Source organism: Heptranchias perlo, chromosome 8 (assembly GCF_035084215.1).
Source record: "Heptranchias perlo isolate sHepPer1 chromosome 8, sHepPer1.hap1, whole genome shotgun sequence".
Classification (NCBI taxonomy): domain Eukaryota; kingdom Metazoa; phylum Chordata; class Chondrichthyes; order Hexanchiformes; family Hexanchidae; genus Heptranchias; species Heptranchias perlo.
Window position 1 is genome coordinate 3,276,219 of NC_090332.1, and position 72,089 is coordinate 3,348,307.

Sequence of the window (72,089 nt, forward strand, 5' to 3'; positions counted from 1 at the left end):
CCATTAAACCGAGGCCTCGTCTGCCCTCTCAGGTGGATGTAAAAGATCCCACAGCCACTATTTCAAAGAAGAGCAGGGGAATTCTCCCTGGTGTCCTGACCAATATTTATCCCTCAAACACAACCTAAAACAGATTATCTGGTCATTTATCTCATTGTTATTTTTTGGGATCTTGCTGTGCACAAATTGGCTGCCGCGTTTCCTACATTACAACAGTGATTACACTTCAAAAATACTTCATTGGCTCTAAAGCGATTTGGGACGTCCTGTGGTTGTGAAAGGCGCTATATAAATGCTGGCTCTTTCTTTCTTTCTTTCTTGCTAGAGCACTTGCTAGTAACTAGTTGACAGCCGTGTTGGCAAACAAAGGCCTAAGAGAAGGCTGTTTGCCCGCCCTCTGTTGCAGTTGATGAGTGGGACGGGCACAAAGCGGAATAACAACGTACCTAAAAGAATGGCTGAGCACTGAAAGAAAAACAAGATGGATATGAGACGGCATTCAGCTGACCCCTTCTGTCCTGCTTGTAAGGTCCACGCACAAAGCCTGTTGAGACCATTTTCATTCACCGCCTGTGTCATGCCAAGATTGCGGCCCTTTAGTCTTTTACCAATTAAACAATCTGTCCAAATCTGAAAGTAAGTGCCCTCTGAGTTTATACGTTCCACATTGGTCCATTAGTTTATAACCGAAAGAATGTCTTGTTTGAATGCAGCCCTTTGTGGCAGCTGTCAGAAACATCTCGACGAACTTTACCTGCGGTGAGCTACTTTGAAGTATACTGGTTGCTATCGTGAATGCAAATGCAGCAGCAGCCATTTTGTACACAGCAAGATCCCACAAACAGCATCAATTTGCTCTTGGTGGTGTTGGTTGAGGGAACAGTGTTGGTCAGGACACTGGGAAAATTAAATGTCCTGCCCCAGTGAAGACCATCTTGTTGGTTTTGTGAGGTGATTTTTTTTTGTTGGGTAAGGGTATCAGGGGATATGGAGCAAAGACGAGTAAATAGAGTTGAGGTAGAGACCAGCCATGATCTAACTGAGTGGCAGAACAGGCTCGAGGGGTTGAATGGCCTATTCCTGTTCCCAATGTTCCTATGGTTCTTGCTCCCTCTAGACCCATCCTGGTCACATCACTGACTGGGAGGGGATATCTATGCCTGGCAGCAATCCCATTCATTGTTAATGGGGTTTGGGAGCAGATCCTGAACCTGCCAAACTCGGAAAGACATGCTGGCAGCCGAGCATGCAGCCAACCCAGACTGCAATGTGCTCTTCCTGGAGACAGCTAACAGGAAGCCCATCTACCCTGTTATACTGTAAACATACGATGAATTACATCGTGCAGTTCCTCTTACTTTGTGCGTTAGATGCTTGTCCTGTTTATTAATTTTTATTTTCTGGGTGAATAGAATTGTGCTATGGCACACCTTTAAAAACAGAGCATTAATAATTTTAATTAACAAAATAAAGTTGCACACTGACAGAAACAATTAATAGTTGTGACACACATCAACAGGGAAAGCCTGGCTGTGTTGAGTTTTTATGTCTCCATGTCCTTTTGAGCCCAGCAGGGGAATGTTTCAGGCTTCAGTCATGCCTTGTAGTCGCACCGGGTGTCACGGCAAATGATCTTGTTAAGGAAACAGGTCATGAATAACTGGACGGCCTGGCAGCGATGGCAAGTTCAACACAATTTTGTTTTCAAACTCCATTTCCCCAAATCAGTAGTCTTCAAATGTTTTTTCTTGTTTGTTGAGGTGGGAGGTGGGCGACCCCAGGCAGCTCGACAGAGAAGAGGCCTCAAAGATTGGGCCGCTGCGTCAGGGAAGTCCTTAAAGGGAACTGGGAGAGGGGAACGATCGGAAAGGGGGCAACTAGGAGAGGGTGCGATCAGAAGAGGGGTGATCATGGGCGAAGGGGGCGATCGGGGGCGAAGGGGGCGATCGGGGGAGAGGGGGGCGATCAGAAAAGGGGTGATCAGGGGAGGGGGGGGGCGATCAGAAAAGAGGTTGATCGGGGAGGGGGGGGCGATCAGAAAAGAGGGTGATCGGGGAGTGGGGAGCGATCAGAAAAGGGGGTGATCGGGGAGAGGGGAGCGATCAGAAAAGAGGGTGATCGGGGAGAGGGGAGCGATCAGAAAAGGGGGTGATCGGGGAGTGGGGGGCGATTAGAAAAGAGGGTGATCGGGGAGAGGGGAGCGATCAGAAAAGGGGGTGATCGGGGAGTGGGGGGCGATTAGAAAAGGGGGTGATCGGGGAAAGGGGGCGATCAGAAAAGGGGGTGATCGGGGAAAGGGGGGGCGATCAGAAAAGGGGGTGATCGGGGAAAGGGGGGCGATCAGAAAAGGGGGTGATCGGGGAAAGGGGGGGCGATCAGAAAAGGGGCAATCAGGGGAGAGGGGGGCGATGGGAAGAGGGGGCAATTGTAAGAGGGGTGATGGGAAGAGGGAGGTGGTTGGAAGAGAGGCGATGGGAAGAGGGGCAATGGGAAGAGGGGCAATGGGAAGAGAGGCAATGGGAAGAGGGAGGTGATTGGAAGAGAGGCGATGGGAAGAGGGGCAGTGGGAAGAGGGGCAATGGGAAGAGGGGCAATGGGAAGAGGGGCGATGGGAAGAGGGAGGTGATTGGAAGAGAGGCAATGGGAAGAGGGGCAATGGGAAGAGGGGCGATGAGAAGAGGGGCAATGGGAAGAGGGAGGTGGTTGGAAGAGGGGCAATGGGAAGAGGGGCAATGGGAAGAGGGGCAATGGGAAGAGGGGCGATGAGAAGAGGGAGGTGATTGGAAGAGGGGCGATGGGAAGAGGGAGGTGATTGGAAGAGGGGCGATGGGAAGAGGGGCGACTTGGAGATGGGTGACGATTGGAAGAGGGGTGATCGGGGGAGGGGGTGGTCAGAAGGAGGATGATCGGGGGAGGGGGTGGTCAGAAGGAGGGTGACCAGGATCAGGGAGGGTAGTGGCTGCAATCGGGGTGGGGATCAGTGATTGGGAAGGGGGGATCGAGGTCGCGATCGGAGGGGGGCCAAGCTGAGGCCAGCAGAGCCCCATGGTTTTAATGTGGGGTTGCGAGGAGCATTCCTGGCCCTCCCAGCTCCACATTCGGGTAAGTATTTTTAACAAACTTACCTTGTTGGTGGTGCCCTCGAGCAGTCCCTTTAAGGACCACCTGTTAGGCCACAAATAGGCCTGGTTTTCCTAAATGTAGCTGGCGCTGTTTGCCTCAGGGCAAACCAGTATTGCAGAGGTGCCTTCATACAGGTGTTATGTCCCTTAAAGGGCCTAATGCCTGTTTTAGGCGCAGGCCCAGGACGCCTATTTTTTTTGCCTACACCAAAATGGCGAGTGGCCCACTTCCCACTTGTAATGAGCGTGCACTTCCTGACCACCATATTGGAGGCTTAGATTCCCATTTAGTATCCGGAAAATGGCTGCAGTGCCGTTGAATTTCTAGGCCTAATTGCCAGTGGGCTATCTCACTGGAAGGATGATATCAAGTGAGCTGAAGGGCCTTCATCAGCCAAATTGATCTCGTGACCTGACATTCGTATCAGGTTAGAATGTAAGTCCAGAAAAGAAAGTTAAAGCAAAAGACCACTTCCCCCATTGAATCGCTGTTGGAAGGTACATGAACAGAAAATGGCTGATAACTGATAATCCATTCCCCCATTGTCACATCTTGGGTGGGATACCAGAGGGGTGCATCAGCTGTGGAACTGCAATGTAACGTAGCCCGAGTCAGCGATTTTAGGAGATGAGGAGAGAAAACCAGGCAAAACAAGAACGATTCAAAGGTTAGGCAGGAGGGAAGAATGCACCAGAGTGGATGAAATAAAGTAAAAGCTCAGGAAAGCAGGAAATTAGGTTTAAAACAAAAAAACCTCAGAGAGAGACTGTAGACAAAGAAAAATAGAAAGGACATTTTGAAAACTTAAATGCGAACTATCAGGAAGCTACTGAAGAAATCGGGTAAAGGACAATTAACTCGAATCGGAATTTGAAAGCTTACACGCACAAGGATCGTGGCCATGACTAGAGATGTGGGACAGGAGATCAGACTCTGCCAGAAGGACAATGCAATAACTCGTGTGCACCTGGGCAGGATGGGATATTGCAAAATATTTATTATTTCATTCCCTCTCCAAATAACTCGTTGATAACCTTCTGTTAAATGAAATTATTGAGCTGTTTACACGTTAGCTGGAAGTCACACTCTGCCATCATTTGATTACTGTAACATGTCTTCTGCTGCTGTGTTACAGGGTTTTGGTCCCCTTGTAACGTACTTCTTTTTTAAGGCCGTATTGCATTGTTTTTATTCTCTTCTGCTTCTTTGTATCATCAACAAGGTGTCAGAAGCTATATATTCCAGAACAAAGGAAAGAGCTTGCATTTATATAGCGCCTTTCATGACCCTAGAATGTCCCAAGCACTTCACAGCCGCTGAAGTACTTTTGAAGTGAAGCCACTGTTGTAATGTAGGAAACACGGCAACCAGATTGCGCACAGCAAGATCCCACAAACAGCAGTGAGTTAACGATCAGATCGCCTGTTTTTTTTTTTAGGTGTTGGTTTAAGGGTAAATATTGGCCAGGGCATCGGGGAGAACGCCCCTGCTCTTTTTCAAAATAGTGCCATGGGATCTTTTACATCCACCTGTGAGGGAAGACAGGGCCTCTGTTTAATGTCTCATCAGACAAACGGCATCTCCGACAGTGCAGCACTCCCTCAGTACTGCACTGGGAGTGTCGGCCTGGATTAGGTGCTTAAGTCCCTGGAGTGGGACTTGAACCCACAACTTTCTGATGCGGAGATGAGAGTGTTCAGTCTTGATTTCATCAGCAGGTCATCAGTTACAAAGGAAATCTGTTTTTTCATTACAATAGGGATTTCACCCTTCTAGATGTCACTGAAGATCATCCCCTAGTTTGGAACTTTCCTTTTTCCTCCACAGATTAGTGTCATCCTCTACTTATGATTGAGCTCATTAATAAACATTTTGTTCAGTTGCTATCCCAGGGCCAGTGCCTCAGGAGAACTGAGCTGTCATATTAAAAGTTTCATCCTCACTAATTGATCTGCGTTCCTTGGTAAGTCACAAGCCATTGTCCAATTTGCAATTTCCAAGTCGACTCTCAGGAATTTCCAATTTAGGTTCTTGTCAGACACATTGTCAAATCCTTTCATCCAGTAGGTTTGTTGCAGACACAGTTTTTTTTTTAATATCCCAAGTGTGACCTAAAGCTTCATTAGCACGCACTCACTTAACTCTTGACTTTCTTTCCTTTACCGTGGGTTTCAATACTTTTCCTCTACAGATGTCAGGCTAATGAGCATTTAATTTCCATCATCATGCCTCTGACCTTTCTTTTATAGATTTGGAAGTCGGATAATTGGAACAGTGTTTGTACCTGGAGGAGAAAAAGTAGAGTAAATGATCGCTCTAACTATGTTAGGTGACAAATCATTATTGTCGCCTTTGACTTGTTCAGGTTATGGCCATTATTACTTTTTAGTTTAGTTTTGCCTTACAGTTCCACTGATTGGGGAAGAGAGTCAGTTTAGGTTCAATTTACTATAACGCCTCAATGAAACCTGGGTTGTGGGGGGGAGTAATTATGACCTTCACCGGCTGGTGGTAATCTGGCGGAGTGGACTTCCCCCCCGCCCTCCCGCATTGTAGAACCTGCCCGATCTTCATCCCATTGATATCAACAATTGGGTGAATTCTATAAGGTGCAGTTGATCTGCTCCACCAAGGTGGTGAAGGTGAAAATTATATCCTTAGTTTTTTTCAATCATTCTTTAGGATGTGGGTATCGCTGGCAAAGCTGGGATTTGTTGCCCATCCCTAGTTGCCCCTTGAGAAGGTGGTGGAGGGCCTTCTTCTTGAACCGTTGCAGTCCGTGTGGTGAAGGTTCTCCCACAGAGCTGTTAGGGAGTGAGTTGCAGGATTTTGATCCAGCAACAATGAAAGAACGGCCGATATACATCCAAGTCGGGATGGTGTGTGACTTGGAGGGGAACTTGGAGGTGATGGTGTTCCCATGCACCTGCTGCCCTCGTCCTTCCAACACCAAGTAACTTTCAAGGAATCGCACACTCACCTGATGAAGGAGAAAGCCTCCGAAAGCTTGTGATTTTCAAATAAAACTGTTGGACTATAACCTGGTGTTGTAAGATTCCTTACATTTGTCCACCCCAGTCCATCACCGGCATCTCCACATCTCGTCCTTCCGGGTGGTAGAGGTTGCAGGTTTGGGAGGTGCTGCGGAAGAAGCCTTGGTGAGTTGCTGCAGTGCATCCTGTAGATGGCACACACTGCAGCCACGGTGCGCCGGTGGTGGAGGGAGTGGATGGGGTACCGATCATGTCGACTGCTTTGTCCTGGATGGTGTCGAGCTTCTTGAATGTTGTTGCAGCTGCACCCATCCAGGTAAGTGGAGAGAATTCAGCACTCTCCTGGCTTGTGCCTTGTAGATGTTGGAAAGGCTTTGGGGAGTCAGGAGGTGAGACACTCACCACAGAATACCCAGCCTCTGACCTGCTCTAGTAGCCAAGGCCGTGGCTGGTCCACTTGAGTTTCTGGTGAATTGTGACCCCCCCCCCCCCACCAGGGTGTTGGTGGTGGGGAACTCGGCGATGGTAATGCCATTGGAAAGTGAGATTAGATTTGGTTCAAAATGGGTTAACTCCCAGAAAGAACCAATTTATGCAGGATGTTGATTTGGACCAATAGCTGGAGTACCAAACAAAATGGCTCTCAGAATTGTACATTCTCACAATACTATATCGGTTTCAGACAATGGGGAGGTTGTTATGAAATTGCAAAGATTGTCACATCCCTAATGCTAGTGAGGTGCCCAAGGCAGTGTTGGGAGGGGGGGCTTAGCTAAGCAGGTAACATGGTTGCCATGGCTCCCACACCAAGGAAGAGAGGTTTCTCAATCAAGGTAGTAAGTTTGATTGGCAGCTTAGCAAACCAATCCTCAACACAGATAGCTGGGTCAGGAGGGGTCAGAGGTCACCTTTGTCTTTCTTCCTCTCTCTGAAGGGTCCAGGATTGAGTCAGCCATAGTCAGAGAATGGCCAAGGGGGGGATCTCGCTTTCTGTTGACACTGGTCAGTCCAGCGATGTTGACCAGGTGAGGTAGGCCCATAAACAAAGGGCAAAGTTTGCTTGTTTATTATTTTAATGTTATGAGGAGCGATAGGAAATAGGTAAATCTTGCTGTGAAAATGGTATTCTGTTAATTTTGTATATTTCATGTAAAATAAACCAGTTTGTTGGTTTAGAGTTGGCCTTGTCACACCAGAATGTTTGTCAGTCTGCCTTCTGAGGGGAGAACCCGCATGGTGGTATGTATGAGATCATAGTATCCAGTATACACGAGGAGGAGTGTTATTGTTACAGCCCTGGGTCATGCTATCGTTTAACTAGATATGGAGCAGTGAAGGTAAACTCCAGTTCATAGGGGACATGAGGTCTACTGACAGGACTGAAAGAGGGTGAGGCTAGGCTGGTAGCGGCAGACGGGTACGGTAGCGTAGTGGTTATGTTACTGGGCTAGTAATCCAGAGGCCTGGACTAAAATCCAGAGTCACGAGTTCAAATCCCGCCACGGCGGCTGGCGAATTTAAATTCAATTAATTAAATAAAAATCTGGAATTAAAATACTAGTATCAGTAATACTAATAATAGCCATGAAACTACCGGATTGTTGTAAAAACCCATCTGGTTCACTAATGTCCTCTAGGGAAGGAAACCTGCCGTCCTTACCCGGTCTGGCCTATATGTGACTCCAGACCCACAGCAATGTGGTTGATTCTTAATTGCCCTCTTAGGGATGGGCAATAAATGCCGGCCTTGCCAGCGACGCCCACATCCCGTGAACAAATAAAAAAAAGACGGTTATTTTGTGGAGCACTCCTGCTCCTTCCGACTCCACAAAAAACAACATTTCGGATGTTCTGTGGCACTTCTTGTGAGCGGCCTCTGGCGGTCCCTTTAAGGATCCCTGGTTAGTCTGTCCAAGAACCGGAAATGCACATCGCAAGCCCTGAATAGTGTGAAGGAATTTACCAATCTGGGTCTGAAATGGGCGCGAGTGCCCCATTGCAATATTGAAAAGATTCCTGTGGTTATTTCAGGCAGCCGCCAGGGCCACCTAAAAAAAAAAGGCTCCAGCAAATTTAGAAGTGGCCTGAACTCTCGTGCAGATCAGGCGCAGGCCTCTGCCCTGCTAAACTAGTTATCATTGCGCCCGTAAAATAGCCACCACAATGTCAAATTTAGACCCCTATTACATATACTGTGAGGACACAACAAGGCTAGAAGTTGGAAAAAAATATCTTTCCCAATTAAGTAATGGAAAGGTGAACGGGCTCCCATCAACAACAGCTGAAGCTGTGACAATTACTGATTTGAGAATGAGCTGGATAAATATACAGGATTTAAAATTTCACCGTGCGATGTTTTGGGGGAGAAAAGGGACAGAAGGATGTGCTGATAGGGTGAGATGAAGTAGGGAGGGAGGAGGCTGGAGTGGAGCATAAACACCGGCATGGACCGAATGGCCTGTTTCTGTGCTGTACATTCGATGTAATTCTAGTAACTATTGAACGAGTTTATGCAAATTTCTTCGTCCACTATTTTAATAAAGCTTGGATTTTAGAAGTCTGGAGGTTATATGAGGAAGGAATAACTGAGGGCGATGAGGAGTTCCAAAGTGTGAAAGTCTGGGAAAGATTGAGTTAGAGTAGGTGACTGTGCAACGAGCCTTAATTTGAACCCAGTGAAGATTTGGGAGGAAGAATAGTTACCAGTCTGGGTCTGAAATGGGCGCGGGTGCCCCATTGCAATACTGAAAAGAGCCCTGCGCTTATTTCAGGCAGCCGCCAGGGCCACCTGCTTGAAGTCTAGAGAGAGGAGGTACAAGTAACAGTGACCATAAACATTGATAAGGTAAAGCTGATCCTTTTGCTGAACCTGGTGCCTCACACGAGGGTGTGGTTCCACCTTTCAGCACCTCATCCAATGACCATTCTTCATGAGTGAGCCTAGATCATGAGTGCAGGGAGGGGCTATTCAACCAGAGGGAGCAACACAGTCATGCCCAATCCTGTCCGATCCAGATGGCTACGCAGTTTCCAACAAGTGTCACGGCACGATGATCAGGAGTGAGAATTCGAGCTAATATTTCCCTCACTCAAGCCCAGAGCCGGGAGACTCACTGCACCACCCCAATTGCTCCCTGGCTGACAGGGCTGACTATCTATTGTAAATAAAAATGTTACAAAAATCTTCTCCTTTATTATCTCCAATCATTCTTCAAGATTGTTATGCACTGTAGTCGCAGTGCAAACACTAGGATCAAAGATGTGGAGATGCCGGTGATGGACTGGGGTTGACAATTGTAAACAATTTTACAACACCAAGTTATAGTCCAGCAATTTTATTTTAAATTCACAAGCTTTCGGAGGCTTCCTCCTTCGTCAGGGGATTTTCACATCGTTCACCTGACGAAGGAGGAAGCCTCCGAAAGCTTGTGAATTTAAAATAAAATTGCTGGACTATAACTTGGTGTTGTAAAATTGTTTACAAGGATCAAAGAATAAGCTCTTATTTTATGAGTTACAGGTATATATAATTTTTACAACTTTAACTGTGTATAGGTCCATTCTTTGGTGAATGAAAGATTTTCTGACACTTTAGGAAGGATGTCAAGGCCTTGGAGAGGGTGCAGAGGAAATTTATCAGAATGGTACCAGGGATGAGGGACTTCAGTTAGATGGAGAGACTGGAGAAGCTGGGATTTTTCTCCTTGGAGCAGAGAAGATTAAGGGGAGATTTATTAGTGGTGTTTTTTTTATTTGTTCATGGGATGTGGGCGTCGCTGGCAAGGCCAGCATTTATTGCCATTCCCTAATTGCCCTTGAGAAGGTGGTGGTGAGACGCCTTCTTGAACCGCTGCAGTCCGTGTGGTGAAGGTTCTCCCACAGTGCTGTTAGGAAGGGAGTTCCAGGATTTTGACCCAGCGACGATGAAGGAACGGTGATATATTTCCAAGTCGGGATGGTGTGTGACTTGGAGGAGAATGTGCAGGTGGTGTTGTTCCCATGTGCCTGCTGCTCTTGTCCTTCTCGGTGGTAGAGGTCATGTGTTTGGGAGGTGCTGTCGAAGAAGCCTTGGCGAGTTGCTGCAGTGCATCCTGTGGATGGTCCACACTGCAGCCACAGTGCGCCGGTGGTGAAGGGAGTGAATGTTTAGGGTGGTGGATGGGGTGCCAATCAAGCGGGCTGCTTTGCCCTGGATGGTGTTGAGCTTCTTGAGTGTTGTTGGAGCTGCACTCATCCAGGCAAGTGGAGAGAATTTCATCACACTCCTGACTTGTGCCTTGTAGATGGTGGAAAGGCTTTGTGGAGTCAGGAGGTGAGTCACTCGCCGCAGAATACCCAGCCTCTGACCTGCTCTTGTGGCCACAGTATTTATGTGGCTGGTCCAGTTAAGTTTCTGGTCAGTGGTGACCCCCAGGATGTTGATGGTGGGGGATTTGGCGATGGTAATGCCGTTGAATGTCAAGGGGAGGTGGTTAGACTCCCTCTTGTTGGAGATGGTCATTACCTGGCACTTGTCTGGCGCAAATGTTACTTGCCACTTATCAGCCAAAGCCTGGATGTTGTGCAGGTCTTGCTGCATGCGGGCTCGGATTGCTTCATTATCTGAGGGGTTGTGAATGGAACTGAACACTGTGTAATCATCAGCGAACATCCCCATTTCTGACCTTATGATGGAGGGAAGGTCATTGATGAAGCAGCTGAAGATGGTTGGGCCTCGGACACTGCCCTGAGGAACTCCTGCAGCAATGTCCTGGGGCTGAGACGATTGGTCTCCAACAACCACTACCATCTTCCTTTGTGCTAGGTATGACTCCAGCCACTGGAGAGTTTTCCCCCTGATTCCCATTGACTTCAATTTTACTAGGGCTCCTTGATGCCACACTCGGTCAAATGCTGCCTTGATGTCAAGGGCAGTCACTCTCACCTCACCTCTGGAATTCAGCTCTTTTGTCCATGTTTGGACCAAGGCTGTAATGAGGTCTGGAGCTGAGTGGTCCTGGCGGAACCCAAACTGAGCATCGGTGAGCAGGTTATTGGTGAGTAAGTGCCGCTTGATAGCACTGTCGACGACACCTTCCATCACTTTGCTGATGATTGAGAGTAGACTGATGGGGCGGTAATTGGCCAGATTGGATTTGTCCTGCTTTTTGTGACAGAACATACCTGGGCAATTTTCCACATTGTCGGGTAGATGCCAGTGTTGTAGCTGTACTGGAACAGTGTTCAAAATGATAAGAGGTTTGGATAGAGTAAATAGGAGAAACTGTTTCCATTGAACGGAGGTGTCAGTAAAAGAACCAAAGGGGAGATGAGGAGAAATTTTTTTACGCAGCACGTTTTTATGATCTGGATTACGCTGCCTGAAAGGGCGGTGGAAGCAGATTCAATAGTAACTTTCAAAAGCGAATTGGATAAATACTTGAAAAGGAAAACATTTACAGGGTTGTGAGGAAAGAGCAGGGGAGTGGGATTAATTTGATAGCTCTTTCAAAGAGCCAGCACAGACACAATGGGCCAAATGGCCTCCTACTGTGCTGTATGATTCTGTGAAGGAGGCTACTGTCATAATCTCCCCCGATGGTTCAGTGAGTTTAAGCAGTGGTTGAACTACACAGACCGGCATTGTACCTGGTTTGTGTTAATTTATCTTAGCCGGGTGATCTCAGCATTCCTGGTTTCGGCAAAGGACAATCAATCAATCAGTTACCATTCCTGCCGCTGATCAATGACCTGCTGGGAGCTCATGTGTGTGGACTTTGGAGGAGGATAGGATTGGGTTTGACTGTGGTACCCGCTCCACAACAAGCCTGGTCGCACTCCTCACTGCCAAGGCTCACACATACAAAATGTCTGAGGTATTGAAAATCACCTTCAGGATAGATGGAGAGGGGAATTAGCAGAAAAAAGAGATAATAAAAATACAGCAAACCATTAATGCCTTGTTTTGGCAATTTTGGAATTGGATTTCAACCATGTTCATCGGACCTGATAATCAGGATGTCACAGTTAAATTTGTGGCCAAAATTGAAAAGATGGGAATTCTTTGGAAGATGGGAATATTTTCTTCTGACTACAAACAGGTTTTTGGAGATGTTTATTTCCTCTTTCTCCCACTTGCCTAAATCCTCAGTCCCAACTACAAAGGAGCTGGCTCACCAGCCTGGCTAACGGGAGGAGCTCCCTTACTAAACTGTTCTCAACATTCCTCCCTCGACCATCACCAAAAAATGGATGAATCGATCCTTCATCTCATTGCTGTTTATGAGACCTTGCTGTGCATAAAACTTGCTGCCACGTTTTCCATAGACAACAGACATTGCTCTTCAAGTTAATCCTTTGGGAATGAAGCGCTTTGAAACATTTCTGAGAGAAATAATAAAGGACTATATAAACCCGAGCCTTTTTTTTTGTCTACTTGAAAAGGAACATATAGGAACAGGAGGAGGCCATTCAGCCCCTCGAGCCTGTTCTGCCTTCAATTAAATCATGGCCGATCTATATCTTAACACCATTTAAGCGCCTTGGTTCCATATCTCAATACCCTTACCCAACAAAATCTATCAATCTCAATTTTGAAATGTTCAATTGACCCCCAGGCTCAACAGCTTTTTTGGGGGGGAAGAGAGTTCCAGATTTCCACTCCCCTTTGTGTGAAGAAGTGCTTCCTGATTTCACCCCTGAACGGCCTGGCTCTAATTTTAAGGTTATGCCCCCTTGTTCTGGACTCCCCCCCCCAGCAGAAATAGTTTCTCTCTATCTACCCTATCAAATCCTTTAATCATCTTAAACATCTCAATCAGATCACCCCTTGATCCTCTACACTCAAAGGAATACAAGCCTAGTCTATGCAACCTGTGCTCATAATTTAATCCTTTTAGCCCCGGTTTTGTTCTGGTGAATCTGCACTGCACCCCCTCCAAAGCCAATATATCCTTCCTGAGGTGCCCAGAACTGAACGCAATATCTCCAGATGGGGTCTAACCAGAGCTTTATACAACTGTAACACAACTTTCTCCCCTTTGTATTCTGTCCCCTTGAGATAAAGTCTAACAATAGACTCCCTTCACATCTATAGCATTGACAGGGGAAAAAAATAAATACCACTTAATAGGCCAGTGATCTACTTCAACAAAGTTTATAGTTTAAAGAAGAAAGAAAACAAGACAAATGGGACAGTTCATTAACAGCCTTGAACACAACGGATATGTTGACAATGCAAGTTAATACAGTGTGGCCTTTCACATGCTGCATCCAATACATTTATTAGGTTGAGGAAATACAGGGGTGTGTAACATTGCAGGGGGTATCTCAGTCCAAGGCTAATAGATAGATATATATATATACAACTTTTAGGCAGAGGTTGACAGAAAATAAAAGGATGTTATTTACAGTGTATAAAACAGTGACTCTCATTTACAAGGAACTAAAAATGTCACCGAAACTTTCACTTCACAACATGTTTGTTTTTGGAGTTTGACACTGAAGGGTTTCCACTCCTGATTAATAGAGGAAAAAGGCTGTTCGTAGTTTTCAATTCAGTAGGACATTCTTCAGAGATTCTGTTTAAAACAAAAATTGGAGCAGTTAGTCCATGCAGACCTTTTTATTATCAGACGTTCGGCAGATCCAGAGAAATTTCAGCCTCTCCGGGCAGGCCATTTAAAAAAAAAACAGTTTACGCAAATTTATATTACAGCCACATCAGGAGTATTTTTTTTCAGGAATAGGCATAGGCCATTCAGCCCCTCGAGCCTGTTCCGCCATTCAATTAAATCATGGCTAATCGGTATCTTAACTCCATCTACCCGCCTCGGTTCCGTAACCCTTAATACCCTTGTCCAAAAATATCAATCTCAGTTTTGAAATTTTCAATTGACCCCCAGCCTCAACAGCTTTTTGGGGGAGAGAGTTCCAGATCTCCACTCCCCTTTGTGTGAAGAAGTGCTTCCTGACATCACCCCTGAACGGCCGAGCTCTAATTTTAAGGTTATGTCCCCTTGTTCCGGACTCTCCGTCCAGAAAAATCTAAACTTCTCTCATTAACTATATGCAAAATGAAACTCTGACCATTGATTTTTGGTTATGGGAGGTATCGCATACACAGTACAGTATTACATATTATTACATAGAATTTACAGCACAGAAACAGGTCCATGCTGCTGTTAATGCTCCACAAGAGGCTCCTCCCACCTTACTTCATCTCACCCTATCAACACAGTCTTCTATTCCTTTCTCTCTCATCTAATTATCTAGCTTCCCCTTAAATGCATCTGTGTTATTCGCCTCAACTATTCCATGAGAAAGCAAGTCCCATATTCTCACCACTCTCTGGGTAAAGAAGTTTCTCCTGAATTCCCTGTTGGATTTATAAGTCTGTATCTTATATTTATGGCCCCTAGTTTCGAACACCCCCACAAGTGGAAAAATCTTCTCTACATCTATCCTATCGAAACCCTTTCATAATTTTAAAGACCTCTATCAGGTCACCTCTGAGAGAAAAGAGCCCCAGCCTGTTCAATCTTTGCTGATAGTTATAAGTTCTGGTAGCATCCTTGTAAATCTTTTTTGCACCTTCTCCAGTGCATCTTTATCCTTTTTGTAAAATGGAGACCAGAACAGAACTGAGTGTAATTCAATAGGTGATGCATTGCATTGCCAGCAAAGGAGAGGGTCTATGACACACCAATCCCAGTCTAAACTGTGTCCAAAATCTTCCCATCCAAATGTACAGCGAGTGGATGGTCTCTAATTTGATGTAATTGGCCTGTACTAAACCTGCCCCTACACACAGTAAATAAACAGATACTAGGAAAGAAACTCCTTCACCTCAATCAGTGCGCATGGGGGAAAAATATTGGTAAGAAAATATCGGCATTGTAAAACCATCAATTTTAATTCTATAAAAGCCCAATGAGAATAGTTCAAGTTGAACACTGCTTGCTGAAGAAGACATCTTGTGAATAATTTTCAAATGATGAAAATGGTGCATTACTTCTCAACTGCTCCACAGCATTATATCTATATTAATCTGCCTAGATCGGCTACAATACATTCTAGGGGAAGTGGAATGATCCTGCACTCACAGCGAAGAACTGCAGTCAAAGAGAGCATTGGTCGATAAATTGACACTACGCCATCGTATCCCTAACTGTAACTCATGTTCCCGTTGAGAGTATCTCACAGCTGGGAGCATGGGATCAGTGAATTTACCCTTTTGTCTACAACAAGCCTCTCTAAAGCAGCAGTGATACAATACTGTTATTGCCAGTGTTACAGAATTGAGAACAGTGAGTCTTTGAGATACACAGTCACACAGATTTAAATTAATGTAGCTTTTTACTTTTAATTCATTCTGTGGATGTGGGCATCGCTGGCAAGGCCGGCATTTATTTCCCATCTCTAGTTGCCCTGAGATGGGACCACTTTCTTAAACCGTTGGTTTGATACAATGGAGTGGCTTGCTAACCCACTTCAGTTAAGAGTGGTGTGGGACTGGAGTCACATAGGCCCAGACCGGGTAAGGACGGCAGGTTTCCTTCCCTAAAGGACATTAGTGAACCAGTTGGGTTTTTACGACAATCTGGCTGCTGTTAAACCATAGTGCACCTGCAATGAGTCTATCCAGACCCGAGCATTGTACCTTAGTGAAAGAAAGAATTGCATTTATATAGTGCCTTTCATGACCTCAGGATGTCCCAAAATACTTTACAACCACTTTTGAAGTGTATTCCCTGTTGTAATGTAGGAAATGTGGCAGCCAATTTACGCACAGCAAGATCCCACAAACAGCAATGAGATAATGACCAGATAATCAGTTTTAGTGATGTTGGGTTGAGGGATAAATATTGGCCAGTAATTGGGGAGAACTCCCCTGATTTTCTTTAAAATAGTGCCAAGGGATCATTTACACCCACCTGAGAGGGCAGATGGGGCCTCAGTTTAATGTCTCATCTGAAAGACGGCACCTCCAACAGCATAGCACTACCTCAGTACTGCACTGACGTGACAGACTAAATTTTGTGCTCAAGGCCCCGGAGAGGGACTCGAACCTACGACCTTCTGACTCAGGTGAGAGCTGCCACTGACCTGCAATGAGTCTATCTAGACTTAACCGGTATATACTTTATTGAATTTACAATGCATATCTCCAGACCAGCTCCTTTACCATAATGGGCCAGCAACCAATTGTTTTACAACACTATATGAAATTCCTAAGATTGATGTATTTTTATGCAACTGGGTGGGAGACTGTTAATTTTAAGCAGGTACAACCGTCGTGAACTGTCTCCCAGTCTCATACATGAAGCTTGGTGGAGACATCTGTACTTACCAAAGCTGGAAGATGATTCAACAACTCATCAGCCGTCACACTTTCATAGTTCTCAACAAACGGAGACGTGTCTGAGAGATTGGCCAAGTTTAGTTCTTCTTGGCTGTTGACAGATCAGAAACAGTGGTTGGGCACACTTAGAATAATGATGGTGATAGTAATCATTTTCATTGACATTGATTTATTATTTATAACTTTATTGAAACACACAGAAGGATAATTTAAAAAATAGGTGTAACAATGATGTCTAATCAACTCAAAGGAAATCTAGATGATAAGATGGAATCCTTTGAATGGTACATTACAGAAAATGATTTGATCACTATACTATTGTATTCTAATTATTGCTCCGTCATTAAGCCACTTGTGCGAGAAAGGCATTTTGTTAAGCTGTGTCCTTGCTGTAACAAACACACTTTAGGTTGGATTTGTTATGCACATTTTGGGAACTCAAACTGATGTGAGTTGGCCTATTGGAGGGGCTCTCACACCTCAGGGTGTGAGTGTGCTTTGTAGTCTCCTGAATTATACTGGCACGGAAACAAAGCTATAAGATTAGAAAAAAACTTGCATTTATATAGCATCTTTCACAACCTCAGGACGTCTCAAAGTGCTTCACAGTCAATGAAGTACTTTTGAAGTATAGTCACTGTTGTAATGTAGGAAATGCGGCAACCAATTTGTGCACAGCAAGGTCCCACAAACAGCAATGAGATAATGACCAGATCATCTGTTTTAGTGATGTTGTTTGAGGAATAAACATTGGCCCAGGACACCGGGAAGAACTCCTCTGCTCTTCTTTAAATAGTGTCTAGGAATCTTTTACGTCCTCCCGAGGGGGCAGATGGGGCCTCGGATTAACATCCCATTCGACAGTGCAGCACTCCCTCAGTACGGCCCCGCAGTGTCAGCCTGGATTATGTGCTCAATTCTCTGGAGTGGGCATGAACCCAGAGACAAGAGTGCTACCCACTGAGCCATGGCTGATACCTGGTTAAATGCAAGATATTTAGGATGGAGAGAAGGATAAACTTTATTACACAGATTGTTGCAGGGCAGTGAAATGCACTATTGGAGTTAGTGATTGAAGAAAACACCACGTGAACATTTAAGAATAAAATAGATAAGTAGAGAAAGGTGGATAAAGGAATATGGGAACAGAGTGGGCTCATGGGATTAGGACGACTGCGAGTGTGGAGGATAGACACCAACACTGGTTGGGCTGAACAGGTTGTAACTTCTATGTAATTTTAGACCAGTGCACACCCTTAAAGAAATTTGAATTGACACAACAGTGGCGGTACACGTCTAGCCTTACTACCTCTTGACCGCTCTGATCTTTGGCCCAGGTTTATTTCCAGTACCTTCTCTTGCCGGCCAGTAAGCTATTGAGGTATTTTTTCACTGCCATCTGTTTTCGGATGCGGCTGTAGTTATCAGTGAAGACGGCATCGGAGTGGCGTTTGACCGGAGTCTGTTCATCCAGGGCACTGTTTGTCACCAATAAGAGTGTCATCAGTCTAAGGTACCCGGACCAAGCACATGGGTCAGTAAAAGATTAAAAATTCCCACCTTTAAACCTCTCCCATCCCAATAACAAATCACCCACGACAAGATTTCAGGGAACTCTTATTGCGAGAATATTTCTTAACAAGGGGGAAGAATTCCATGGCTCACAATGTAAAACCCCTCCTCTCAAATAGACATACTGAACAGAGGAAATCGTCAGCAAATTGTATACAGGGTCTAGCATGGTGCATATAGAGAGCATGACATTTTACAAGTAGAACTGAAAGAATCCCAAGATTGTTTTACCAAAAAGATAAAGTGTACTGTACAATACGGAGGGGGGTTCTATGGTCACAATAGGTCAGAAATTACCCGTTGCCACAATAGCAAAGGCTTAGCTTATGACAGGACATATTTTCTTGGGTTTGTGCCTGGGTACACTAGAACACCTGGGTACACTAGAACACCTGGGTACACTAGATATCGGGGAATGGGCTGGGTCCAAATACACACCTGTAAAGGAACCCAAGGGATTTTCCACCATTAAGTTAAAAGTATGCTTTTTCTTTTTGGTAAAACAATCTCATGATTCTTTCAGCTCTACTGGTAAAATGTCATGTTATCTGTCTGCACCATGCTATATCCTGTTAACTACTGAAATCACATACTCAAGAATCATTTGTTCAGCACTTTAAACCATCCCATTATTTAGTATGTTTAAAATTGGAGTGTAGCCCTCCTACTAGACACTTTTAAACTCTGGGTATCCACCGAGAGTGGTCAGTGTTTGTGATCTCACTCCTGGTTCCAACCTTTCCGTGCATCTGTACATTTCAAATCGATTGAATCTCAGACTAAACGCAAGAGAATCACCAGTGACTTGTGTCTCCCCCAACTCCCTGAGCCCACATGTTTCCCCCCCCCTCCCTGAGCCCACATGTTTCCCCCCCTCCTCCCTGAGCCCACATGTTTCCCCCCCTCCTCCCTGAGCCCCCATGTTTCCCCCCCTCCTCCCTGAGCCCACATGTTTCCCCCCCTCCTCCCTGAGCCCACATGTTTCCCCCCCTCCTCCCTGAGCCCACATGTTTCCCCCCCTCCTCCCTGAGCCCACATGTCATCCCCCCTCCTCCCTGAGCCCACATGTCATCCCCCCTCCTCCCTGAGCCCACATGTCATCCCCCCTCCTCCCTGAGCCCACATGTCATCCCCCCTCCTCCCTGAGCCCACATGTCATCCCCCCTCCTCCCTGAGCCCACATGTCATCCCCCCTCCTCCCTGAGCCCACATGTCATCCCCCCTCCTCCCTGAGCCCACATGTCATCCCCCCTCCTCCCTGAGCCCACATGTCATCCCCCCTCCTCCCTGAGCCCACATGTCATCCCCCCTCCTCCCTGAGCCCACATGTCATCCCCCCTCCTCCCTGAGCCCACATGTCATCCCCCCTCCTCCCTGAGCCCACATGTCATCCCCCTCACTCCCTGAGCCCACATGTCATCCCCCTCACTCCCTGAGCCCACATGTCATCCCCCTCACTCCCTGAGCCCACATGTCATCCCCCTCACTCCCTGAGCCCACATGTCATCCCCCTCACTCCCTGAGCCCACATGTCATCCCCCTCACTCCCTGAGCCCACGTGTCATCCCCCTCACTCCCTGAGCCCACGTGTCATCCCCCTCACTCCCTGAGCCCACGTGTCATCCACCCTCCTCCTTGAGCCCACATGTTCCCCTCCCAATTCCCTGAGCCCACATGTCTACATACCTGACTCTTTTTCCTATCAGTGATTCTAAATATCTCCTGGCAGATAACTGGCCCAGGAGTTTGCTGTACCCACTGGTGAAAAGTCCATCAGCGTGTCGCGTTGTCCTAGGGAAAGGGGGGGAAAAGAAACACAGACAGTTTGAATATATGGGATTTGGGTGATTTATAGAAAGAATGATAACAATGAAAATAACAACCAAAATTGGAAATCTGAAATGCAAACACTGTTGGAAACACGCGATAGGTGGACCAGTATCTGAAGGAAGAGGTTCCTGGTCTGCTCCCCCAATCAGCCATCCTTCCCTTCAGGTGCATAACCCACTTGCTGCTTATTTCCAACAATTACACTCTCTCTCTCTCTCTCTCTCTCACTCACTCACACACCCACCAGCGAACTGTTTGCTCGGTATGGATGGCCCGGCTCTACTCAGATTCTCGATAATAGTGAAAGATTTATTTACTAGACCTATCAAATAAGCTGCTTAAACAACATTTTTGAGATGTACAATATTTGGAAGCTCTTGGACAGTGTGGGTCACTGACCTCGGGATGCCTGCAGATAACTGGTAATAGAGTTTGTCACTGTCAGGCAAGGGGCTTTGGTAAACGTCACTTTCGGCTTTCACTGGTAACTGATCCTCATCGGTCTGTCCATCGATCCCAACCGTATTTCCCAGTCTAGGAATTAGAAGTAAACAGGGATCAGTCCAACCGTAAGCAGCACCAGTGTAAACACGTACAGCACCAGCCCAACCATAAATAGCCCCGGTCGAGGTATCAACGGAATCGTTCCAACCATAAGCATCGGCAATATCGCTATAAACAGCACCTGTCCAACCAGAAACAGAAACGGTATTCCCGTCAACAGTATAGTCCAGCTATCTACAGCTGGAGCTGAACTATAAACGGCACCAGTCCAAATTATAAATATCAATCCAAACCATAGAGAGTATTAGTCCAAACTGTAAACAGAATCGGACCAAGAAAAAGCCAAATTCGTCCAAAGCCAAATCGACTGATATTAAGGGCAGAATGTACACGTGTAGCGACTACATTAATACAGTCATAAAGCTTTTCGGGCGTTTCCGATTTCCCCGACATACGGACTGGAGTAAATCTTGAATCATTTACCAGTGTACCCCCCCGCACAGGGTCGCACCAGTTCTCTCCCACCAACATCCTCTCCAAACTGAAGAGGGAGTTAGCAATATCTAGACAGCAGAATACTCTGCAGAAAGAAAAGCTTCCTCTCCGCCCATTATATTTTGGCAAATGCTGAGAAGGAAGTTGCAAACTTTACTATCTAGTGCTTTCCACGCGTAACAACATTGTATAAAGTGCTACAGTGTAGGGTTATCCACCAGGTGGGGAGCCCAGCTCGCATTCACTCCTAATCCCAGAGTGATCCCAGATCAAAACAAAATGCAGAGGAACTCGCCGTGCGTTCTCTTTTACACTGAATGAACACACAAATCGATCATTCGGTCTAACTGGTCCATGCTCCACACGAGCCTCCTCCCACCGCTCTTCATCTCACCTTATCAGCATATCCTTCTATTCCTTTCTCCCTCATGTGTTTATCTAGCTTCCCCTTAAATGCACCTATGCTATTCGCCTCAACTCCAACTGTAGTTATATCGTTCAATGTGCTGACATTCATTAATTAGCATTACCATGGTGCTTAATGTGATGAAGATAAATCAGCCCAAATGCAGTGAATGATCTAAAGATATGATTATCTTCTACCCCCATTCTCTCAACTCTTGTTGAAAAAGCAAAAGTTCCGGGCACGAAACTGAGATGGCCAGTGTCCCAGGGAAGTTTATGGACCATATATAAATATATATATCACCGACCGATCCAAGCCCCGTGGCTCTGGCTCTATATAAAGTATCATCCCCTCTCCCTCCTCCGAGACTGATTGTGGGGCTGTTCCCTTTCATGTCCACGTGCAATTGTTTTATTTTAGAGTTGGTGCTATAGAAGTTTCGAGATTCTAATACCATTGCCTACATTGGTTCCGGACTTCTTGTGAAAAGCCCTCGTTGCTATAGTTTGGTTGGTTAAAAATAAGGACTGTCCTGTCCCCAGGTCGCTGCACCTTCTCGGGGGAGAAGGAACACTTACCTTAAGTTTGAGTAAGTTCCGAGAGCCGGGAACCCTGTTCCTCGGGAGCAGAGAACATTGAGGAGAGCGAAAAGCGACACAAAGTGGGAGCTCAATCTAATCACCATCGCTTCGGATCCTGAAATCCAAGAAAGGGGCGCGTTACTCCATAAATCCATTCACAACAACCTTCTCCCTCCCTCCCTCCCCTCCCCTCCTCTAGTCTCACTCTGCCGAACAGTTTCACATCTGCATTCGTATTGAATATCAAGGAAGTGAATTACATCTTTTTTTAAAAAGAGCGTACTGAAGTCAGTCCTGAAAACAAGTTTGCTTTCAGAAATGGACCAGGACATAAACTATCCAAAGTTCTAACTTATTATCTACTCAAACCATTTAATTTAAGATTTTAAATCTATCATATCGGCTGAAATTACATAGAAAATGCATTGTTAAAATAGGGTGCGTTTTTACATAGCTCCATCAAAGATTTAAAATTGAAACGCTTACCAGACACGATGTGCTACTTGGCGTTGAGTTGGTGTTAGCTGCTGTCCTTGGTGCTGAAATGGAGAACTCGTCTCTGTCTCTGTCTCTCCCCGAAGTCCCTTTGTATCTCTTTCGGTGTCTCTTTAGCTGTTGTCTCTCTTATAGGGAAGTCGAGATCCGTTAGCTCTCCCCAACCCCCTCGGCTGGAACTCTGACACTCGACACCCAGAAACTTCCTGGTTTTATACTACAGGGCAAGTCGCCGTGCACAAAGGGCAGGCACGCTTCCGTTCCAAAATAATACATAAATACATATATAAAGACGTCATCGGCATTCCCTGAGGAATGGGAGCGCGTAGTCAGAGCCCGGTTGGCAACTTGATGAAGGAGGTGCCTGCAATGAACGATTAACACCACAGAGGCCAGGTCCCTCTCATCCATCCGCGAATTAGAGTGAACAATCTTGTAACTCCCAAACTTTCCCCTGCTTACTTTATCCATTTGTATGTGTACGTGTGAATCTGTATGCGTGTGTTTTAACAGTTCGAGAGCCCTACCGTTTACACCCAGATAGATTGCTTGCACAACTGAGTAATGTCAATACAACAAAGTAATCTGAGTAATGGAACGTGAACCCAATGGGATTTGTGCACATTTAGTTATATCTCTGATATTCGCAACCAAGTATTATGACTGCCTCAAATTTGTTAGACTATAAGATCATGATATATATAAAATGATCTTATCAGGGATTAAATTATACTTCAAATGATACATTGGGTATCATCAAGACCAAACTGATCAAAGAGACAATTAATCTCGGTTGAAAACTGCTTCGTTGTATCTTGTGAGTGGTACAATTGCATGGTAAGTCAATGGTCTAAATGTACTGTATTACCGTGTTTAGCAAAGATTGGTCGATACCTTGGGTGGGTTACTAAATGTAATCTAATTGAGGGGTTCACGTGCGGAATAGTGGATATGGGAAGTACGCCACAGGCTGGAATCTAATCAAAGAGTTTAGAGAATTTGTACACAAAATGTCTGAAAATGAATTAGAGGCTGTCATATAAGTAAGAGGTTCCAATTGCTTTTATATAAGAATACCTAGAATTAGGGCTGCAGAAATTCGTAAATATAAGGGTAGCAAAGTCATAATTGGCAACTGGCATTGGCCACCAAGTGAAGATGGCCAGGTAGAAAGCTATTATTACAAGTAGGAGAGATGTGAGAAATGTTCAAATGTTTTATATATAGAGGAAGGATTGCAGGGCACTAATCTGATCAACGGGTTCAGATGATCTGTATGTAGAGTAATGGATACCCGCGAGTGAGTTACAGGCTGGAACTTAATCCAGGGGCTTAGATCGTTTATATATAGAATAATGGATATCTGGGAGTGGGTTATAGTCTGGAAATTAATTGGATGATTCCTACATAGAAAATAATGGATACCTCCAGGATTAGTTATAACTGGAATCTAATAAAAATATTCAATTTGTGTATATATATATGTGGATACCTGAGAGTGAGTTACAGGCTACAATCTAAGATTCAAAATGAAGAAAAGACTGACATATTTATATAGCGCCTTTCACGACGTCGCAAAGCGCTTTACGGACAATTAAGTACTTTTAAAGTGTAGCCACTGTTGTAATGTAGGAAATTCAACTGAATTATATGTGGAATATACCTGGGAATTAGCAATCTAATAATGAGTCCTACTAATCTTACAATCTGCTGGAATCAATCTTGAGAGATTGACAAGTCACTGGGATGATTTCCCCCCCACACAAGAGATCAGATAGTATCCTCCACGTTATTGATAACTGAATAAAATCCCACTCAAGAATTAACAACAATGATCTAATTTCTTCAGTAATAATGAACAGCTGATTAATGAGTTAATATGCATGACATTTTTGCTTTTTATCACCATTCACCCATAAATCATACAAAAGATTCGTTTTGTACCATGTTTCTTTTATGTTTAAAGTGGACCATTAAATGCAATGGGGAGATTTTCCTTTGTCCTCTACGTGTAATCGATTTTTGAACCCATTTAGAATTAAGTTTACGATTTCGTTATACATAAGCGCACAGACACGATCTTCCCCATTGTGTTGCCATGTTTGTTTGCGTCATTGAATTCAAACTATGATTTTAGTCAGATCTTCAAGCGGAAGTTGAAGTATATTCCACTGACATGCATTGAAAGATGATCGGGTGATATATTTTGAAGGATATGTACTATTTTTTTCCACGGAGGGCACATTTGACGTGTTTGGAATTAAATGCAATTAGAAAGTCGATTACAAATCATTATCTTTATGACGTTACAGAAGCTGGGGACGGTGACATTGAAATTAAGGCTGTCCAGATGTCCATCTAGAAACAAACTTCTAGGAAAAGTTCTACCAGACAGTGTCGAGTAACTAGTTGTTTTGCTGTTCTGACACCCAGTTTAAATTTCAGTAAAATCGGGTCATGTTTACAAGTTCTAAATAAGTTGAAAATATTATCTCAGATCCGATTATATATCTGATTAACTATTCAGAAAGAAAGAATGCTGGATACCTGGGAATGAGTTATATTCTGGAATTTAATCGAGGGGTTCAGATAACTTTTTAAAATAGAAAATAATGGATACCTGGGAACGGGTTACCGGCTGGAATCTAACAGTGACTCAAACAGTTCATATAGAATATTGGATACCTGGGATAATTTTAAAAAAATATTAATTCCTAGGATGTGGCGTCACTGGCAAGGCCGGCATTTATTGGCCATCCCTATTTACCCCTGAGAAGGTATTGGTGAGCTGCCGCCTTCATGAACCGCTGGTGAAGGTTCTCCCACAGTGCTGTTAGGGAGGGAGTTTCAGGATTTGACCCATCTGATAAGTAAAGTTGATCTCAGAACAGACAGGATTCAATGTTGGGAAATTTACAACAGGGACTTGGAACCATTGTTTTGACAATAATTGATACTTGGGAGTAAGCTACAAGCTGACTCCAATTGAGACGATTAGATATTTATTTTGAGAATAATAGACACCTGGAATTGAGTTACAGGCTGGAATGTAATCAAAGGGTTCAGTTGTTCTTTATATGGAATAATGGATACCCGCGAGTTAAAGGTTGGAATCTAATTGAGGGATAATCCCAGATAAATAACCCCTTAACTATTGACTTATTTGACGTAGTTACTCTTTTTTAAGAAATGCTTCCCTTCAGAGATTGCAGTAAGAGCTGATTCTGTAAGATTAGCGTCTCACATCAGATTTGAGATTGACTTTACCTCTGAGTCCAGTTAAGACCCACATTAAAGTATTCATGACCAATTTTGCAACTCCGAAGAAGTCATCCAGTTAACTGGAAGACATTTCTATCACATGGAATTCCCCCGATTTTACTATTAGAATTTAATTTGTTATTTTAGTTAAATTGAGTTTAAAAATTAGTTTGGGTGAGCTAACCCAACCCTCCAAAGTTTGGTGTTGTCACCCCTTAAAAGGTTGCATTGGACTGTGTCTCCTTGCTTAGCCCAACAGTAAGACTCGCCTAGCTCCAAATAGGACCCAGATTTAATATCATCCCATTTCTATTAGTTCATATCAACATGTGTAAGGGTTTACAGATTTGCACTGAATCCCTCAACCACTGCCATAGGCAAACTGAACACATCCTATTGTTCAATTATGCCCTGTAATGGGACATGTTACATGTGATATTGCTGTTTGTGGGATCTTGCTGTGTGAAAATTGGCAGCTGTTCTTCCCTACATCATGACAGTGACTACACTTCATTTTTGTTGAGTAGAATGGGCTTTTACTCTCTGGAGTTTAGAAGAATGAGAGGTGATCTCATTGAAACATATAAGATTATGAAGGGGCTTGACTGGGTAGATGTTGAGAGATTGTTTTCCCCGGCTGGAGAGTCTAGAACTAGGGGGCATAGTCGCAGGCTAAGGGGTCGGCCATTCAAGACTGAAATGAGGAGGAATTTCTTCATGCAGAGGGTTGTGAATCTTTGGAATTCTCTACCCCAGAGGGCTGTGGATGCTGAGTCATTGAATCTATTCAAGGCTGAGATGGATAGATTTTTGGACTCTAGGGGAATCAAGGGATATGGGGATCAGTTGGGAAAGTGGAGTTGAGGTCAAAGATCAGTCATGATCTGATTGAATGGCGGGGCAGGCTCGAAGGGCCGTATGGCCGACTCCTGCTCCTATTTCTTATGTTCTTATGTGAAGAGCTTTGGTAGTCCTGAGGTCGTGAAAGGTGCCGTATAAATACAAGTTCTGTCTTTGCGGGTCACAATACATTGTAATAAAGATAGCCATGATTTACAAAGTGCTGCTTCAGGTGACACGGACGTTTTTGTCTCGTGCATTTTTTTTCTAGGGTGACTGTCCTGGCTCAGTGGGTAGCACTCTCGCCTCTGAGACAAGAGGATTTTAGTTCAAGTCCCACTCCAGAGACTTGAGCACATAATCTAGGCTGACACTCCAGTGCAGTAGTGAGGGAATGCTGCAGTGTCGGAGGTGCCGTCTTCCAGATCAAATGTTAAATCGAGGCCCCATCTGCCCTCAGGTAGACATAAAAGGTGACCATGAATATGGGCAGGAGTTTATATGGAGGGAGAGGTTAGGGAGTGCAGGAAGGCAGTGAATACAGGAGCGAGGGCAAGGGGAGTTGAGATGGAATTTGAAATCACAATCACCTATTGACATGCACATTTTCACATCCTCCTACCTACACACATTAACATTCACTCTTACTCAACCATACTCACTTACATACACACACTCACACCCTCTTGCACACACACATTCACACTCAAGCACCCCTGCTCACACTCAGGTGAAAAAAAAATCACTATACAGACACACATTTCCTATGCATACATGTACCTACTGTCTACTACACACATACTTAACACGATTGCTCACACTCACACATATATAGGCTCATTTATCCATCTTCACACTTAGATACTCCTATTTAACCTTGTACCCATTCAGAGACACATATCTCTCTCGTTCTCTCACATGCCTTTCCCCAACCTCATTATTACTTCCTGTTGGCTTAGCTCAGTTAGTACCACTATCATTTCTCAACGAACAGTTAATGGGTTCACCCCCCCACCCCCCCATTCCAGACACATGAGCACACAATCCAGGCTGACACTTCACTGCAGCACTGGGGGAGATATCATTGTTCCACTGTGCATGTGAGATGTCATTTTTTTGGATGAGATTTTAAAGTGAGGCCCCATCTGCCTATTCAGGATCCCAAGGCACTATTGGAAAATGAGCAGGGGAGTTCTCCCCAGTGTCCTGGGCCAGCATTCCTCCTCCAACTGACACCACCAAAAAACAGATCATCAGCTCATTCTTTCATTTGCTGTTTGTGGGATCTTGTTTTGTCCAAATTGGCTGATCCTTTGCCTCCATGGCAACAGGATTACGTTTAAAAAATAATTAATTGGCTTTTAGACCACCCTAAGGACGAGACGAGGCTTCATATCAATGTATGTTCATTCTTTGTTGCAGTTTATTAAAAAAATCGCACCATTACCATTCACTTGGTTAACGGCAACTTTCTCCAGACATTAAGACTGAGGACAATAAAATCAACAAAGGACTGGAGTAGATGTTCCCCCCCCCCAACCCCCTGAGCCCAGGTGTCACCCCCCCCAACTCCCTGAGCCTAGGTGTCACCCCCCCCAACTCCCTGAGCCCAGGTGTCACCCCCCCACTCCCTGAGCCCAGGTGTCACCCCCCCCAATCCCCTGAGCTCAGGTGTCACCCCCCTCCCAATCCCCTGAGCTCAGGTGTCACCCCCCTCCCAATCCCCTGAGCTCAGGTGTCACTCCCTTCCCAACCCCCTGAGCCCAGGTGTCACCCCCCCCTCCCCACTCCCTGAGCCCAGGTGTCACCCCCTCCCAATCCCCTGAGCTCAGGTGTCACTCCCCTCCCCACTCCCTGAGCCCAGGTGTCACCCCCCTCCCAACCCCCTGAGCCCAGGTGTCACCCCCCCTCCCCACTCCCTGAGCCCAGGTGTCACCCCCCTCCCAACCCCCTGAGCCCAGGTGTCACCCCCCCCTCCCCACTCCCTGAGCCCAGGTGTCACCCCCCCCAACTCCCTGAGCCTAGGTGTCACCCCCCCCAACTCCCTGAGCCCAGGTGTCACCCCCTCAACTCGCTGAGCCCAGGTGTCACCCCCCCCCCTCCCCACTCCCTGAGCCCAGGTGTCACCCCCCTCCCCACTCCCTGAGCCCAGGTGTCACCCCCCTCCCCACTCCGAGCCCAGGTGTCACCCCCCTCCCCACTCCCTGAGCCCAGGTGTCACCCCCCCTCCCCATTCCCTGAGCCCAGGTGTCACCCCCCCACTCCCTGAGCCCAGGTGTCACCCCCCTCCCCACTCCCTGAGCCCAGGTGTCACCCCCCCCCAACTCCCTGAGCCCAGGTGTCACCCCCCCACTCCCTGAGCCCAGGTGTCACCCTCCCCCTCAACTCCCTGAGCCCAGGTGTCACCCCCCCACTCCCTGAGCCCAGGTGTCACCCTCCCCCTCAACTCCCTGAGCCCAGGTGTCACCCCCCTCCCCACTCCCTGAGCCCAGGTGTCACCCCCCCCACTCCCTGAGCCCAGGTGTCACCCCCCCACTCCCTGAGCCCAGGTGTCACCCTCCCTCTCAACTCCCTGAGCCCAGGTGTCACCCCCCCACTCCCTGAGCCCAGGTGTCACCCCCCCACTCCCTGAGCCCAGGTGTCACCCCCCCACTCCCTGAGCCCAGGTGTCACCCCCCCACTCCCTGAGCCCAGGTGTCACCCTCCCCCTCAACTCCCTGAGCCCAGGTGTCACCCCCCCCAACTCCCTGAGCCTAGGTGTCACCCCCCCACTCCCTGAGCCCAGGTGTCACCCCCCCCACTCCCTGAGCCCAGGTGTCACCCCCCCCACTCCCTGAGCCCAGGTGTCACCCCCCCCACTCCCTGAGCCCAGGTGTCACCCCCCCCACTCCCTGAGCCCAGGTGTCACCCCCCCCACTCCCTGAGCCCAGGTGTCACCCCCCCCACTCCCTGAGCCCAGGTGTCACCCTCCCCCTCAACTCGCTGAGCCCAGGTGTCCACATACCTGACTCTTTTTCCTATCAGTGATTTTGGCAGATAACTGGCCCAGGAGTTTGCTGTACCCACTGGTGAAAAGTCCATCTGCGTGTCGCGTTGTCCTAGGGAGAGGGGGGGGGGGGGGGTGGGGGGGAAGAAGAAACAGACAGTTTGAGTATATGGGATTTGGGTGATTTATAGAAAGAATGATAACTATGAAAATAACAACCAAAATTGGAAATCTGAAATGTTGTTTGTGACGATGTAACAGTGGGAATCAACAGTCAAAGGACTGGAATAGACGGGACAAAGGGAATCAACAGTTGAGCTAGTTGTAGGAAGAATCATTTTTTAAAAAAAATGGGCATTACATTATGTTAATACTGTACTTTTTCTAACGTAAGAACTTTTCAAAATGTAAACCTTAACTATGTGGAAGTGATTTTTGCTCGTGTTTGCAAGTGGCAGGGCTTTCACTGTTCACAGAAGCTGCAAGGCGAGACTAGCTTTCTGAAGGGAGTTTTAACTCCCTAAGGAAAAAAGCCAGTATTAGGTCAATTTAGCAAATAAGACTGGGAATATGCCGGTTAGATTCATTACCAGAAGTCAGGGTCCGGGTCCGTTGTATCACTGGGTGCCGGTCTGCGCACGGTCAAAGTTAATCAGGAAACTGATGATGGAGAAATTATTCAGCTCACAGAACGGATAACATCACAGCCTCAGTCTGTTTAGGCGGAGATAAATTAATTACCCTCCAACACACGGGAAGTATGCACATCATTCTGCGAGGTTTGATTTAAACCAGGGATCCAGACGAATTCTTTAATTCCATTTAATTCGTTTTGCCACGAATGCCTGTGCGATCTTCAGGCATTACATGGTGGGGGCAAACGTCATTGACCGAGTCTCACTGGACAGTATTTGAAAGAGAGAAAGAAGCAAAATAAATAGGACCCGCGCGAAACGTCTCCTTTACAAAAATAAAATAACTTGCCTGGGCTGGAGGAGGTGGGGGCGGGTTGGCGCAGGGGGCAGGAGTCCTTCACCCAGCTCTGACCATCACCCACAAACACAGACACAAGTAAACACACACCTTTATCTAAAGACAGTGATTGCTTTTAAAAAGCGCTGAGAATGAGACCAGTTCCAGACCTGTTCAGACCCTCTGTTTTGTGGTCACATCTAACCCGCTAGTGCTCCAAGCACTGCTCATTCACACTATAGATGTGCAAGGCGTGCACAGCAATGTATCATTTGGGCTGTTGCCCGAAAGTGACACGTGGAAGGTAATTGACACGGGAATGAAGGGCAGCTTTCAGTCTGGGTGGAGTCTGTGTTCAGTGTTCAGTGGATATCCTTCGTCCTTTGCCCCATTTTATGTCTGTGAGATACTAACTTGTTTTGTACACGGTAGCGACACCTACAGATAGATAGACGGCGAGCCTTGATAGAATTATATCGAATGTACAGCACAGAAACAGGCCATTCGGCCCAACCGGTCCATGCTGGTGCTTATGCTCCACTCCAGCCTCCTCCCTCCCTACTTCATCTCACCCTATCAGCACATCCTTCTGTCCTTTTCTCCCTCAAAACATCTCACGGTGAAATTTTAAATCCTGTATATTTATCCAGCTCATTCTCAAATCAGTAATTGTCACAGCTTCAGCTGCGGTTGATGGGAGCCCGTTCACCTTTCCATTATTTTGTGGGGAAAGATATTTTCTAACCTGTAACCTGTTAATTTTGTATGTGTGTCCTCACAGTATATTGTAATAGGGGGTCTAAATTTGACATTATGGCGGGCATTTCATGGGCGCAGTGATAACTAATTTAGCTAAAGCCCATTAATTTCTAACCATTAAAACAATCAGTTAAATATCATTTGATGACTGTTCTCTTGTCTTCCTCCTAATTACATTTTAGGCCGATCTTCCGTTTTCTTGGAATCGCAGCGCAGAACGAATCGAAGCATCGCTGTCTCATAGGGAAAATTCTCCCCAATTTTGTGTATTCTTAGAAAACAAAACTCGTACTGCTGAACATGTTAAAAAAAAACTTTAATAATCTTATCAAAGTCAGTCATTGAGGTCAAACTTTAATTTGCATAACAGTAGGTAAACGATGTAATAATGTCACTTCTGGTAAAGAAAGATTTGCTTTTGAATGATATCTCAGAAATATTTCAGTGTGATTTGCCAAGGTAACAGTAAGTACAGATGAAGGACGTCACTCATAGAATCTCACAGTACATGAAGAGGCATTCGGCCCATCGTGCCTGTGCTGGCTCTTTGAAAGAGCTATCCAATTAGTCCCACTCCCCCCACTCTTTCCCCATAGCCCTGCATTCTTTTTCTTTTCAAGTATTTATCCAATTCCCTTTTGAAAGTTATTATTGAATCTGCTTCCACCTTTCAGGCAGCGCATTCCAGATCGTAACAACTTCCTGCATAAAAAAAATTCTCCTCATCACCCCCCTGTTTCTTTTGCCCATTATCTTAAACCTGTGTCCTCCAGTTATCTGCCAGTGGAAACAATTTCTCCTTATTTACTCTGATCAAAAACCCTTCTCTTAGCCCATCTAGTTCATCCTTCCAATGCTCCCTTTCAAAATGCTGTCTCGAACCAATACTCCCCCCTCCCCCACACCAATTGGTGATACATTTCCCACATGCAATCCATCCTTTTAAATTCACCACAATGATGCCAGGGCTTAGGGGGTTAAATTAAAAAGACAGGTTGCATAAACCTGGCTTGTGTTCCCTTCATTATAGGAAATTGAGGGGCGATCTGATCGAGGTGTTTAAAATGTTAAAAAATTTGATAGGGTAGATACAGAAAAACTATTTCCTCTGGTGAGGGGAGTCCAGAACAAGGGGGGCATAACCTTAAAATTAGAGCGAGGCCGTTCAGGGGTGATGTCAGGAAGCACTTCATCACACAAAGAGTAATGGAAATCTGGAACTCTCTCCCCCAAAAAGCTTTTGAGGCCGGGGGTCAATTGGAAATTTCAAAACTGAGATTGATAGATTTTTGTTAGGCAAAGGATTTTAAAGGATATGGAACCAAGGTGGGTAGATGTATTTAAGATACAAGTCAGCCATGGTCTAATTGAATGGTGGAAAAGGCTCGAGGGGCTGAATGGCCTACTCCTGTTCCTTTGTTCCTAACCCAAAAACCTCCTCCTTCACTTCAACAGACTGACACCCCCACACCAGGGGTGATGTTAGGAAGCATTTTTTCACACAAAGGGTAGTAGAAATTTGGAATTCTCTATGCCAAAAGGTTGTGGATGCTGGGGGTTAACTGGAGCTTTCAAGACTGAGGTCAACAGATTTTTGTTGGATATCAATGGACATGTAGTACCTGCAGGAAAATGGGGTTGAGGTAGAGATTAGTCATGATCCAATTGAATGGCAGGCAATGCTTAGGGGGCTGAATGGTCCCTATGTTTCTAATGTTCACTCTTGGCAGTGGCGGACAACTGGCAGTAGCAGATCGACCACCCATTATACACCTCACTAGATCTTCCCTTCCATCAACTTCATTGGGAAGGGTAATCAGGTGGGATTGTATAATTGGCGGGCCCTATAATGGGCGGGATGAATAATGGGCGGGCCGTATTATGGGTGGGATGAACAATGGGCGGGTATGTAATGGCAGGGTATATAATGGGCGGGGTATATAATGAGCGGGCCATATAACGGGTGGGGTGAATAATGCGCGGCCGATCCAGCACCGCCGAGAGCGAACATCAGCCCCGTTGACTGAGAACGAAGCAATGGCCCCAAACTTGGCACGCGAACAGTCGCTTGAAAATTGAAAATTGCTAATTGCAACTCTCGGGTTCGGCCACCAAAAAACGAGTATCCCTCAAACATGTGCAGAGATCAGAGGGTAGTCTGACCTGGAGGGCACTGTACACAGGACAATGGTGGGTGGAATGAGAAGAGAACCTGTCACTAAACAGTGGATGGAAAAGCAAAGATAAAAACTGAATATATGTGGAACTGTTGGACTCTACAGTAGACTTTATTACCCCTTCTGCAGGTTACCAAGCAACAAATGACAGCAAAGTGGTGGGCTAAAATCAGTGCCATCATGACCCCTCTCTCTCTCATTGGATTTCAATGCTGTAATCTGAAGCACTATATCTATGGAAGAACCTGCACAATGAGCCTAAGTGGCATCTGAAAGGCAAGTGGTGAGCACGTCTAGAGCTTCATGCTGTTAAATGTTGAAACAGAATTGCGCATTGCATTAAATTGCGGAGCCTGTACAGGAAGTCTGACCTTGCTTCTTGAGTCAAAACCCTTTTAGGATTTTCAGGTTCAACTTTCATCTCCATCTTTCGTCTTTTTTTTTGATTGATTTACGCGGTGTATTTTTGTGTTCAGCCGGTTGAAGGGCACCAGTGCTGGGAAATTGCCAATCTGTCTGATCCCGCTGGTCCTATTGACATCATCCCAGCAACGCATTGGTTGCATGCAGGGTAATGTTCCCTCTACACTGCCCCGTTGATCACTCCCAGGTCAGTTATAACATGGGTAAGGTGCAGGATACAGCTCCCTCAACTCTCAGGTAGGCCCATGTATTTCTACTTCCATTTCTCACACTGCCAATCATTGCAGCTAATTATTGGATGCTCTTGTTCTGTGGGTTCATAAAGAAAGCCTTGCATTTATATAGCGCCTTTCAAGATCTCAGGATGTCCCAAAGCGTTTACAGCCAATGAAGTACTTTTGAAACGCAGCAGCCAAATTGCACACAGCAAGGTCCCACAAACAGCAATGAGGTAATGACCAGGTAATATTTTTGACGTTGGTTGAGGGATAAGTATCGGCCTGGGATACTAGAGACTTGGTTGAAACTGCCCAGATACACTTTGCATGGAACACCTTACAGCCAACGGTGAGAGGAGATCTTCATCCCATCAGTCTGGCTGCATTCAAACTAATCATAGAATGATACAGCACAGAAGGAGGCTATTCGGCCCATTGTGCCTGTGCCAGGATTGGGGAGTGTTTTTCCAGGGCTGGGGTAAGGCACATTGATGTGACAGAGAAGGGAGGGCTTTACTCTGCATTAATGATAAAAGTAACATCTTTCAGATTGCAAGTAACATCATTCCTCATGTAGAATGAGAGATCTCAGAGCACTTTACAGGGTGCTTGGTGGATAGTGAAGAGGCTATCAAGCAGGAGGGAGAACGGGAAGAACCATTGAAGGTTACAACACAGAAGTAGGCCATTGGTCTTTCAGGCCTGTGCTGACTTTTTGTTAGAGCAATTCAATACTAATCCCAATTCTCTGTTCTCTTCCCAAAGTCCTGTATCTTCACCCTATCAAAACCCTACATAATTTTTAAAACTTCCATTAAATCTCTTCTTGGCCTTCTCTGCTTGAGTGAAAATAGTCGCAGTATCTCAAGTCTCTCCTCATAACTATAGCTTCCCACTCCTGTCTAATGTCAGTTAGTCTAATATTAGTTAATAGATTATAAATCCATAATTTAAGATCTAATTAATGAGCTAGATGCATGGGATAATCAAGGACAGCCATTACAGATTTGTTCCAGCACTGTGGTTGAATGTGTTATTAATGATGCTGCCACCCTTTTCCCCTCTCTATCTATTCTGAAAATATTATAACCAGGAATATTAAGTTATCAGTCCTGTCCAAACCTGTGCTGCTACTGCACCACACCCTTCCATAGTTATTAATGCTTCTAACTCTCAAACTTTGTTTTTAATGCTTTGTGTATTCATGCACATATCATTCAAACCTGATTCCAATTTTTTGGGCTGCTGATACCTGTTCTTTTGTGCTACTTTTCTCATTTACCTTTTTAATGTCCCCTGCCCTTTCCACGAGAGTGAAGAGAGGGGATGAAAGAAAAGCCACCTTAGGAAGCCTTTGGATGCAGGAAGTGGGTGACAAGGGAAAGATGCTGAGGAAGGGAGTTCCAGAAGGTGGGAACACAATGGCTGAAGGAACAGGGTACAGTATTGCAGTGGTTCTGTTACTGGACTAATAATCTAGAGAATATGAGGTCAAATTCCACATTGCAGTTTGAAAATTTGAATTCAGTTTAGAAAAAGTCTGGAAATAAATAGCTGGTGTCAGTCAAAGTGACCACGAAGCTGTCGAATTATCATAAAAACCCAACTGGTTCACTAATGTCCTTTAGGGAAGGAAACTTGCCATCCTTGTCCAGTCTGGGCCAATATGTGACTCCAGTCCCACACCAGCGTGGTTGACTCTTAACTGCCCTCTGAAGTGGCCTAGTAAGCCACTCACTTGTGTCAAAGCACTACCACCACCTTCTCAGGGCAACTAGGGATGGCCAATAAATGCCGGACTTGCCAGCGATGCCGACATCCTGAGGAAGAGTCAAAGAGTGGATGTTGTGATGGAGCAGAGAGCCAATTGTCAAAGGAATGGAGATCGATGGCAGGGACATATGGCTAGAGGAAATCATGGAGGTTTGGAGGAGTGATTCGAATCATAGAACCATAGAAAATTTACGGCACGGAAGAAGGCTACTCGGCCCATCGTGTCCGTGCCGGCCGAAAATGAGCCACCCAGCCTAATCCCACTTTCCAGCACTCGGTCCTTGGCCCTGTAGGTCACGGCACTTCAGGTGCACATCCAGGTACTTTTTAAATGAGTTGAGGGTTTCTGCCTCTACCACCCTCTCAGGCAGTGAGTTCCAGACCCCCACCACCCTCTGGGTGAAAAAAATTCTCCTCAGCTCCCCTCTAATCCTTCTACCAATCACTTTAAATCTTTGCCCCCTGGTCACTGACCCCTCTGCTAAGGGAAATAGGTCCTTCCTATCCACTCTATCTAGTCCCGTTATAATTTTGTACACCTCAATCAAATCTCCCCACGGCCTCCTCTGTTCCAAAGAGAACAACCCCAGCCTATCCAATCTTTCCTCATGGAAGGTGAGTGAAATTGCCAATTTTCACGATCTGGTTGTGCTTTAATGCAACACGAATGCCAAAAGTTAGAACAGTGTATTCCCCATCCTTGATCAGTATTAACATTCTGCCTCAAAAAGTGGAAACAGCAAAAAAAAATACAGGGGATCTAAAAGAAATAACAGATGGGGTGATTCTGTGATTGCACGCTTCCAGTGAAGAGCCAAACTTGCAGGTGAGCAGATTGGATTTAGGGGTACAATACTGTAGCCCTAATTCTTGGACCCACACTCCCTGCCAATGCAGCTTCCTGATTGGAGCATGGGGTTGTGGAATTGCCCCTAGAAGGTCAATCAAGGCCGACATTGGAGCAAACTCCCATTTCGTTCTGGCATCGATATTTTAGCGCTGCTAGCATGTCTCGCGGAAAAAAAATCGCCCTGAAGTATTTAGTCATTCACATGATGATTCATACCCATTCTGCTTTCCCTGCAAGCATCTAAACCTAGATTAAATCCGCACCTGGTTTGGCTCTCGCAAATCTGTGCCCAAGTACTCCAGGTTTTGGTAAGTGGGTTATGCTCCATGTGGGGAAAGAGTGTGCACACCATATTGGACAAACAGAACCCCTCCCTTTATGTGGATTTGCCAGCAGTTTGGTTGGGAGACTCTTACTTTGGTAATGGTTCTCTGCAGAAACCCCGGCTGACCAAAAATAAAATCTGGATTGTATTTATGTTACTGAAAATGATGGCAATGAATCTACACAAACAAAAAATAAAGATACAAAAAGTCAATTGAATGATTCACAACAATAACAGGATAATTTTCTACCATTTTAATGATTAAAATAAATGCAATATTGCAACATCGAGGAGCATTCCTTAAAATATGAGATGCAAAAAAAAAACTCTTCGAAATCCAATTCCATTGAAGCAAAATGTGTTTGAGGGGAACTATTTTCATGGAGGGCTGTACTAAGGGTTTTTATTTTTGTAGCTTATGGCTAATATTCCAGTGATAACACTATTGTTGACCTTTGAGTGTCTTTATTACTATATACTAGTGTTTATTTCAGTGTCGCAGTATGTGAGCTGAACACTTATTAAAAGTATCTGACCCAGGGGTCATTTCCCAGCATGTGTCGGTAAGCTAAGGTTGAATTATTAGAATGCGAGATATCATTGATTCCAAGGTAGCTCCTTGTTACTGTGTTCCATGCTTTAAGATAGTTGGTTAAAGGCAGGTCAGGAGTGGCCATTCTGTGTGTGCAATCCCCCCGACGATATCACGCAGTTCCTGCCCAGTGATAATGTAAAGCATGACAAACATGGCAACAAGGGCTGGTGCGGAGACACTGATCAGTCTACAATACCTCCTTTCTAAAACAGGATGGATGCAGTGATAACTGAGCAGTATACACTTTCACCTGTGTGTTCCTGACAGCATGGATATTACACTACACAATATTATCATACAAATACCGAACGCATGTGTGTCGGATTCCCTTTATCTGCTATTTTACCAGAGTCAATCACCTATCTAAACCTATTAAAATAAACAAGTTAAAGCTTGCGAGAAAATAACGGACAGGGATTTGATACAAACGGAAATTTTGCAACACAGTAAATTCTGAGCTAAGATTAATTGGACATTCTCCTAAATAAAAAGTATTTTCACAAATGTTTGTCTTTGTTACAAGCAAGTCCCAATCCCCAGATGCCCTCCATAATCTCGGAGACTATCTCCTGCATCTACGGTAAAATGTTTCTGAAAAGCTCAAAACTTGCAGTGAAACTTATCTTAAGGGTCACCTCCATGAGGTGGGACCATCTAGTCCTGCCAGACACCCCCCTCCTCAGTTTTACCCCCCACCCCCGAATCATGCTGGGGTTTGGTTCCAGGGGTACTGGCAGTTCTCCGACAGCTCTGCTAAGTGACCCTTCTTCATGTGCGGGGTCAGACAGATTACTTGACCGCAGCCGAGCTCGATCCTGCTCTCATCCAACGTCCAGAAATCAACAATTACCAGCCGGCGCCACTAGAGAGTGATCATGAGTGAGAATCTTGACCGATTTGCCCCCTCCCTAACCTGGGACCACTGATGCCCATTATAGCACTCAACTGCTGCCCTGGATCCGGGATCAAACATAGGACCTCCCTGTGACCTGTGAGGCTCAGTATCACACCAGGTGGTGCCTTTATTCCATCCAGGAAGCTCCAAGACCCCCTGCTCTCCATGACCAGGTAAACATTAATCTCTTGCACATAAATGAATCCAATTGAAACTTGCATCACAGCACTGCCTGTCTATAACTCTACCAAGTCCATCCCAGAAGTGGCGTCTACCGACAGGTTGCCCCGTATCCAGTTAATTTAAGGAGCTGCCTTCTGGAATGAATGACCGGCAAGCAATTTCTGATCAAGAACAGCCAGAGAGATCATATATTGCAGTGACATCTTTATGATCTGCTTCAATGCAATCCACATTCAGAGGTTTGCCTAATGCCCTTTTTTTAGCCATGGCTCAGTGGGTTGCATTTCTTGTCTCTGAGTCAGAAGTTTGAGGGTTCAAGTCCCACTCCAGAGAATTCTAGCACAAAATTCAGGTTGACACCCCAGTGCAGTACTGAGGGAGTGCTGCACTGTTGGAGGAGCCACCTTTCGGATGAAACGTTAAACTGTGGCTCCCTCTGCCCTCTCAGGTGGCTGCAACAGATCCCACGGCCACTATTTCAAAGAAGAGCAGGGGAGTTCTGCCCAACATTTATCCCTCAACCAATATTGCTTAAAAAAAATAGATTATCTGGTCATTATCACATTGCTGTTTGTGGGACCTTGCTGTGCATAAATTGGCTGCTGCATTTCCTATGTTGCAACAGTGACTACACTTCCAAAGTAACTCATTGGCTGTGAAGCGCTTTGGGATGTCCTGAGGTCGTGAAAGGCGCTATATAAATTCAAATTCATTCTTTTTCATGAAGAGAAGGTCCCTTTAAGGAGTGCGGTGATTACACGATCAACTGATTAATTGGTTGAGGTTAAATTACTGACTCAGAACTGGGATCATTAATGAAACCAATAATTCACCTGTCACTGCTCCACTTGTTTCAGCTGTTGTAGGTTAGTGAGCAAAATGCCAATCCAATTTATAGGGACACGGTTTCTCAGACTTTGATGTGTGATCTCAACGGCATTTACTGAGTACAAAAGCTGACTCGTGTTTCCTGAGGGTGAGGGACGTTCCTCATGAGCTTTAAAACTTGTCAAATATTATCAATGGTTCCACAGAAATCTAATATTCTATTGTTCTCTCAATTTTGGTTGGGGTTTTTAGCAAGGAGCTTCCATGCTAGGAGTGGAAGATTTTTTCCACAGCAATGAGCATTATCCATTTACAGTCAGCGTGGGATAGATGAAGAATGAAGCTTGATCTACAAAACCTTATCAATTATCTACAATACCCGATCAATTATACTGAGGTTACGGTTATAACATGGATTATATGCCGAGTAAAGCTCTCTCTACACTGCCCTGCCGAGCTCTCAGGGTCAGGTGGGTGGAGGGGGGGTGGTATCATGGATTAGATGCTGATTAAAGGCTTCTTTTATTGTGCTCTATTGAGCACTCCCAAGTTAGGAGTATCATGGGCTGGATGCAGATTGAGCTTCCTCTACGCTATCCCGTGAAATTCTCTCAGGGCCAGGTGTACCATGGTTTAGATAGGAAGCTCCTTCTGTATTGTTCCATTGAGCACTCTCAAATTAGGAGTATCATGGGTTAGACGCAGATTAAGCTTTCTCTACACTATCCTGTCAAGCACTCCTAAATCAAATGTATGATGGGTTAGATGCAGAGTATAGCTCCTTCTATATTGTTCTATTGAGCACTCAATACATCGTACTCAATAGAACAATATAGAAGGAGCTATACTCTGCATCTAACCCATCATATAGGATTAAATGTAGAGTAAAGCTCCTGTTATCTATCCCTTTCAGGCTCTCTCAGGTCAGGTGTATTACAGGTTCTCTCCCTCTACACTACCCAACAGTCTGCCATAACCCCAAAACATAGAAGGGTGCCCAGTACTCCAGCAGTCTGACATTTCTCTTTTCCACACCAGCCATCCTTGCCCGTGTGGTGCTGAAATATAAGTAGTTGTAGGCTGTAGGCTCACACCTATTGGGAATGGGATTGAGGCTGCCCCACACTTGTCTCAGTTAGAACTTTACAACCATTAGAAGGAGGCTTCCCCTCGGAGAGCTTGGGCTGGATTCAGACCCAGGTTTCAAGTGTATTTATATCCACTGCATCATCCATTCCCTCAGTGGAACTGATCAGTATTTATTATGATGTACAGTGCAGCACTGAGGGAGTGCTGCACTGTCGGAGGTGCCGTCTTTCAGATGAGACGTTAAACTGAGGCCCCGGCTGCCCTCTCAGGTGGGAGTAAAAGATCCCACAGCACTATTTTGTATAAGAGCAGGGGAGTTCTCCCTGGTGCCTTGGCCAATATTTTATCCCTCAACCAACATCACTAAAATCAGATTATCTGGTCATTATCTCATTGCTGTTTGTGGGATCTTGCTGTGCGCAAATTGGCTGCCGCATTTCCTACATTACAACAGTGACTACACTTTTTTAAAAAAATGCTTCATTGGCTGTAAAGCACTTTGGGACATCCTGAGGTTCTTGAAAGGTGCTATATAAATGCAAGTTCTTTCTTCCTTTTATCTGCAAATATTAGGATTACTACACATCTGATTTTTAGATACTTGTTGTGCTGTGTGTTTTTACAAAGTCAGTAAGTTTCCAACCAACTCCTCCCAAAATATAACTGTTAAATTACAAGAACTGGATTTCCATTAAGCCCCAGTTGTTGAGGTGTTGGAGCCACTCTGACGAGATTGACCAGCAAGGCGTCATGCAAGTGTCTCTTTGGTCGGTTCCATCACAAACTCGTAAGCGGGAGGCGGGGTCTGAGATGAGTGACAGTCATAGTGTCGGCTCTCCGACCAATGCTGCTCCTGGTGGCCCAGGCTGCAGTTGAGCGTGGAGGAGGTGTCCGTGCGCAGCAAGGCGGCCGAGGACTGCATCTCGCCGAGCTCCTCCCCGAACGGCCCGTGGACGAAAGGGTGGAAAGTGGAGGCTCTGAAGCTGGGCTTCCTCCCGTAGCTGTCGGCTTGGTCCTGGGACCCCTGCCGCTGGAAGGTCAGGGTGCTGGCCAGCGCCAGGTTGCTGTCTCCGTGCCTGTCGTAGCTGTTGGTGCGGTAGAAGCCAGTCCTGGTCAGCATGATGTTGTGGGCCGAGGCTCGGGAGCGGCGGGAAGCGGCCTGCGAGATGGAAGCGCTGGCCTGCTTCCTGCGGGCCAGGCAGGTGAACACGATCCACAGGAACGTGCCGATTGCTATCCCAATTACGACGGACAAAGAGAAGGACAGGATAATCCCCCCTACATGAAAGAAAGAAGAAACAAATATGAGTCAGAAAGAACTTGCATTTATATAGCACCTTTCTTGACCTCAGGACGTCCCAAAGCACTTCACAGCCAATGACGTACTTTTGAGGTGTTGTCACTGTTGCAATGAGGGTAAACACAGCAGCCAATTTGTGCAAGGCAAGATCCCATAAACGGCAACGTGATAATGGCCAGATAATTTTTTTTAGTGATGTTGGTTGAGAGGTAAATATTGGCCCAGGACACCGCGGAGAACTCCCCCGCTCTTCTTCGAAATAGCACCATGGGATCTTTTACATCCACCTGAGAGGGCAGACAGGGCCTCGGTTTAATGTCTCATTCGAAAGACGGCGCCTCCAACAGTGCAGCACTCCCTCAGTACTGGCACCGGGAGTGGTCGGCCTGGATTATGGGCTCAAGTCTCTGGAGTGGGACTTGAACCCGCGACCTTCAGACTCAGGGGTGAGAGTGCTGCCCACTGACTTTAAATACGAGTCGTTCAACTTCACATCATTGATGGGTATCGTAAAGCGGTAGCCGAGTTTGAATGTTAGAAACAAGGAACAACTTGTGTTTATATTATGTCTTTCATGTCCTCAAAGGTTTTCGCAGCCAATGCATTACTTTTGAAGTGAAGTCACTGTTGTTCTGTAAGCAAATGCCACAGCCAATTTACACACAGCAAGGCCCTAGAAAGAGCAAGTGAAATAAAGGACTGGACCATCTGTTTTGGTTGAAAATGAGGATTGGTCAGGAGAACTCCTTTAAATAGTTCCATGGGATCTTATACATCCACCTGAGCGGACAAATGGGGCCTTGATTTAAGGTCTCATCTGGAAAGAGAGCACCTCCAACAGTGCAGCACTCCCTCAGTGCTGCACTGAAGTGTCCGCCTAGTCCTAGATTGGGGATTGAACCTACAACCTCATGACTCACGAGATGAGTGTGCGACCCCTGAGTGAAAAAGACATTTAGAGCTAGTGAGTTATTCAACTGTGGGAGGGGGAACGGGATGATGCTGGGTCCTGTCACACGCAAATACACACACTCAAACACTCACACTTCCCAGCAAGGGTCACCAGGACCACTCGTGATGCCTGCACCACCACCCCAGCTGAGATCAGCTAACTCTGCACCTAGCAGCCACCTTCCTGGTCTGTAATGGTTCAGTACCAGGTCAGTGCATTCACCAACTAAGCCCATCGCGTTGCAAATCACTGCATTTTCAATAGAAGGGAGCAAAGTTCATGCACCAAAGTTTTGCCGGACACAATCAAATTAGAACGTGAATTGGGACAAATACAAATCGATCAATCGATCGAAAGCAAAATACTGTGGATACTGGAAATGGGAAATAAAAACAGAAAATGCTGGAAACACTCAGCCGGTCAGGCAGCATCTGTGGAGAGAGAAACTGAGTTAATGTTTCTGTTTCCCTCTGCAAAAATTGATCAATGTTAGGTTGACAGCACCTCTCTCCCCTGTGATTTCCACCACCGAGAACAAGAGCAGCAATGTCATGGGAACACCATCAGCTCCAGGCTCTCCTCCAAGTTACGCACCATCCCGACTCCGACATCTATCGCCCGTTCCTTTGCATTACTTGGGCCGATATCCTGGAACTCCCTCCGCAACAGCACTGCGGGAGAACCTTCACCCCACGGACTGCAGCGGTTCAGGAAGAAGGCCCATCACCACCTTCTCAAGGGGCAACTGGGGACGGGCAATAAATGCCGGCCTCGCCAGCGATGCCCGCATCCCGTGAACATATAATTTTTAAATTGCCTCTTTGATTAACCTGCCTCCAATAGGCCCTGCACCCTTTTTGTGGCCCTCAATTTATTGAATCCCCTGAGAGTGATGAGCCGCCACAGCTAAAACACACAAGAGGAGAAACCGCTGTGAACTCTCTCCGTGACCCTGAAACCGCCCATGGAAGAAACAAATCCCTCCGAGGGATAGTTTAGATACAATAAATTCAGTGTGATCTTTGTTTTTACACTTTATTTTATTTTGAACTAATCTGGTGCACCTCATAGACTGCCCAATGCTGCCTCGTATGGTCGGTCAGCGGGAGTGACAGATGCCAACGATATACTCAATGGAATAGAGAAAGTCAGTCCAGAACAACATTCTCAGAGGCAGCAGGATAAGAGGGCACAGGATCAGGGCTGTGAACAGCAGGTTTAGGACTGATGCCAAGAAGCCTTTCTTCACACTAGTGTTGTGCAACAGAAATCTCTGACTCACCACAGTAGTGGCGACAGTGACACCGTTTTATCCACATGTGCTAATTTTGTTAGAATTCACCTCACACAATCGAGGTAAATGTACTTCACGAGTGTATATTTACTTAACAAATATCATTCAGCAACCAAGGAGGTAAAGCAGCCACAACAATCAAAAAGCACTCTGTTTATCATTTTACCATTAATAAGACGACATGCTCAATAACAGTGATTATTGCTCGCTTACTGATTAGAAAAGCAATTAGTCACATCTGGATTCCCAATCAGCCACAGGTGGTTAGCATTCTGGGCAACACTGTCCAATCAATAAATTGAATAATGCCTTGGGGTCTTTTACATCCACCTGAGTGGGCAGGTAAGGCCTCAGTTTAACATCTCATCTGAAAGACAGCACCTCTGACAGTACAGCACCCCCTCAGTACTGTACTGGTGCATCAGCCTGGATTACAGGTTTAAGCCTCATAAAGTGGGACTTAAACCCACAACTTTCTGACTCAGAGGCAAGAATGCAACCCACTGAGCCACAGTCTACTCTCCTGACCTGTTCAATCTTGGTGGTGTCTTACTCTGTGCGCTTTGGTTCTTCACCCAGCTTTATCCAAGAGGGGAGAACATTAAATTGACGAGTAAAAGTGTTTTTCTTCTGTTCAGTTGTTGTTTGTTAAATCTAGGAAGTTGTTTGGCAGCTTTGGACCTGGGCAGCTGATGATTGTTCATCTTCCTGCATTCATGTACACACCAGATGTCAGGAAATTCCAGAGCCAGGCAATGTTTTGTTGACAAATTCACTATCAACTCAAAACGACTTGCCGAACATATCAGCTGCACATGAAGAGACTGAAGTAGTCAATTAAGCTGGAAATTAGGCTCAATCTATGAGTACAACATTGCTCCTTCCCCTATTTTAACATTGGTGATAGTCTTTTTAAAATAAAACAGGTTAGCCTAGAAATTTGATGGCACGCGTTAGTTTTTCAGGCATGAAACGGATGCCTAAGCATCCATTATGGCAGGCGGGGCGGGAACGCTCGTTACGTGCCGGAGGCGCATCACCCGCCATATTGGTCAAGGCAGAGAAGAGGCGCCCAGGAGTTAGGCCCTTTGTCCTTTAAAGGGACCGCTGCATGCTGCCACCGAAAGGATAAGCTTTACTTATCTGAATGTGGAGCCGGCTCCAACTTTTGGACCCACATTAAAGCCAGGGGCCGCTGCTGGCCACTGCTCACCTCCCTTGTAATTGTCTCCCTCCCTCTCCTGATCACCCCCTCCCTCCCTCCCTCCTCCAGTCACTGCCCCTACCCCCAGTCACTCCCTCCCTCCCTCTCCCGATCGCCCCCTCCCTCCCTCTCCCGATCGCCCCCTCCCTCCTTCTCCCGATGGCCCCCTCCCTCCCTCTCCCGATCGCCCCCTCCCTCCCTCTCCCGATCGCCCCCTCCCTCCTTCTCCCGATGGCCCCCTCCCTCCCTCTCCCGATCGCCCCCTCCCTCCCTCTCCCGATCGCCCCCTCCCTCCCTCTCTCGATCGCTCCTTCCCTCCCTCTCCTGATTGCCCCCTCCCTCCCTCTCCCGATCACCCCCTCCCTCCCTCTCCTGATTGCCCCCTCCCTCCCTCTCCCGATCGCCCCCTCCCTCCCTCTCCCAATCACCCCCTCCCTCCCTCTCCTGATCATCCCCTCCCTCCCTCTCCCGATCGCCCCCTCCCTCCCTCTCTCGATCGCCCCCTCCCTCCCTCTCCCGATCGCCCCCTCCCTCCCTCTCTCGATCGCCCCCTCCCTCCCTCTCCTGATCGCCCCCTCCCTCCCTCTCCCGATCGCCCCCTCCCTCCCTCTCTCCCTCCCTCTCCCGATCGCCCCCTCCCTCCCTCTCTCGATCGCCCCCTCCCTCCCTCTCCCGATCACCCCCTCCCTCTCCCGATCGCCCCCTCCCTCCCTCTCCCGATCGCCGCCTCTCTCCCTCTCCCGATCGCCCCCTCCATCCCTCTCCCGATCGCCCCCTCCCTCCCTCTCCCGATCGCCCCCTCCATCCCTCTCCCGATCGCCCCCTCCCTCCCTCTCCCGATCGCCCCCTCCCTCCCTCTCCCGATCGCCCCCTCCCTCCCTCTCCCGATCGCCCCCTCCATCCCTCTCCCGATCGCCCCCTCCCTCCCTCTCCCGATCGCCGCCTCTCTCCCACTCCCGATCGCCCCCTCCCTCCCTCTCCCGATCGCCCCCTCCCTCCCACTCCCGATCGCCCCCTCCCTCCCTCTCCCGATCGCCCCCTCCCTCCCTCTCCCGATCGCCCCCTCCCTCCCTCTCCCGATCGCCCCCTCCCTCCCTCTCCCGATCGCCCCCTCCCTCCCTCTCCCGATCGCCCCCTCCCTCCCTCTCCCGATCGCCCCCTCCCTCCCTCTCCCGATCGCCCCCTCCCTCCCTCTCCCGATCGCCCCCTCCCTCCCTCTCCCGATCGCCCCCTCCCTCCCTCTCCCGATCGCCCCCTCCCTCCCTCTCCCGATCGCCCCCTCCCTCCCTCTCCCGATCGCCCCCTCCCTCCCACTCCCGATCGCCCCCTCCCTCCCTCTCCCGATCGCCGCCTCCCTCCCTCTCCCGATCGCCCCCTCCCTCCCTCTCCCGATCGCCCCCTCCCTCCCTCTCCCGATCGCCGCCTCCCTCCCTCTCCCGATCGCCCCCTCCCTCCCTCTCCCGATCGCCCCCTCCCTCCCTCTCCCGATCGCCCCCTCCCTCCCTCTCCCGATCGCCCCCTCCCTCCCTCTCCCGATCGCCCCCTCCCTCCCTCTCCCGATTGCCCCCTCCCTCCCTCCCTCTCCCGATCGCCCCCTCCCTCCCTCTCCCGATCGCCCCCTCCCTCCCTCTCCCGATCGCCCCCTCCCTCCCTCTCCCGATCGCCCCCTCCCTCCCTCTCCCGATCGCCCCCTCCCTCCCTCTCCCGATCGCCCCCTCCCTCCCACTCCCGATCGCCCCCTCCCTCCCACTCCCGATCGCCCCCTCCCTCCCTCTCCCAATCACCCCCTCCCTCCCTCTCCCAATCACCCCCTCCCTCCCTCTCCCGATCGCCCCCTCCCTCCCTCTCCCGATCGCCCCCTCCCTCCCTCTCCCGATCGCCCCCTCCCTCCCTCTCCCGATCGCCCCCTCCCTCCCTCTCCCGATCGCCCCCTCCCTCCCTCTCCCGATCGCCCCCTCCCTCCCTCTCCCGATCGCCCCCTCCCTCCCACTCCCGATCGCCCCCTCTCTCCCTCCCTCTCCCAGTTGCTGCCTCTCTCCCTCAGCAAGGCCGGCATTTATTGCCCACCCTAGTTGCCCTTGAGAAGATGGCATTGACCCTCCTTGTTGAACCGCTGCAGTCAGAGCGGGGAGGATGCTCCCATACTGAAGAATGAAAGAAAGAAAGACTTTCATTTATATAGCGCCTAAAGTAGGGAGTTCCAGGATTTTAACACAGCAACGATGAAGGAGCCATGATACATGCCCAGTTATTTTGTAGGCTGCAATGTTTTCTTACAAAACAACACTTCTAAGCTAATTCATTGGTTCACTTTGGGACAGCCTGAGGATGTGAAATATTAAATGCAAGTCTTTCCAAAGTTCATTAAACAAGAATTTTACTTTACAACTGCCATGGGAGAAAAAGATTTAATAAAGCTAGTTTGCCACTGGCCTTATTTTTAACTTATAAGGGCTGAAATGATTACCACATGTTTTTTGACTGTATATTTAACATTCTCATATCAAATTCAGCTTTCCACCATTTTCACTTTTATTTTGAATGGCCTCAAATCTCTGTTCAAATATGAGACAGAATAAAAGCTGCTCGGCATCCCGACAATAACATCGGCAACAATAATCACACCTCTGGAGACAATTTCTTCCCCACCCACTCCCCTTTTTATAGCCTCTACCTTGAGACCAGGTAGTTCCTGGGAGAAGGAGGGAGTGATCGAGAGGGAAGGGGCGATCAGGAGAGGGAGGGAGTGATTAGGGAGGAGGGTGATCGGGAGGGAGGGGGCGATCGGGATAGGGGGGCGATCGGGAGGGAGGGGGCAATTGAGGGATGAAGGGAGCAATTGGGAGAGGGAGGGAGTGATTGGGAGGGAGGGGGTGATCGGGAGAGAGGGGGAGAATGAGGGAGGGAGGGGACGATCAGGAGAGGGAGGGAGTGATTGGGAGGGAGGGGGTGAGCGGGAGAGAGGGGGAGAATGAGGGAGGGAGGGGACGATCAGGAGAGGGAGGGAGTGATTGGGAGGGAGGGGGCGAGCGGGAGAGAGGGGGAACATCGCTCAGGATGGAGGGGGCAATCGAGAGGGAGGGATTGGGCGATCGGGAGAGGGGTGCAGTGATTGGGAGGGAGGGGGCGATTGGGAGGGAGTGGGGAGAGGTCCCTAGGCCCAAAAATCTTCACCGGCGATCAGCCTGGGGACGCTCAGGATTCACATGTACCTCAGCGGTCTCATTTAAATGAGGCCTGAGGCCCAATATCAGGTGGGCCTCAGGCCTACCCATTCTGGCACAGGGATTCTGGGCCCAGCTTGCGCTGGCCAGCCAATTTCTAGGCCCATGAGATTTGCTCTATGTCCAGCTCGTGCTATAGCCAGCTGGAGAGTACCAGCTGCTGACACTGTCAAAAGTGGCCTAGTCCCCATCACTGATGTGCTTCATGTTGCTAAGTACAAAAATTCAACCCCCAAAATTAAAAATTAAAATTAATGAGCAGGCTGGAATAATAACTTACTCCAATTTCCTATATTAACTACAGTGACTACACTTCAGAAGTACTTAATTGACTGTAAAACGCTTTGGGACGCCCTGAGGTTGTGAAAGGCGCTATATAAATGCAAGCTCTTTCTTTCTTTTCCTTAATTTCTTGGCTGGTAGTAATCCAATTTAGTTTTAGTTGACTAGGTAAAAAAGATTTTAATCCATGTCAAGCGCTTCATGTACAATGAATTACTGTCATGTGGACAAACGCGGCAGCCATTTTGCAAACAGGAAGATCCCACAAACAGCAATGAGATGAACGACCGGTTCATCTGTTTTCTGGTGGTGTTGTTTGAGGGGGGGGAATCTCGCTGCTCTTTTTAAAATAGTGCCTTCAGATCGTCAACATCCACATGAACAAACGGAGAGGGCGTCGGTCTAACGCCCCACCCAAAGATTAGCGCCTCCGGCAGTGTCGCACCCCACCCCCCCAGCCCCAGTACCGCATGAGAGGGTCGGCCTAGATTGTGTGCGCAAGTCTTGGAGTGGGGAGAAAAACCACAGCCCTCAGGCCCGGAGGGAAGCGTGCTATCGACTGAGCCAAGCTGACAAATGGTTGGCATGGAAACCGGCATTCAATGAACTTGCGTAACTAAAGGCCAGTAAGCCTGCTCCCTGAGCTCACTTCAAATCCAGGATTCTATGACCCCCCAACAACCCTCTTGTAATGTAATGCTTGAGAGACTACGTACAGAACAGCAATTTTCTCTCTGGTTGACTGCTGAACAAATTGCTGTACACACCCTGTTTCCTGTAGACAAAAAACTCTTGTGCAGCCTCCACACCAAACCTTGATCCCTCTCGATTGTTCCCTGCGACATTACTACAAAGAGTTATTTTACAATAAAAAGCCCATTTCGTTCCACAGCTGGTATTTCTGCAATCACATTTTAAATAGGCCCATCCCTGCCCTTGAATCATAAGATGTTTCTGCAATGTCTGGATGGCCAATTTACCCCTCTTCAGTTCCTTAGACAACTCACTGCAACTAATAACACCAAATAACAATGTGGACTAATGCCTCAGGACGCTGGCTCCTCATTCATCTTGTGAACTTGCCTCAATCTCAAAAAGAAAAGAGAAAGCTTGCGTTTATATCACACCTTTCACGACCTCAGGACGTCCCAAAGCGCTTTACAGCCAATGAAGTACTTTCTGAAGTATAGTCACTGGTGTAATGTAGGAAACATGGCAGCCAATTTGTGCACAGCAAGATCCCATAAATAGAAATGAAATAAATGATCAGATTATCTGTTTTAGTGATGTTGGTTGAGGGGTAAATATCGTCCAGGTCACCGGGGAGAACTCCCCTCATCGTCTTCGAAATAGTGGCCGTGGGATCTTTTACATCCACCCGAGAGGGCAGACGAGGCCTCGATTTAACGCCTCATCCGAAAGACGGCACCTCCGACAGTGCAGCACTCCCTCAGTACTGCACTGGGAGTGTCAGCCTAGATTACGTGCTCAAGTCTCTGGAATCAGAAACATCACTATTTCTGGTAGGGCATTCCATGTCCCAACAATCCTCTGAGTTAAAAACAAAGTCCTCCTGAGGGTAAAGCAATGAAGGAAGTGTTACTGGGATGACGCCTCAAGGAAGGAGCCCCTGTTCTGAACTATATAAACTTGTGAAGATGCATTTCTGTGGCTTTTTCAGAAAATAAATAAATTAGAACTATAGGGAAGTGTAACTGCACCTTTTATGATCTGGGTGTTCTCGTAACAAACATTCCTAAATTAAATTCTTACATTTACTTTGAGGTAAATATGTTACCACAAACCACCCAGGAGATTTCTTCCTTCACCATCTGCCTCCTCCCTCGCAATTTGTTTGCAGCCTTAAAGGGCCACTGTCTACCTTGTCGTGGGGGCAGGGGGTTGGGGGAGGGGAGAGGGGAGAGGACTCAGATAACAGCCACGTGGTATTTTCAACACTGTGATATCACATTCAGGTGACCAAACTTGAAAGTTCTGCTGTGAGATGGCACATTATGGATGCAAATTATGTCTCTTTTGGCAAGGAGACAAGAGGGAGCTGTTGAATAAAGGGTGTGCCCCTTTAAGAAAAGTCATTAAAAGAAACCTGCAGAATAAAATTATTTGTTTTAAGTAAGAAATAAAGCTGATGAGTGGGTTTAGATGTCAAATTAAAGGCTACAGTCAAACAAGCACAAAGCTGAATTTGGAGGTGCTTGTTTATTGAAATGTTAAGATTGTACCATAATTTTCCGATTGTAGCAATTGGTTGTGTTTTGCTTCCGAACACAATTTATATACAAAAGCAATAAACTTAAATAGTTCTTGCAAAGCCCGTTTCAAAGATCTGATCTCATTGCTGCACCACACGCAGCGAGTATAATCAGTGTTTAAATCACTTGTTTCACTGAACAGTGAAAATTTAATTCATAGAGAGAGAGAGCGTAACAGAATAATGTGAGAGGCAAGGAGAGAAAGAAGGAAAGAAAGAGTGAGAGATAACGTTAGCAAACGAAGCAATCAGAGAGACTGAGGGAATAAAAGGCCGTGTGAAAGAAAGCATTATACCCAGGAACACACAGGACTGGAAAAGCCCATTTCAGTCCTTCTAGATGGTCCCAGGAAATATCATACTCCACCATACCTCCCCTGGCCCTCTATCAAAGTTTTCTCTAAGTAACAGAGAGTATGTGAGAGAGATATAGAGAAAAAAAACAGCGGGTCGAAAGAGAGACAGAAAGAGAGAAAGAAACGGTGAATGAAAGAATGAGTGTGAGAGACAGAAAGAGAGAAAGAGACAGAGTGAGTGAAAAAAATATGAGAGTGAGAGACAGCAAGAGAGGAAGGGGCAGAGTGAATGAAAGAATGGGTGTGAGAGACAGAAAGGGTCAGAGAGACCAAGAATAAAAGAGAGAGAATGGAAGTGAATCAGAAACAGAACAAACTCAGGGGATTGAATGAAAAATGAGTGACAGAGAGAGGCTGAGCAATTGAGAGAATATAGCAAAGTGTAATTAAACAGGAGAGGATGATGTAGAGTAACAGAGTGTGTGTGCGAGGGACAGAGAGAGAGAACAGGAGAATAAATGAGAGAAAAAAAACAAGTGAGGGAGAATATATGAGCGAGAGATAAACCTAGAGGAGGAGAGGGCGGGAATGAAACGGAGTGTGAGTGAGGGAAAAGAGTGAACAAGGAAAAATTAAGAATGAGACAGAGATTCCCCCAATTCAGCTGAAATTCTTAAATCAAAACTTTTAAAAAGAAAGCACTTTTTTTAATCCCTGATTTCGATTTGAGTAGCTAATTTGAACATGCCTTACCGAGAAAGGTGTCAGGCAGTGGATCAGTCAGCATATACTCTGTGCTGTTGTTGTAAGCCATGATCAGCTCAGCAGAGAGTGTCTCTCCGAACAGCTCGAGCTCTCACCGCACGACTTTGAAGAAAGGGACAACAGTATGAATTCACTTCTCTGTGCGAGAAGAAAGAATTTTTATTTTATTTTTTTTAAATTGCTCTGTTTGTCGGAATGTTCCACTGTGTCAGACTTCCTGCTTTTGTACTTAAATTAGTAACTGCCCCCCTTATCAGCGAGAAACACCAATCTCTGAGAATGAAGCTGCTTCCTCAGCATCATTTCCTCTAATAGAAATTAATGGACTTGTAGAAACAAGGGAAGGGGGCGGGGTGGGGGGGGGGCTGGGTGTGAAGTGGGAGTTGGGGGGGGGTGGGGTGTGAAGTGGGAGAGGGACAGAAGCTGGAATGATGTGGATTTCCCCACGCAACTGTTCAGGAGAAAAAAAAGCCTCAGGGCCCCCCTGGCTGTTCTGGGCGGCTACAGTAAACGTCCATGAACTTTCTCGTTCTGCTTTAGAGCGAGAATATTGATATCACGAGGGCCACTTGGGTGGAGTGTTGGGGAGAGACCTCCGCCGATACCACAGGGCGGGCTGGGGGACAGGACAGTGCGTTCAAGACACAAGAACGGGAACTGAAAGAACGAAGAAAGAAGAAAATGAAAATCGATACCATTTTTAAATAAGTGTGTCAAACTCTTGGCTTTGGTGATTTATTTTTAGATTCGCCAGAATGACACCAAGTCTTAAAGGGTTGCAGGGCTATGGGGAAAGAGCTGGAGAGTGGGACTAATTGGATAGCTCTTTCAAAGAGCCAGCACAGACACGATGGGCCGAATGGCCTCCTTCTTTGCTCTACGATTATGAGGACAATTTGCATAAATGCTTGGCTTTGTATTCCCTTGAGTTTAGACGGCTGAGGGGTGATCTAATCGAGGTATTTAAATCGATAAAAGGATTTGATAGGGTAGATGGAGAGAAACTATTTCCTCTGGCGGGGGACTCCAGAAGATGGGGGCACAATCTTAAAATTAGAGCCAGGGGCATCCAAAAAAAAGTACCTGGACCTGCACCTAAAGTGCTGTAAGCTGCAGGGCTACGGACCGGGTGCTGGAAGGTGGGATTAGAATGGGCACCTGGTTGTTCTTCGAGCCGGCATGGACACGATGGGCCGAATGTCCCCCTTCTGTGCTGTATTTTTTCTATGGTCCTATGGTCATTTAGGAGTGAAAACAGGAAGCACTTTTTCACACAAAGGGAAGTGGACATCTGGAACTCTCTCCCCTAAAAGGCTGTGGATGCTGGGGGTCAATTGGACCTTACAAGACTGAGATCGATAGATTTTTATTGGGTGAGGCTATCAAGGGATATGGGGCAAAGGCGGGTAAATGGAGTGGAGGTATGGATCAGTCATGATCCAATTGAATGGCGGAACAGGCTCGAGGGGCTGAATGGCCTCTTCCTGTTCCTATGTTTATATTTGAGTGTGTTTTTTTACATTTTGAACGTAGGATTCAATTTAATATGCAAAGATTCAGCAGAATGATAAGAAATTAATAATATTTGCATTTCTAGGCCTTGATTCCAGGACCTGGGCACATAAATGTAGGCTGACACTCAGCACAGTGCTTATGGAGTGCTGCATTGTCTGAGGTGCCGTCTTTTGGATGAGACATTAAACCGAGGCCCATTGTTGCTAAGGATGTTAAAGATCCCGCAGCACCGTTTGAAGAAGAGCAAGGCAGCTCTCCCGACGTTCTGCCTAACATTACGCCCTCACCCAACGCCATCAAGCCATATTAGATGCTCATTCACTTCACTGATACTTGTGGGATCTTGCTGTGTACAAAATGGTTGCCACGTTTACCTACGTAAAAGGTTCCTTCAGTTATTCAGGTGTGGCTCGGTGGGGTAGCACTCTCGCCTCTGGAAGTCAGATGGTTCAAGTCCCACTCCAGAGACTTGAGCCCATAATCTAGGCTGACACTCCCAGTGCAGCACTGAGGGAGTGCTGCACTGTTGAAGGTGTCAAAACGGGATCTCTTTGTACCAGAGTATGAAGCTGGGAGAAAAAAGGTCAGGTCCATTGATTGGGGTCTGTAAGAGTATTTCATGTGTTTAATGGATAGTTTAATGACACAGCACCAGCAAGTCAAGAGCTTCCTCCCATTCTTCACTGAGATGTGGATGATTTGATGCCACAATTGGTTCAGCCCCTCCCTAGCTAGGCTGAATGGAGGTTAATTCTAGTGCCCCCTCCCTGAATGTTGCACTGGCTGAGGTCAATTAACTCAGCACAGCCCGGGGATCAAACCTGGGCCCTACTGATCTGCACGGTCTAGTGTTACATCACATAGAGCACGTAACCCCCACACTGAGATTACCTTTAATTAAAAAACAAAACACGGCACACTAAATCGTTTCTCACCTAAATAGTTTCGTCCCCTTCACCCGCCACCCCTGTGCTCGCTGACCCACATTGGCTCCAATGCCTTGATTTTAAAATTCTCATCCTTGTGTTGAAATCCCTCCGTGTCCTCGCCCCTCCCGATCTCTGTGACCTCCTCCAGCCCTACAACCCACCGAGATCTCTGCGCTCCTCCAATTCTGGCCTCTTGTGCATCCCCCATATCCATCGCCCCACCATTGGCGGCCGTGCCTTCAGCTGCCTGGGCCCTAAGCACTGGAATTCCCTCCTTAAACCTCTCTACCTCTCTCCCCTCCTTTAAGACACTCCTTAAAACCTACCTCTTTGACCAAGCGTTGGAACACCTGTCCTAATATCTCCTTCTTTGGCTCGGTGTTAATCCTTGTCTGATTACAGACAACTTGGGACATTTTATTACGTTAGAGGAGCTATATAAACGCAAATTGTTGCTGTTTATGTATTTTCTTTACAGTATACACTCGACTATAAACCCTTAGAAATCACTTGATATGAGTATAATTTCCATAAAAAAACACAACTTTTTGACTCTGGTCTATTGAGCGTCCCTCTCCTCTCCCCCCTCCTGCCCTACACCATCTCCCTGGAATTCTCTTCCTAACCCCTCCATCTTGTTACCTCTCTTCCCACCTTCATTAAAAGCTGCCTATTCAATCACAAAGGATGGTGAAAACCTGGAACTCTCTCTCTCCAAAGGCTGTGGATGCTGGGGGACATTTGGAGCTTTCAAGACTGAGATCGACAGATTTTTTTTGTTAGGAGCAAAGGCCATTCAATTGGATCAGCACTGATCCAATTGAATGGCCTCCTGTTCCTATGTTCCAAAATACCAACTCAACCTGTTCCTATGTTCCAAAATACCAACTCAACCTTCTTCCCAGTACAGCAGCCAGCTCTCCGGTGTACAGCGTCATTTTAAAATGTCTTCATTTAAAGACCTGCCGCTGGAGAAAAAGGAATTTTTTTTATAAGGAAACTGCAGTCACCTCTGCTTTTAAACACGTCAGCATCCAACGTGAGTTGTCCTTGTGGGTTCCTTCCTTCATCTTCCTGCTGCTGTCTTCCTGACCTCTCAATCTGCATTGCAGTTGCTTTTTTTTTATGGAAAGGGACAGTCTCCTCACAAAAGAGGAACCTTGCCAAGTATTTTTGGGTTTTTTTGGACAATAGAAGAGTTTGAAGGACCGTGTATCACTTTTTGACACAGAGACCCGCTCGGGAGGTGCAGGGATGGATTTCGAGAAGGCGACTTTGTGTTGTGTGTTTGCACACAAAAAGGTTTGTTGACACTTGAAGCTGATAGCTGAAGTGATAGGTGTCAGCCATGGCTCAGTGGCCTGGCCTAGAGGAATCAAGGGATATGGGGATTGGGCAGGAAAGTGGAGTTGAGGTTGAAGATCAGCCTTGATCTGACTGAATGGCGGAGCAGGCTCGAGGGGCCGTATGGCCGACTCCTGCTCCTATTTCTTATGTTCTTATGTTCTTACAATGCATATCTGAGTAGGTCAAAAGGAACCTAAAAGTCACACAATATTCAAAACAGGACATTGGATGACTCGCTGGCATTGCTTACCTGGGGAAATAAGGCCTCTCATACCGATTGACAAATATAAGAAAAAGAAAGAACTTGCATTTATATAGCACCTTTCACAACCTCAGGACATCCTAAAGCGCTTCACAGCCAACGAAGTACTTCTGAAGTGTAGTCACTTTTGTAATGTAGGAAAGGCAGCAGCCAATTTGCGCAGAGCAAGATCCCACAAACAGCAATGTGATAATGACCAGATAATCTGTTTTAGTGATAAATATTGGCCCAGGACACCAGGGAGAACTCCCCTGCTCTTCTTCCAATAGAGCCACGGAATCTTTTATATCCACCTGGGAGGGTGGATGGGGCCTCAGTTTAACTTTTCATCCGAAAGACAGTGCAGCACAGGAGGGTCGGCTTAAGATTTTGTGCTCAAGTCTCTGGAGTGGGATTTGAGCCTATAAACCTTCAGACTCAGAAGTGAGAGTCCGGCCACTGAGCCACGGCTGACACCTAATGTAAGTGAATATTCTACTCACTCTATTCTCTAGTTCTACTTCTCTTAGTTCCAGTGCTGGTTTCTCATGCGTTGTGTATCCAAGTATTGGCAGTCTTGACCTTAGCTTTTAACACAACACTAAATCTAAGGGTACAGTAGCCTAGTGGTTGTGGCACTGAGCTAGCAACCCGTGGCAAGTTCTGAAATTGCGGATAAAAAACCCAACTGGTTCACTCACATCCTTCAGGGAAGGGAACCTGCCACTCACTACCAGGTCTGGCCTACACGTGACTCCAGTCTCACTCTTAATGCCCTCAGGGCGACTCGGGATGGGCAATGAACCCTGCCTTTTCCAGTGTTACCCCCATCCCAAGAACAAATCTACATTGATCATTAGAACTTAAGGATTTTCTGTCTCTTCCAGGTTACTGACCCCAATCCAGCTAAATTTCTCAACACTGGGGGATTTTCGTTCTGTCTGACAGTGCGCTAGTTAACGCGTTCAAATCCTTCAAATTCGTTTTGTGCCCTAGTCTAACGGTTGGTAAACTGCTTACAATAAATAGGTTAATTACTGCCTTAAACAGCCCACAGAGGAATTTTACACAAGCATGCTAAATACTTTTTTGCCAGAGAAAGTTAAGCTCTTAAACCTGAAACGTCTGCGCCAATTCCCTCCGTGAATTACTTGCATTTTCACTCCACCCTTCCAGTTGTTTCCGTTCTGTTCAGTTTACCTCTGGGATATTTATAATTCCTTATGATTATCACCTTACATTTTCCTATACCCTCCCTTACGTACCTAACCAGCAGCTTTGTTTATCTGCCCCTCCTAAGCTAGAGGCTAATAGTAGTTGAAGATATTATTTCGTAAACTTATCATTAATTTTTACCCGTATTTTTTTTGATGTCTCCCCTTCTAGGAACATGAGATCTCCTAGACGAGAAAAGGCTAGGATCCATCTAGTTCGCCTTCTACCATGCTGGTAGTCGCTTGATTCAAGGATAATGGAGTTGTTGACTAATCATAGCAATCAATCTCTATCAATGAGTCTACAACAGACCCAGACATGAGGGGAGGAAATCCCCCAGTGGGGGAGAACTTTGGGAACCAGAGGTCCAAAGCCCGAAAGACATTTGACATCCCTCCCTCAAGCAGCACCACCAAAATCAGATTTGGCCATTCAACTTACTTCCTGGGAATTTTCTCCGGGGTTCTCCCGATCGGCTGAGGAGGAACTCCCATTTAAGCTGTCAGCTGTGGGTCAGCGGGCAGCCCTCTCACCTCGAAGTTAGAAGATTGTGGGTTCAAGTCCCACCTCCAGAGACGACAGCACATAATCTAGGCTGACACTTCAGTGCAGTACTGAGGGAATGTTGCACTGTTGGAGGTGCCGTCTTTAGGGTGAGACGTTAAACCAAGGCCCCCTCTGCCCACTCAGGCACTTATAAGTGCCTTTCATTTCCTCAGGGCACCCTGTAAAGCTTCACCGCCAATGAATTACCTTTGAAGTGCAGTCACTGTTATTAAGTCAGCAAACATGGCAGCCAAATTGCGCACAGCAAGTCCTACAGACAGCGATGAGATAATGAACAGTAAATCTGTTCTTTTTTTTTGTGTTGGTTGAGGTCCCTGGAGAGCACCACTTGTGACATCCTGCCAATCAGAGAACGTTCCCTTTTTATCCTTCCCTAACAAAAATCTACTAAACTCCGTGCGGCGAGGGCTAACATCAAGAAATTGTAGATTACAGAAAACTAGCTGCTGAGCACTGCAGCCATGAGTGAACTATGTCAACCAGATCACGCAAGGCTTATTTGCCTTAATCCACTGCCATCTTTTGGATAAGACATTAAACTGAGACCCCGTCTGTCCTCTCAGGTGGACGTAAAAGGTCACATGGCACTGTTTCGAAGAAGAGCAGAGGAGCTCTCCCCGGTGTCCTGGACCAATATTTATCCCTCAACCGACATCACTAAAACAGATTATCTGGTCATTATCTCATTGCTGTTTGTGGGATCTTGCTGTGCACAAATTGGTCGCCGTGTTTCCTACATTACAACAGTGACCACACTTCAAAAGTACTTCATTGGCTGTAAAGCGCTTTGGGACGCCCTGAGGTCATGAAAGTCGCTATATAAATGCAAGTCTTTCTTTCTTTGTTTTGAATTCAGTGAAGAGGGAGCACTGACAGGAACCTCCATAGACCTGCAAGTGTGTGGCAGTAAAAAAACAGCAATTTTTACCCAGCGGCTTTACCGGGAAGCAGCAACGAGTTTCCCACCGGCCAATCCAGCGGAGAAGTGGATCGGAGGCCGGAAGTGGGCCGAAAACATTAAGTTTTAAATGTTATTTTTTTCACTGTCCTTGTGGGGCCAGGAGGAGCAGGAATGATCCTCCTGCAAGGAAAGTTCAGGCCTCCCCTGCCATGACCTCGCCCTCCCGATTGCAGGGACCCACGGGACGGCCCGGCAGCCGATCTTGCCACTTACCCCCTGTCAGCGGGTCACGCAATTTTCAGCCGACTTCCTAGCTAGGTCAGGTGGGAAGTCGGCCGGCAGGATTAAGAAACATAAGAAATAGGAGCAGGAGTCGGCCATACGGCCCCTCCAGCCTGCTCCGCCATTCAATGTTCCCGACATCTGGGATCTGTTCCCGACGTGTGAGAACTTGGCAGTCGGGCGATGCGCATTGGCATTGCCTAGGTGAGTGCACGGCATGGAACTGGCAGAATCGCAGGATCCCTCATCGTCCTGAATCAGATTCAGAGCAGTGATGAAGCTCTTGCATTAATTTCAGGCATCCCAGTCAGTAATTTGAGCGTGCGGAAGCTGAGGAAATCCAAGTGTGCAGGATTTCCCAGCGCCTGCGACGCTCCCTCCTGGGAAAAACACTTTCGCTGGCAGTAATTTCCAGGCTGGTGTGAATGAATGAAAGGCTTTCATTTTTTCCCCCCCACTCGGTTTTCATAGTTGCGATGCTTCATACAACCCATAGAGGGAGCCCATAGTCTCCAGGAGCCACCGAAACGCCCAAACATCAAACTCTTGGTGAGGACTCGCTCGTCCTGTACTGTAAAGGACTTCATTCGTTCTCTGTCTGAAGTAAAATCACCAGGGAGACTGTGGTCCTTCTCGTCTTCGGTTCAGAGACGCTGAATCCAGTGAACGTCGGATCTTCAGTCGAGCCTCCAACAAGTAAATGGATGTGGACGTCACTGGCAAGGCCAGCATTTATTGCCCATCGCCCGTCACCCCGAGAAACGGAATGGATCGCTCGGCCATGTCAGGTGGCAGTTAAAAGTGACTGAATTTCACTAACTCCTGGGGCCTGGTCCTCATCTCCGTCACTGAATTTCACTAACCCCTGGTTACATCCTGGTTATATCTCCCTGCTTTAAAATGTTTAAACAGATGGGTTAAAAGGCAATGCAAGCAAACAAAAACTCTAGAAACAAGAGAGGGAACGATTTTAGCCCTAACCCGCCCAGCAGAAACCGGTCGGGCGGACAGTTAAAATCGGCCAATGTACTTACCTGCGTGGAGCTAACAGGATCCGACGATTTACCTGGTCTCCGGAACTGCAGGCAAGGAGACCCACCCAGACGCTGTGGCCTCTTTACCGTATGTATATCGAGACCCAATTGCATCGTCGGGACCCAACTGCATCGTCGGGACCCATGACATCATCGGGACCCGACTGTGACATCATTGGGACCTGATGACATCATTGGGACCTGATGACATCATTGGGACCCGATTGCAATTTTTACCCAGCGGCTTTACCGGGAAGCAGCAACGAGTTTCCCACCGGCCAATCCAGCGGAGAAGTGGATCGGAGGCCGGAAGTGGGCCGAAAACATTAAGTTTTAAATGTTATTTTTTTCACTGTACTTGTGGGGCTAGGAGGAGCAGGAATGATCCTCCTGCAAGGAAAGTTCAGGCCTCCCCTGCCACGATTTCGCCCTCCCGATTGCAGGGACCCACGGGACGGCCCGGCAGCCGATCTTGCCACTTACCCCCTGTCAGCGGGTCACGCAATTTTCAGCCGACTTCCTAGCTAGGTCAGGTGGGAAGTCGGCAGGCAGGATTAAGAAACACAAGAACATAAGAAATAGGAGCAGGAGTCGGCCATACGGCCCCTCCAGCCTGCTCCGCCATTCAATCAGATCATGGCTGATCTTCAACCTCAACTCCACTTTCCCGCCCGATCTCCATATCCCTTGATTCCCTTAAGATAAGGAGACCAAAACTGTACACAGTGCTCCAGGTGAGGTTTCATCAAATGAGGCCCGTATAATTAATTAACTTAATTAAATTTAAATGAGTTCAAATACCTCAGGTCTCATATTTTGGAGCACGGGTGAGTTTTGAACTGACACCAGACCTCACCCACTGAAAACTGGCCGGGAGTTAAAATCGGGGCCGAGGCGATGCTAAATGATTACACGAGAAATGCCTCTTGCAGCAGGTCTCCCCCTTGACCAGTAGGTGGTGATGTTAGTCAACAAATGGCCACTGAAAATCAAAGCGGACTTTACACAGATCATCGTCCAAGTCAAAAAGTATTTAAAAGTATTAATCTTTGTTCAAAAGTCTATATTTGCAACAAAAGCATTTTAAAGGAGTAAAAATCCTAGATCAGTTGCATTTGGAAAATTCTTAATCTTTTGTTCCTGAACAATATTCATAAAAGGCTCATTTCACTACATTGAAAATAAAATGTCAAAAATTAAGAAACTAAAGGCAGGGAATTATTGCTGTGCAATATCCAATGAACACTTCATAATAAATTCTCCTCTCTGATATTTTAAGAGAAAGAAGAAGAAAGTCAGGAAGAACTTGCATTTATATAGCGTCTTTCATGACCTCAGAACGTCCCAAAGGGCTCTACAGCCAATGAAGTACTTTTTTTGAAATGTAATCACTGTTGTAATGTAGGAAAAACGACAGCCAATTTGCACACAGCAAGATCCCACAAACAGCAATGAGATAGATGTGCGGTTAATGTGTTTTAGTCATGTTGGTTGAGAGATAAATATTGGCTAGGATGACGGGGAGAACATTCCTTGCTCTTCTTCGAAATAGCGGCAGTGGGATCTTTTATGTCCACCTGAGAGGGCAGATGGGGCCTCGGTTTAGGGGTTACGTGGAGCGGGCAGGAAATTGGACATGAATTTAGATTTGAGGTTAGGATCAGATCAGCCATGATCTTATTAAATGGCGGAGCAGGCTCGAGGGGCCGATTGGCCTACTCCTGCTCCTATTTCTTATGTTCTTATGTTCTTAACATCTCATCCAAAAGACTGCACCTCCGACAGTGCAGCACTCCCTCAGTACTGCACTGGGAGTATCAGCCTGTATTATGGGCTCAAGTCTCTGGAGTGGGACTTGAACCCACAACCTTCTGACTCAGACACTGAGCCACAGTTGACATTCTTGCTTATTTTAATACCTCCTTTAAAACTTTGGGCAAAGGCATTTGACAGTTTGAAAAATCCCATGCACCTCTCTATCTCTCATACTCCACGATCTATGCAGCTCCCTCTTGAATTTTCTGGCACTTTCTATTCCCTCCTCTTGCGCGACCTTTCTCCCCATTCACCACCTCCAAGTGCAACTGTAGCATCTGTACAGTGACCCGACCGGAGATCAGCTGACGGAGCTCAGGCCATTGACCAAACCTGGCACTTTCCAGGATGACATGGTGCAGTTCCCCACTGGGTAGGGTATTTAACAACTACACCGATAAGGGACTGTGTTCTGCCTTTTTTGGTGCACAGCATTGAGAAGTAGCTGCACTAGCTTTTGGCTTAAGTTCCAGCAATTGTGATCAGCTTAAGGTTCAAAAAGAAAACCTTCCATTCCTATGGCTCCTTTCATGATCTCAGGATGTCCCAAAGCACTTTACAGCCAACAAAGAACAGCAATGTAGAAAACTCAGCAGTCACTTTGTGTACAGCAAGGCCCCACACACAATAATGTGATAATAACTAGATAATTTTTTCGTGGTGTTGGGTGAGGGATAAATATTGGCCCAGGATACACTCCCCCTGCTCTTCTTTGAAATAGTGTCCTGGGATCCTATACGTCCACCTGAGAGGGCAGGCAGGGCCTTGGTTTAACATCTCATCTGAAAGACAGCACCTCTGACAGTGTAGCACTCCCTCTGTACTACACTTGAGTGTTATCCTAGATTTTACACTCAATTCTCCGGAGTGGGACCTGAACCCACGACAGTGTGCTCCCAAATGAGCCTCAGCTGACACATTGAGCTGTGGTCTAATAGGAGATGTCTCTTTCACCTCTAGCCTCCAGCCTTCAACCGCTCTCTCTCTCTCTCTCTGTCTCACACTCTCTACCTCGTTACCCCTCCCAGCTAGGTACAGGAGTCAGCCAGGCGTGGCTTAAAACAACATTTATTCATCAACTATATGATACCAGGGCTTAAAGGGTTAAATTATGAGGACAGGTTACACAAACTTGGCTTGTATCCCCTTGGGTATAGAGGATTGAGGGGGTGATCTGATCGAGGTGTTTAAAATGTTAAAAGGATTCGATAGGGTAGATACGGAGAAATTATTTCCTCAGGTGGGGGAATCAAGAACAAGGGGACACAATCTTAAAATTAGAGTTAGGCCATTCAGGAGCGAAATAAGGTAAAACTTTCTTATACAACGGGGAGTGGAAATCTGGAACTCTCTCCCCCCAAAAGGCTGCGGATGCTGAGGGACAATTGGAGCTTTCAAAACTGAGATCGATAGATTTTTGTCGGGTAAGGGTATCGAGGGATATGGAGCAAAGGCGGGAAAATGGAGTTGGGGAACAGATCAGCCAGGATCTAATTGGATGGCGGAGCTATTCTCCAGACCTGTACAGACCTCTACTGCACAAAATAAGATCAATGCTCCCGATTACAACCTCCTGCTTTATCCAAGTTTCTGTCTGCCATTTCTAGATACAGCTTTAAATAATATCCCGCCTTTCTGTTCCTTCAATGCTTGGTTAAAGGTGCAAAAGGCCGAGTTCCATGCGAATTTGATACAAAGTATTAGAATATCTTTCAAAGCTGAACAGGGATCGAGATTGAGAAGTGACCTTATCTCCTGACAGGCAGCAAGCAGACTGTTCCATCAGGTGAGAGGGCGGGTTTTTATAAGTGAGCACCAAAAAAACACCAAATTTAAGAACAGATTAAAATAACGTGCATCTTTTCTTCACTAAAAATCTCCACAACAGTACCTAGTGTCACCAAAGAGATCCTGCTTATATAACGGGGATAATCTGGCAGAGCAGATTGCCCACTGTTATAGAACCCATTGAAACCAGGTGAGTTCTATAATGGAGGGGGTCAGGCTGGGATCTGGTCTGCCCGATTATCGACCAGGCAGTGTCGCTGAAAATTACCCCCATGACCTTAAATCCAAGACATTTTTTTAATCCAGAACTCCCCTTCCTTACTTGACAAATTTTACAGTCCTTCCAGTACTTTCCCTCCTTCGCATTAACCCTTTATCTGCTGTATCTGTATCTATTTTCTCTCTCAGATACACAGGTAAGAGACTCAGCTCACCCAACCTCTTAGCACACATTACAAAATAAGCTGGTTAAACTTCAAGAGTAAACATTCACTTGCGGAACCACACTCTTGGTGTGCTCCCAAATCATTTTTTTTTTAAACTTGCACTGAATTTAAACATGATGTTTTCAACAGAAACATTTGATTGGGTTTATTGGATCCCTGTGGCTTTAAGAGCAAAGTTGGGACGATTAAATATTACGAGAACCTCGGAGGACAAAAATAAATGGCAGGTTCTAAGAACAATCAGCATGACACCACCACTTTTAGTGTAAACCACATAACTTGTGTACCCAGCGAAGGAGCTGAGTCTCATTAAATTTACTGTGCTCTGTTTCCGCATTGCTCAGTGCAGATCAAGAGAGGCCCAGGTTAGATCCCCATTTGGTGATGAACTAACTGCTCTCTCCTGGGGAAGTACAATACCGCAGATGTGTAGAGCACTCAAGAAGGCCGCTGAGCCCATTGTATCAGTGCCGGCTCTTTGCTGGAGCAGTCCAAAAATAATCACAGTGACCCACTCTCTCCCCATGGTCCTGTATCTTCCTCTGCTTCAAATGTCAATCAATTCTTCCTTTAAATTTGCAATGGTCTCTGCCTCAACCATTCCCTATGGCAAAGAACTCCGTGTTCCAACAACACTCTGTGTAAACAATACTCTCCTAACCTCTCTCTTCACTCTCATAGTGACAATTTTAAATTGCGTATGTGGGTGTGCATGCATGCACGTGTGTGTATATATGCACATACATGCGTGCATGTGTGTATGTGTAAGTGTGATTGTACACGTGTGCGTAAATATCTACATATATGTGTATGAGTGTATATGTGCATGTGTACATGCATGTATGTTTGTATATACATAAGTGTGTGTGTATATGCCAATGTGTGTATGTGTATATGTGTGTGCGTATGTGCCAATGTGTGCACATGCATGTATGTGTGTGTATATGTGTTAATGCATGTATGGGTGCATATGTGTAGGTGTACGTGTGTGTGTTAGTGTGCATACAGGCATGTGTGTTGGTGTGTGTACATGTATGTGTTAGTATGTGTGTGTGTTAGTATGTGTGTGTGTTAGTATGTGTGTGTGTTAGTATGTGTGTGTGTGTTGGTACGTGTGTGTATGGGTTTTTGCAACAATCCAACAGCTTCATGGTCACTTTTACAGAAACCTGTTTTCTTTATTTCCTGATTTTTTAAAACTGAATTCTAATTCTCAAACTGCCTCGGTGGGATTTGAACTTATGTTCTCTGGATTATTAGTCAAGGCCTCTGGTAATTGATGGTATGGAACTGGTTGACACCAAGCTGAGGAAAGGGAGTCTGGCTGAAGTGTTTCCTCTGGTCTCTGTGCATTTTAGACGTGAGGAACACAACGGGAAGATTTCCTCTGGTCCCTGTATTAGACATTACAAACAGAACCAAACCCTGTGGGACACTGCTACCCACTTGTATTATCAGCAAATAACCCCAATTAAGTGTCAGCCGTGGCTCAGTGGTAGCACCCTCGCCTCTGAGTCAGAAAGTTGTGGGTTCATGTCCCACTCCGGTGACTTTAGCACCTGGTCTGTGCTGTAGTGAGGGAGTGCTGCACTGTGAAGTAGGTGCTATCCTTCAGACGCGATGTTAAACCATTAGCCCTCTTAGGTGGATGTAAAAGCTCCCATGACAATATTTTGAACAAAAGCAGGGGAATTCCACCTGGCTTCCTGACCAAACAACACCAAAAATAGATGATATAGTCATTTATCTCATCGCTGTTTGTGGGACCTCTTTTTGCACAAATTGGCTGCTGTGTTTCCCTACATTACAACAGTGGCTACACTTCTAAAGTAATTCATTGGCTGTAAAGCGCTTTGGGACATCCTGAGGTTGTGAAAGGCATTGTATAAATGCAAGTCTTTCTTTTACTTCAGACTATTGAGAAACTGCCTTTCCTCTCTTGCATCTAATTTTTAATATAATTATCTACCTTTCCACTAATTCCATGCCCCCTGTTGGGTTCAAAACTCCTTTAAAAAAAGACATTTGAAGGAAACGGTAATGAGGTAAACTGTGTTCCCGCAAATCCTGTTTTTCCCTCACTGACGCTGATGGCATCGGAGAGATCTGAGTTTCAGGGTCGAAGACATTGTCCTGCGGATAGATATCTAGATTATTAAATAAATAAGCTCGATGGATAATATTGAGCTTAAAGTCAGGCTTTCAAAACACACAGGCTTTTGGAAACACAAGCTTTTCAACACAGCAGGGGGTAATGTAAGAAAAGGCAACAAGGACATACTTCAGAGGCTTCAGATCAGGAAAGCAATGATAGGTGTAATAAATGCATGGGCCTCTCATTCCTATCTGGTAATCTGTTCAAAAGTACTGGGGTTTGTAAAACATCAGATAGTATTGCACCAACATATGGTCAAATGGTATAAGGAATGGATTTGAAGCCATTGGAGCATCAAAATTGGAGACGTCAGGACCATTAAGTATGTCTGGGCGTAGAAATGTAAGGAGCTATCTCCACATGAAGGGCCATAAACAGAGAGAGTAAAGGGGCCTTTTACAACCCATCGTTCGAGCACACAGTCTTTTCTACATCAAAGGGTCTCCAGTCACATGATCAAAGACTAACCTGTCAATCTTTGATCGAGGCATAGCAACAGGGGACGATTGGACAAAAAGAATCACCCTCCCCAGTCCTACATCCTATTGGTAAAAAAAACAATATAAAAAGACTTTGAGAGAAGAACAGTCTCATCACCACCCGGCAGTCACAAGGAACACACACTGCAGTTAAACATCATACAAGAAGAAGAGGACCTCAAGTACTGAAGAGCTGATCAATCTTCAGGCCCGATGGTTTAAAGGTTGTATTAATGATTTGCCTGATGTGTGTATGAATTGTTAAATCATTACATAATAACGTTGTGAATTATTAAGTGTATAACGGGATTTGATAGAGGAAAGTCATTTGTCTGGTTTGATTTTGCTTCATGAATGCTCGTACGAATGTTGACATCATTAAATAATTACTTTTGATTAACGAAACTACCGTGAGAGAAGGGGATTTCTCTGCTTGACTATTCGTCCAGTGTCCAAGAATCACAGGAAATAAGGAATTCCCTACACCTATAATCTCCTCCAATAGTCTCCTGTGTGGTACCTGGTCAGAGTTTCTGAAGGGCCATGCTCAGCACAATCACTATTTCCCCCAATCCTCCATATCTGTCACCTCCTCAGAAAGGTTTGTCAAGCACGAGCTTCCATTCTGAAATTTGTGTTGGCTGCTTTGAGTTATTTTCCTGTCTTCCAGCTATACAGTAACTTCATCTTTAATTAAAGAGTCCATAATTCTCACCTACCAACCTCAGGAATCTTGGATGTATCGTGCCAGGTACTGGCACTTTTTCCTCCTTTAGCTTAACAAACTAATTCAGGATTTGGCCCCTCCCCAATAGCCTTCTCTTTTGTAAACACTGAAGTGAAGTCGTAGTTAAGAAACCCTTCCTGTTTCCACCTATCTCCTCAAACTCACTGCCCTCTCCACTCAGGGGTCTCACCTCACAATTAACAATTCTCTCTTTAGAATCATGGAATCCTACAGCACTGAAGGAGGCCATTCGGCCTATCACGTCTGTGCTGGCTCTTTGAAAGAGCTATCCAATTAGTCCCACTCCCCCCACTCTTTCCCATAGCCCTGCAAATGTTTCTCAATACTATTGAATCTGCTTCCACCGCCCTTTCAGGCAACGCATTCCAGATCAGAACAACTCGCTGCGTAAAAAAAAAATGTTTCCTCATGTTGCTGCTGGTTCTTTTTCCGATTATCTTAAATCTGTGTCCTCTGGTTACCGACCCTTCTGCCACTGGAAACAATTTCTCCTTATTTACTCTGTCAAAACCGTTCATGATTTTGAACACCTCTATCAAATCTCCCCTTAACCTTCTCTGCTTCAAAGAGAACAACCCCAGCTTCTCCAGTCTCTCCACATAACTGAAGTCCCTCATCCCTGGCACCATTCTAGTAAATCTCCTCTGAACCCTCTCCAAGGCCTTCACATCCTTCCTAAAGTGCGGTGCCCAGAATTGGACACAATACTCCAGCTGAGGCCTAACCAGTGTTTTATGAAGGTTCAGCATAACTTCCTTGCTTTTGTGCTCAGTGCCTCTATTAATAAAGCCAAGAATCCCGTCTGCCTTTTTAACACCTTCTCAACTTATCCATTACTGATATATTTGTAGAACACTTTGATGTACATTTTAATATTCCCCCCAGCTTTCCTTATCCCTTTCTCTTTCCTTATTTCTCATATTCTATCTTGCTTTTATCATTTTTATCGTATCTCTGCTTCAATTTTAGTTTGTTTCTAACCTCCCTATTTATCTGTGACATTCTGAAACCTGCAGCAATCTCCTTTTTTTAATGCTACATATTTATTCTGTAACTTTGCAACCTCCTTTTAAAAGAATATCCTACTGTTGTTCTACAGCCCTGTTTGTCAATTTCTCTTTTCACCTCACCTCAGCTAACGAGTTCATTTTTCCAAAATCGGCCCTATTCCAATCTGCTGCCCTTGTTTTTATACTAACTTTCTATTTAGACCGTCAAACGTTATCATATTATGGTCACTACTCCTGAAGAGCTCTCCCACATTTAACTCATCTACCTGATCTACTTTGGTGCTCATTACTAGATCCAGTAGCGCTTATCTCCTTGTAGGAATATGAACATACAATATGAGGAAGGAGTCATCTCCACATTTTAGGAATTCCATTCCTATTTCTCCATTTCTACCCTCTGTTAGTGACACTGGAAACACCGTGGGAAGATTCCCTCTGGTCTCTCTGTGTGTTAGTGACACTGTAAACACAGGGGGAAGATTCCCCCTGGTCTCTCTGTGAGTTAGTGACACTGGAAACACCGTGGGAAGATTCCCTCTGGTCTCTCTGTGTGTTAGTGACACTGTAAACACAGGGGGAAGATTCCCTCTGGTCTCTCTGTGTATTAGTGACACTGTAAACACAGGGGGAAGATTCCCTCTGGTCTCTCTGTTGTTAGTGACACTGTAAACACAGGGGGAAGATTCCCTCTGGTCTCTCTGTGTGTTAGTGACACTGTAAACACAGGGGGAAGATTCCCTCTGGTCTCTCTGTGTGTTAGTGACACTGTAAACACAGGGGGAAGATTCCCTCTGGTCTCTCTGTGTGTTAGTGACACTGTAAACACAGTGGGAAGATTCCCCCTGGTCTCTCTGTGTGTTAGTGACACTGTAAACACAGGGGGAAGATTCCCCCTGGTCTCTCTGTGTGTTAGTGACACTGTAAACACAGGGGGAAGATTCCCCCTGGTCTCTCTGTGTGTTAGTGACACTGTAAACACAGTGGGAAGATTCCCCCTGGTCTCTCTGTGTGTTAGTGACACTGTAAACACAGGGGGAAGATTCCCCCTGGTCTCTCTGTGTGTTAGTGACACTGTAAACACAGGGGGAAGATTCCCCCTGGTCTCTCTGTGTGTTAGTGACACTGTAAACACAGGGGGAAGATTCCCTCTGGTCTCTCCGTGTATTAGTGACACTGGAAACACCGTGGGAAGATTCCCCCTGGTCTCTCTGTGTGTTAGTGACACTGTAAACACAGGGGGAAGATTCCCTCTGGTCTCTCTGTGTATTAGTGACACTGTAAACACAGTGGGAAGATTCCCTCTGGTCTCTCTGTGTGTTAGTGACACTGTAAACACAGGGGGAAGATTCCCTCTGGTCTCTCTGTGTATTAGTGACACTGTAAACACAGGGGGAAGATTCCCTCTGGTCTCTCTGTGTATTAGTGACACTGTAAACACAGCGGGAAGATTCCCCCTGGTCTCTCTGTATGTTAGTGACACTGTAAACACAGGGGGAAGATTCCCTCTGGTCTCTCTGTGTGTTAGTGACACTGTAAACACAGGGGGAAGATTCCCTCTGGTCTCTCTGTGAGTTAGTGACACTGTAAACACAGGGGGAAGATTCCCTCTGGTCTCTCTGTGTGTTAGTGACACTGTAAACACAGCGGGAAGATTCCCCCTTGTCTCTCTGTGTGTTAGTGACACTGTAAACACAGGGGGAAGATTCCCTCTGGTCTCTCTGTGTATTAGTGACACTGTAAACACAGGGGGAAGATTCCCTCTGGTCTCTCTGTGTGTTAGTAACACTGTAAACACAGGGGGAAGATTCCCTCTGGTCTCTCTGTGTATTAGTGACACTGTAAACACAGGGGGAAGATTCCCTCTGGTCTCTCTGTGTGTTAGTGACACTGGAAACACAGTGGGAAGATTCCCTCTGGTCTCTCTGTGTGTTAGTGACACTGTAAACACAGGGGGAAGATTCCCTCTGGTCTCTCTGTGTGTTAGTGACACTGTAAACACAGGGGGAAGATTCCCTCTGGTCTCTCTGTGTATTAGTGACACTGTAAACACAGGGGGAAGATTCCCTCTGGTCTCTCTGTGTGTTAGTGACACTGTAAACACAGGGGGAAGATTCCCTCTGGTCTCTCTGTGTATTAGTGACACTGTAAACACAGTGGGAAGATTCCCTCTGGTCTCTCTGTGTGTTAGTGACACTGGAAACACAGGGGGAAGATTCCCTCTGGTCTCTCTGTGTGTTAGTGACACTGTAAACACAGGGGGAAGATTCCCTCTGGTCTCTCTGTGTGTTAGTGACACTGTAAACACAGGGGGAAGATTCCCTCTGGTCTCTCTGTGTGTTAGTGACACTGTAAACACAGCGGGAAGATTCCCTCTGGTCTCTCCGTGTATTAGTGACACAGGAAACACAGCGGGAAGATTCCCTCTGGTCTCTCCGTGTATTAGTGACACTGGAAACATAGCAGGAAGATTTCTTCCCATTGACTCGGTTTATCCGGGATTTCCATGGAAGTTATGCTGGCCAATCGGGAGAACACCCCCTCCCCCCACACAGAGGGCATTCACAGAATTAAAACAACCAGGAGAATCTAGGATATTATAAACGGGGCAGTAGAGTTGAAGAGTTAGAAGTAATGATGAATTTAGTAGTGGTGAACGGTTGTTTTTCAGACTGGAGGAAGGTAAACAATGCTGGGACCACTCCCTTTCTTCATAAATATTAATGACTTGGACTTGGGTGTACAGGGCACAATTTCAAAATTTGCAGATGACACAAAACTTGGAAGGGTAGTAAACAGTGAGGAGGATAGTGATAGAATTCAAGAGGATATAGACAGGCTGGTGGCATGGGCGGACACGTGGCAGATGAAATTTAACACAGAATAATGCGAGGTGATACATTTCGGTAGGAAGAACAAGGAGAGGCAATATAAACTAGAGGGCGCAATTCTAAAAGGGGTACAGGAACAGAGAGATCTGAGGGTATATGTGCACAAATTGTTGAAGGTGACAGGGCAGGTTGAGAAAGAGGTTAAAAAAGCATATGGGATCCTGGACTTTATAAATAGAGGCATAGAGTACAAAAGCAAGGAGGTTATGATGAACCTTTATGAAACACTGGTTCGGCCACAACTGGAATGTTGTGTCCAGTTCTGGGAACCGCACTTTAAGAAAGATGTGAAGGCCTTAGAGAGGGTGCAGAAGAGATTTACTAGAATGATTCCAGGGATGAGGGACTTTAGTTACATGGATAGACTGGAGAAGCTGGGGTTGTTCTCCTTGAAACAGAGAAGTTTGAGAGAAGATTTGATAGAGATATTCAAAATCATGAATGGTCTTCAAGAGGATAGAGACAGGCCAGTGGCATGGAGTAGATAGAGAGAAACTGTCCCCATTGGCGGAGGGGTCAAGAACCAAAGGACATAGATTTAAGGTGATTGGCAAAAGACCCAAAGGTGACATGATGATAAACCTTTTTACACAGCGAGTGGTTAGGATCTGGAATGCACTGCCCG

General features: G+C 46.3%; 1 protein-coding gene across 3 annotated transcripts; it reads right to left on the bottom strand.

Moving 5' to 3' along the window:
- Positions 1–13,287: 13,287 nt before the first annotated feature.
- Positions 13,288–52,366, bottom strand: vip (vasoactive intestinal peptide). Of its 3 annotated transcripts, none has more exons than XM_067988544.1 (9): positions 52,093–52,366; positions 29,447–29,540; positions 22,333–22,469; positions 21,844–21,961; positions 20,260–20,394; positions 19,717–19,821; positions 17,811–17,936; positions 16,447–16,549; positions 13,288–13,675 (listed from the first exon to the last, which is right to left on the bottom strand). In XM_067988544.1, exons 4-9 carry the CDS (start codon positions 21,948–21,950, stop codon positions 13,667–13,669), a joined length of 585 nt encoding a protein of 194 aa, XP_067844645.1. In that variant the 5' UTR covers positions 21,951–21,961; positions 22,333–22,469; positions 29,447–29,540; positions 52,093–52,366; the 3' UTR covers positions 13,288–13,666. The 3 variants fall into 3 exon arrangements, with proteins under 3 accessions (XP_067844645.1, XP_067844646.1, XP_067844644.1); XM_067988545.1 differs by lacking the exon at positions 52,093–52,366 and adding an exon at positions 30,019–30,090; XM_067988543.1 differs by lacking the exons at positions 13,288–13,675; positions 16,447–16,549; positions 17,811–17,936; ... (3 more) ...; positions 22,333–22,469; positions 29,447–29,540 and adding an exon at positions 37,165–41,793 and having other exon boundaries at positions 52,093–52,365.
- Between the last annotated feature and the right edge of the window lie 19,723 nt (positions 52,367–72,089).

Coding starts and splice junctions, on each gene's coding strand:
- vip (XM_067988543.1), bottom strand. CDS start 52,153: ATGGCTTACAACAACAGCACAGAGTATATGCTGACTGATCCACTGCCT. Junction 41,794..52,092: donor ACTGCCTGACACCTTTCTCG/GTAAGGCATGTT, acceptor TCTTTCATGTAG/GGGGGATTATCCTGTCCTTC.